Source organism: Scleropages formosus, chromosome 5 (genome assembly GCF_900964775.1).
Source record: "Scleropages formosus chromosome 5, fSclFor1.1, whole genome shotgun sequence".
NCBI classification, from domain to species: domain Eukaryota; kingdom Metazoa; phylum Chordata; class Actinopteri; order Osteoglossiformes; family Osteoglossidae; genus Scleropages; species Scleropages formosus.
Window position 1 is genome coordinate 10,423,505 of NC_041810.1, and position 71,838 is coordinate 10,495,342.

The 71,838-nt window shown below is 43.0% G+C and overlaps 4 protein-coding genes across 7 annotated transcripts; 1 reads left to right on the forward strand and 3 right to left on the reverse strand.

Moving 5' to 3' along the window:
• Positions 1-1,360: 1,360 nt before the first annotated feature.
• LOC108931105 (calcium-binding protein 2-like) lies at positions 1,361-4,982 on the reverse strand. Its single transcript, XM_018746702.2, has 6 exons — positions 4,824-4,982; positions 3,518-3,548; positions 2,547-2,690; positions 2,322-2,431; positions 2,073-2,220; positions 1,361-1,386 (listed from the first exon to the last, which is right to left on the reverse strand). Exons 1-6 carry the CDS (start codon positions 4,980-4,982, stop codon positions 1,361-1,363), a joined length of 618 nt encoding a protein of 205 aa, XP_018602218.1.
• Positions 4,983-7,866: 2,884 nt separating this feature from the next.
• On the reverse strand, positions 7,867-10,222 carry LOC108931114 (cyclin-dependent kinase 2-associated protein 2-like). 2 transcript variants are annotated; one of them, XM_018746714.2, is made up of 5 exons: positions 9,986-10,222; positions 9,369-9,612; positions 8,660-8,757; positions 8,438-8,558; positions 7,867-8,041 (listed from the first exon to the last, which is right to left on the reverse strand). In XM_018746714.2, exons 2-5 carry the CDS (start codon positions 9,421-9,423, stop codon positions 7,974-7,976), a joined length of 342 nt encoding a protein of 113 aa, XP_018602230.1. In that variant the 5' UTR covers positions 9,424-9,612; positions 9,986-10,222; the 3' UTR covers positions 7,867-7,973. The 2 variants fall into 2 exon arrangements, with proteins under 2 accessions (XP_018602230.1, XP_018602231.1); XM_018746715.2 differs by lacking the exon at positions 9,986-10,222 and adding an exon at positions 9,938-9,951.
• Positions 10,223-12,125: 1,903 nt separating this feature from the next.
• LOC108931104 (butyrophilin subfamily 1 member A1-like) lies at positions 12,126-15,822 on the forward strand. 2 transcript variants are annotated; one of them, XM_029252350.1, is made up of 9 exons: positions 12,126-12,176; positions 12,698-12,774; positions 12,863-13,228; positions 13,511-13,807; positions 13,917-14,027; positions 14,131-14,157; positions 14,270-14,290; positions 14,524-14,544; positions 14,653-15,822. In XM_029252350.1, the coding sequence occupies exons 2-9, from the start codon at positions 12,720-12,722 to the stop codon at positions 15,234-15,236; spliced, it is 1,482 nt and encodes a 493-aa protein (XP_029108183.1). In that variant the 5' UTR covers positions 12,126-12,176; positions 12,698-12,719; the 3' UTR covers positions 15,237-15,822. The 2 variants fall into 2 exon arrangements, with proteins under 2 accessions (XP_029108183.1, XP_029108182.1); XM_029252349.1 differs by having other exon boundaries at positions 12,143-12,187.
• A 4,567-nt stretch (positions 15,823-20,389) lies between these two features.
• On the reverse strand, positions 20,390-29,751 carry LOC108931094 (E3 ubiquitin-protein ligase ZFP91-like). 2 transcript variants are annotated; one of them, XM_029252563.1, is made up of 12 exons: positions 29,408-29,751; positions 28,808-29,229; positions 28,493-28,524; positions 28,294-28,386; positions 27,967-28,003; positions 27,761-27,880; positions 26,687-26,848; positions 23,077-23,127; positions 22,416-22,494; positions 22,208-22,322; positions 21,955-22,054; positions 20,390-21,860 (listed from the first exon to the last, which is right to left on the reverse strand). In XM_029252563.1, the coding sequence occupies exons 2-12, from the start codon at positions 29,170-29,172 to the stop codon at positions 21,233-21,235; spliced, it is 1,782 nt and encodes a 593-aa protein (XP_029108396.1). In that variant the 5' UTR covers positions 29,173-29,229; positions 29,408-29,751; the 3' UTR covers positions 20,390-21,232. The 2 variants fall into 2 exon arrangements, with proteins under 2 accessions (XP_029108396.1, XP_029108397.1); XM_029252564.1 differs by lacking the exon at positions 29,408-29,751 and adding an exon at positions 29,316-29,401.
• Positions 29,752-71,838: the final 42,087 nt, after the last annotated feature.

Genomic DNA, 71,838 nt, shown 5'->3' on the forward strand with positions numbered 1-71,838 from the left:
TGTGTGTGTGCGTGTATCCATCGGGAGGGACCGTAAGACAACCACAAGATGGTCTCAGTCACACTGACACTGATCTCTTGACCACTTGACCAAAAACCTGTGCTTTTTACAGCTTTATTAAGGTGAGGGGTCCAAAACATTTGTGAAATCAAACAAACACTGTAAATATGGTAAATATGTACTTATGATCATAAGTGAACAAAACAGGAACAAAACAAGAGCTGCACTGCCAAGGAGAGGTGATGTCATTCCTGCATGGTGGTTGCTAGGCGATGGGGGGGGGGGTGCCATTGTGTAGGGGGTTTTGCTGCCTCTCCAGCTCACAGTGAAGTGAATCCCAGTTATGACCTGAATTGAGAACGCAAAACGCTGCTGTCCTGCAGACGCTCAACATTACCCCCCACGCCCACCCCAGCTCACATGAACAGCTCCTGCTGTGACGCGCCGGACTGTCGCGCTGGACCGGACTCAAAAACATCACAGATGTTCTCCAGAGTGCAGACAAGAATTCCCACGACCTGTCCTGTGTGTCCACTGTGTCTTCAGAGAGACACGTCGGTGTGTGACGTGTCCCATCTGCTCTTTAATTTCACCTCATTTCCTCTGATTTTAAATTATTTCGCTGTTCGGAGACACAGACCTGTTAATAGTTTATTGGGAAATAAATATTTTTTGTTTTCACCGCAAAAAGGGTTTAAAATGGCTCGACCGGTAACTCGGATCTGCGCATCCGCGGGTACGAGGAGTAACAAAATCACTGAGCAGCAACTCGTGGAAATGAAGCACGACACTTTCCGTACAATTACTGCACTGTACCATACTGTACTGCAAAGTTCAAACAGCTTCACCGGACTCAGTTATCAGAAATCTGCACGTCGCTATTAAACTCATTTTTGAGTACCTGGAATAGATTTAAACTATAACTGCCCCCTGGTCATCATGAAGGAAGTCTTTGCTAAATATTGTAAATGATGCAGTAATACGGGGCGTCGTTCGGGTAAAGTACTGAGCACGAATTTTGAGAATGAGAAACCTCATCTACCCGTGAATGAGTTTTTCTACTTTTCTCAAACACGTTGGTGAAACAATACATTTTTTATGTCGGTTTCTAAAGGCCATTAAATGAGCTGAACATACATCTCGATATATTCATGTATACAGTACGTGTGATGCGTAACGTTACTTACACATCATTGCCGTTTACAGAGAGGATGACACACATACGGAGAGGCTTCATCATGAGCGTCTGTAGGCTCGGCCTCGGAGGGCACACATGCACACGCTTTCTCACGCTCCCACAACGTGTGCTCGCCCGTTCTCGTTCAGCTGTGATGTCGGCTCGTCACTCTTGACTACGGCGTTACCGTGACAGCATCATGACAAACTCTGGGGAGAGGAAGAACAATATAAAGAAAGTGTGTCACACACGCAAGCACAGCAAAGACATTATCATGTCTGCGTGAGGTGTGTTTCCGAGGAGCATTGAACGTGTTCGCGGGATGAATCAGCCAACGATCGGCACTTTGCGAAAACAACGTATGTTAACGCAGACCTAAATTTCACATAACTCATAAGTCAATAAAAATATTTAAAATTCTTAAATCGGCGCACGGCTACGTCTGAGGTTTTTGCTGAACCCCGAGCATCGGTGTGATTCACCCTTTGTTTGTCAGTCGTGACTTGATGGTTAAAGCGGCTTTAACGTTATGAAAAACGGATTTACAAACAGGTCCCAGGCGTGTTTGTCACGTGTTTTCTGTATGGACGGTGTCGATGACAATGTGTTGACAATAAATGCATATTTCTCACTCCAGCATGGGATGCTGTGAAATAAAATCCAATAGCACAAATCGTGTGTATAGAATTTTTGCATGAGATATATTCAGAGTACGATGCATATGGAAAAAAATTTCGCAGAATTCCATACGCCATGGGAAAAAGGTATTTCGCAAACGCGAGAGAAACATTTTTAGAGTAAAAACCCTTAATATGTTCAAATTTAGTAACTGTAAAAGCAAAGTCTGTAGCATCTTAAGTTGAAGAGTCGGTACGTTCGAGTGCGTCCGGCTCACCGTCAAAATCCACGTGTCCGTCTCCATTCAGGTCAATTTCTTTAAGGATCTCATCCAGCTCGCCCTTCTTCAGCTTCTCTCCCAGGAGGGACTTCATGGCATCCTTCAGTTCGTCGTAGGTGACGAGTCCGTCGCCGTCGTGGTCAAACTGTACGAGGGAAGGGAACGAGATGAAGGGCGGAGGGCCGGAAAGGCCGCGTGCGTCCTGCACAACAGTGTGTGTGCGCGCTTTCGGACTCGTGATCTTGCCTGCTTGAAGGCACACTGGAGCTCTTTGACCGTAATCATGTGGGCTGTCTCCTCCATCATCCTGGGCCCCATGAGCTCACAGAAGTCATCAAAGTCGATTAGACCGCCCACTGCGACAGGAACACCGATCAGTGATCAATATTGAGATGAGGTGCTGAGCATTGAGTCCGCAGTGGGAAGAATGTAGACAACAGCAAGGTATCAACATGTGGTGCAAACACTGACGTCTCATCTTGATCTGCTGAATGATCTCGATGAGCTCCATCTCCGTAGGCATGTATCCCATGGTCCTCATACAGTCAGCCACATCCTTGTAGTTGAGGTACCCATCCTGGTCGTAGTCAAACTCCTTGAAGGCCTCGCTCAGCTCTGCGGGGCGACAAAAAGGACAGATGGAGCACAGCTGGGGTGTCAGTCGGGCTCTGCTACAAGGAGAGCATGTGCAACATTCAGTTGAATAATGTCATTCTGACAGTGTGGCACCAAACGACAGTCCAAATGGCTTACACTGTGGACACTCAGACAGACGCAAGTGTTGCACTTGTGTAATGTAACGTGCACATTGTATTTCCTATGAGATGTACGTCGCTTTGGAGAAAAGCATCTGCTAAATGAATAAATGTAAATATGACGTAAACGTGAATGTAAGTGTTGAGGTTCTCCATGAAAACTTCCCTGTTTAAGCGGCATGAAAACATCGGATCTGCCGGAGCAGCTGGCCAGAATATCAAACATATAAACTGTTACTGTGCTCTTCTAATGTCGTACATTTCTCCAAACGCAGTGCAACTGAAAGCAAACCACAGTGCAGCACTAAGAGATGAAGGGCTTTTGGCAGAGACACAGGATTATTGACATGCAGTTTGTGTGTCTGACGCCACCGTGTTGCTAGTTTACATCCCTCAAGTAGCTCCTACAAAAGTGACATTCAAATAGCAACTACAAAGCAGATGATGTTGGACTCATTTATAGAGCTGTGAGGAGATCAGGAAAGAAGTGGCTCTGAAAGAGACTGCTTTGAGACCTTTCTTGAATGCCAGGAGGGATTCAGCGCCTCTGAGGAACAGAGGGAATTCAATTCATCACACTGGGACCCCTGCAAGAGGGACCACAGGTAGCCAGAGGTGGACCCTTGTTGGGCTGTAGGCACTGATCATAATACTGAAATCTGTGTCCCTGCTGAGAAGATAACTCACCGTCCAGCTCTTCTGGAACCAGCTGCCGCTCCTGAAGAGAAAGGATTTGAGAGAGATTGAAGCGAAAATCCGCATTTACAGTGTACAGTACAGCTGACCATTATTATTTCTTTGCTTTGTACAGTTAGGACAAGTCAGGGTAAATAACCTCAACGGGACAACAGTAGTAGCAGGGGATGGAAGCTGAATATTGGCAACCTTGGTGTAGATGTCCTTAACCGCTGCACTACTACAACAGTGTTCCAGTAGCTGTGGTTCTTGCTGGTTGGGGCAAGGTATTGGGAGCTGAAGGTATTGGGAAGATCCTCCCTGAATAAGTGGTACACTGTCTTTGTGGGCTGAAGTTGGACATGAGGGATTGAGGACAAACAGAGGAAGAATTTCCTGTCTGCACAGGATTAAATCCTCATGCTTTCCTCCAAGGATCACACGCACGCACGGTGTTAGTGGCCACTGTGACCCAAACCATATTGGCTCCCACTTGCATCCCGCTTGCTCTAGGACAGGACGCCCACTGAGAAGGACAGTCTTAATGCCGGTGCCACCTAAGACACACAGGTGAACCCTGAGGTGAGAGGCGGCTGAGCTGTTGGGAGCTTAGCCAAGCACCACAGGTGGCCCTGTGTTCATGCCAGTGATCAAGGCCAAGGAAGTTCACACAACGTGTATCCCACACACACCTCACACAGTCCCACTATAACACAGTGATCGCAAACTGGAACCCAAGGAAACTCAGAGAAATACTGAAAATTGACCACAAATGGATCTATTTTGAAAACATTTTCTAAAACAGATCTGGCTTCTTCCAAAACAAACACACACACACACAGAGCTAACTTTCCCTTTCTTTATGTCCCTTGACCTTCTGACAGATACACTAATTAGCAGTGACAGTGAGTCACGCTAATGAGCTATTAATACTGCATGGATTAGGAGTGGGCGGGGCTACGGCTGAGACTGGGCGTGGCCTGTGGCACTGCAGGGGGCTGCAAATTCTTTCTCCTCAGGGGATTAAAATGTGTTATATAAAGACATTACTGTGACCCCGTGCCATTTAACTCACCTGGATGTGGTTTTGGGAGTCTGAACCTGTCAACACTGCACACTGTTGACGGCACCACATCAGCATGGCGGATAGATGTGTGTGTGTGTAGATAGGTGAGTGTGCGATCAGGGTTCAGTGTGTGGGCTGCGACTGCGTGTAGACTCACGTTTGGATCCAAAAAATCTGGAAGTTGGAAAATGCTGCAAAAGTGAGTGCTGCGTTTTAATGTGTGCAGTGTTCAGGTGTGTGGGAAAGGCTCACCTGCCCGAAGAGTGTATTCAGTAAGGGTGAGTACATCTTGGCAATGGCACTTTCACTCGTTTTCTTGGTCTTTTTGGACTTCTTGGGCTGCGCCGTTCCAGCCTCTGTGGAACCCGACGCCGCGGTGGAGCTCTCGCCCTTCTTCTGGCTTCCAGACATGCTGGTCAGGAGGACCCAAATGCGTTACTGAAGGTGTGGGTGTATAAGAGGTGACAGTGCACAGCCTTACCTGCCCAACCAGTACTGTAATATAACACAAATCATCAAGTGTGTCACCGTGTGTCGGAGCACGATACAGTGTATCGGAGAGTGTTACAGTGAGTCGGCATGTATCGCAGTGGGTCGCTTTGAGTGTGTCCTACAAAGACAGAGTTCAGAATTATTCTAAACGGCTCTAAATGATTCTAAATATGAGGTAAAACACAATAATTAATAAGCAAGTCATTTATTCTCTGACTGTCCAACATTCAGTGAAGGAGCTCAGTGATCAACAGCAGTGAGACCCTGAAGGCACCTGAGACACCCAATGACACACCCTGGGACACACACAAAGACTAAGACTGGGACACACACAGGGAATGACACTCTCTCTGGATGCTGTCAAGGTTCAGAAGCTCTGGTCCATCTTCTTACCTTCACCCACAGTGATGCTCCAGCTCCTTCACGCAGCCTGTGCTCCTTCACTCTGGGTGCTTCTCAGTTACAGCTGTGCATCCCCCCTACCTGGTCCCAGTCCCATCCCATACATACTCAGCCCCTCCTACATGACCCCACCCATTCCTTCTCAGTAAGACGGTAAGAAGCGATTACCTGGCTAAATGTGTCCGGATTAGCAAAGAAAACGTGTGGGGAGGGTAGGGCTGGGGGGGGAGTCAGTGACTTTGTTTGTTTGTTTCCTCTGTTGGTCACAACTTATAAACAGCAAACAGGATGAGAGGACCGTGACATGGAAGGACATGTTCTCAGACAAAGTGTGAACAACGGATGTCCCCAGAATGAACACGTCCACTGAGGAGGACATTAAAAACGAGGATTCAAGTCACTTCTTCACTTATGCTTAAGGAATACTATGAATTTACATAGAGGTCTAAAATCGAGCCCAAAGGTCACCCAGAGTTCATCTTAACCCCACCAGGATCCTCCGTCATGACTGACGTCCACCACGGTCAGGGTCACCCGGGGATTAAATGCCAGCGTCACTCTGAGCTCTTCTCTTCCACCTCGACCCATCTCGGATCCTGCTTTTCCGGCCCGTCTTTGCACAGTCCCTCCGAGTGACAAAAGGGCATGGGGTCAGGTCCTTGAGCACACATTTAGCTGCACCCGATTGTTCGAAAGTCATTTTTGGCCACAGGTTCTGAAACAGATGTCAAGGAGGGGACTTGCATTAATGAGGTGGCTTACAGTTAATTTGGAATCTGGTAACGGAAAAATCAGGGAGCATGACGTTGGTGAACTACGTGCATTTACTCCCTCACCTAGAGCACTGGGGAGGCAGTCCCTGAATCAGGTTCGAACCGCCGGCTCTCATTAATGCACAAACCCAGCACTATGCGCTACCCTGTAGGCGGGTGCGAGACACGGAGCGGGCTGACAGACAGTCTGCTTTTCAGGCTTATGTGGAGAAACTATTTGCAACCCCGATTAAAGAGGTTTATAAGAAAAATGCTTTTTGTTTTTGCTGCTTCGGGGAGATATTCTGTAGATTTTTTCTGTTTTTGTGCTTCCCCTTAACTATACTAGCTGTGAAGACCCTCAACCCCTGGGCCATCTTTGAAAGTCCGGTGAGAACGACTGCTTGTGGTTCAGCAGTCAGTGAGACATTTGTACAGTAAGGGACAGTGAGGTATATGCTGAAGCACCACCCAGGTAATCCTTTAACTAACAGTGTTTAAGTCACAGTAAAGCAGCTTTCCCCTCATCAGTCTGTGGAAACATCGAGGCCCATTAATCCCCCAGCAAAAGAATTCAGTGTTTGTGAACACAGCTGGGAGCGGGAGGTGGTAGCAGCCACCTAGAAGCTCACCTGTACACCTGCAGATCTGTGTGGAGCGCTTGTTCCTCAGCAGCGCTGCCAGCGAGGACCAGAAAAAGCCCTTCCAGATGCTTTCGCAAACATACATCTCCAAACAGTGCTGTCAGTGCAGTGTGTGTCACACAGTTCTTCCACTTTCTCATTGTGGCAGCACAGCCTGCTCCTCCAGCAGGAAACAGGAGCTCAGCTGAGCAGAGCACCACTACCTGACAGCTCTCTCACAACCTGGCTGCACTCCAAGTCTTCAGCTGCAAGCTCCATCCCTGCACTCACAGCTCCACAAACATCAGACCATTTTGTTTCACATCACAGCAGTTCAGTCATCAACTCATTTTCCAGTGCTGCCATTTCAAACGGAATTAGAAGAGTTAAAGACTCAGCAGTTTCTCTCCCTGTAGCATTAACTGGCACCAGCCTTGAAAAACTGTCTTTTAAGTCACAGCTACCTGGAGCCTTTGCTTCATTTGGGGGTGGCTAGTGGCACATTAGTTAGAGCCAAATCCTCACAAACTGTGGGTCTCATATTTAAGTTGCTGTAGTTCTCTAGGTCAACATACTTTTCCTAAATTAATAGCGTAAAAACTACCCTGTTGGAAAACGGGTGTATCAGTGTGAGTAGCTTAGTGTAGAAAATTCACCCTTTAAGACACCTTGGAGAAAAGGTTACTTCTAATATGGAGAAAAGGTTACTTCTAATATCCTCTGATGAAGACATTTTAATAACCTGCAACCATACAAACAGTACCATCATTGATCATTTTCCAGTTTAAAAACAAAAATTCAATAAAGCTAAAAATTAAGGTAGAGCACACAAAACACAAAGATTAACGATTACAGCCAGGTCTTATCACTGTATTAAGGCAAAAAAAATTGAAGTGAGACCAGTTATACGACCAAGCAAGACAGGTAGCACATTTTCCCATCTCGCGGTCCAAAGCTGATGGTTACAGCAAGGATGCAGGACATGTATCATCCAGACACACACAGAAGGCACACTGTCATTCTCTGAAAAAACATTTTATTCGAATTGTAAAAACCTCATTTATAAAATAATTACACTAAACAGCACTGATTTCTGTTGATGGGAGGGGATGAGGAGGGAGAGTGAAGAGTCCTCAACTTCGAGCATTCCTCTCAGTCTCTGCGAGACACTCTCGCACCAGCGCCCGAGCATGGATGATACCTGAAAAAATTGAAGAATGATTGCACCACATGAATCAACCTCCTACAGCCTGATAACTTCGATCTGTAATTTCCCACAAACCTGCTTATGCTCCTGCTCATAAACAGCAGACTGGGCTAAACAGAGCTAAGTGTGAAAAGGGTGAACACACACATCCTTGTGTTTTTACCTCTCAGGTTCACTGTTAGTGGTGGTGCTGTGCAGGAGGCCTGAGCTCTCCAGAGACATATGGGTAAAAAGTGAGATCCAAGTACAGGAGGACTGGAAACATTTCAATTGCAAATGTAAAACTCAGGAACAGAGTGCGACAAGTAATCTGAGCAGCTACATCTTTTACACACATAGCCCTGCAGCGGGTGTCATCTCCACTGTGAATTGTGGACTGAGGTGAAATACCTCTCTTCAGCCTCTCCATGGCACTCTTGCTACCCGCGTAGGTGGGCCTGATTTCACGGCTCATCTCCTCGATGACAGACAGCAGCTCGCTGTAGGTGGAGCCCTGTGACACCTTCACAGGCTGCGAGACAGACCAGGGCTGAGACAGAGGGTCCACACTCCAACTAGAAGGCCAGAGAGTGAATCAAATGAACACATCAACACAGCAGAAAGTTAAATTACCTGGACAAAGCCCATGGAGGGTGGTCCGAAGTCACTGAAGACCGGTCTGTAGGTGGAGGAGGAGGGAAGGGATGGAGAGAGGGAGGACACCCCCGAGCCTGAAGCAGAACAACACTGGATCAAAAAATAGCTTTCTTACTTCAAAAAATGGCAAAAGCTTTTTGAATAGAGTCCCAGCAGGTAATTTCTCATATAGAGCACAACGAATGCAGCACGTCTGCAGGACAAAGTTCTTGTGAAGCACAACAAATTAACCTTTCTAACCAACCAGGATTTTTGCGTGCTTAGGAACCTTAGAAACACACAGGTCACACGCTTACTGCCATTTTCAAATTTCTTGCTTAACGAGTCAAACACAAAATTAAATTACTATATTCGATCCATTTAATACTCCAGAGTAAAATCCTTTCCTGTTCAATGTTTTGGTAAAACCAACATATAAAAAAAACAATAATTTCCATTTTCAGGTTGATGCGGTTCTCTTCAAATATGAGGAGACATACAGACATACTCCCAGGACTGGGATCATAGCCCAGCAGGCAGCACAGTACACCCGCTACTACACTGAGTGAGAAACCAGCCACCAAACTAGCTGCTCTGTCTTCCTTTCACATTAATCTGGTTTCTCCCATAGTATATTTCACAATATGGCTGGGACTGCAGTATTACTGGCCACCACAGGGTTGCAATCGTTCCAGAACGTACTGACCAGGAGGGGTATGACTGGAACCAGTGGGTGCAGGGGCGATAGGCTTGTAGCTCATCCTGGGCTCCCTCAGCTGCTCCCTCTGTGTCCTCTCAGGGCCAACAGCTCTATCCAGGTTTCCTGTACCTCCCAGGAGGTGGAGGCAGCTGTGTGCGAATTGCCTCAGTCCTCAATGACACACAGCTCACCACACTTAACTGTTTTTACTCCTGTCTCCTGGTCCAGGAGCTCCAAGCACAGGGTGAACCTGTAAGAGTCAGTGTGACACCATACAATGAATGAGATGAGAGCCAAACAGGGCAAAACATGTAACACTGCAGTCAGTTTCAGTGCAAAAAAGTAACAGATGCATTCCAGTCAGGTAAGAGAACAAAACTCCACCAGTCAGATCATCAGTGAGATCCGTGTATCGGATATACTCTATAGATAGTATCAGTATCAAATACTCTGTAGTAATACCAATCAATATATCAGTTCATAGTATGAAGTATCAGTTCAGTTTACGTCAGTTTAACAGTGAAAGTTATAAGAAATATAAAACCAGTCACGCAAAATGCCAGAGTATAACTAACTGGGGTCGATAAACACTAGCAATGACGTGACAGGTCAGGTAAACTTACCACCTACGAACTGGTTATTCCGGGTCGGAGAAGAAGGCAGTAGAAACCCAGAGGGTTGGTCACGACAAAACGCTGACTAAACTCGAGTTTAGACCAATACTGACGGCGCCGGACCTGTTCGTAGAGTCACACACAAAAAACACAAGCAGATTAAACACCTTCCTCCTTGCGAGTCGACGGCAGCTCCACAGCCACTTCCGCTTTCCCGTCGTGCACCGCGCTTCCGGCTTGCCAGCCGATGGGCGGGGTTGAGCCGCCTCCACGTGAGGTCATACGTCGTCGTCCAGTTTCGTAGGTCCAAATACACTATATGTACAGATATTTTAAAAATACCTCATTACCAGTGTGTGTTTTATTTGTGTTAGTTTTAGCTTAAATACAGCAGTCTTTCTTGTAAAGGACTCTATAACTGGACTCTTCAATGAAGACAAAAAAATCTGAAGTTGTTTGCAATTTTACGCAAATAATTTGTCTTCATCATTCATAAAAACGACAGTTCACTTGGCTGAAACCACTCCGATGGAAGAAGAGATTCTTCATCCTCCTCGATCTGTCTGCAGTATTCAACACTGTCAGCCACCGGATTCTACTCTCCTCTCTTAGCTTGAGATCAAAGGAATGGCACTAAGATGGTTTGAATCCTACCTTTCTGACAGATCTTATCAAGTGGTCTGGTGGTGCTCCCGTTCTGCTCCTCTGCCCCTCTCAACCAGTGTCCCGCTGGGCTCAGTACTGGGTCCTCTTCTGTTCTCCGCCTACACCTCCACCCTCAACTTAGTCATAGCCTCCCATGGATTCAAATACCACTGCTATGCTGATGATACCCAGCTCTTCCTCTCCTTTCCACCTGGAGCATCAGACATTTCTTCACGCATTGCTGCCTGCCTGTCAGACATCTCTGCATGGATGTCTGATCACCACCTCCAACTCAACCTCTCCAAAACAGAGATTCTTCTCCTCCCAACTGGCTGTCCTCCTGTCACAATCTATCGATCAAACTGGACAACTCACCCATTTTGCCTACCTCCTCGGCTAAGAGTCTGGGAGCGATAATTGACTCAAGTCTCTTTCTCTCAGAACATCGAAGCCGCAACCCAGACCTTCAGATACATCCTGCATAATATCTGCAGGATCCGTCCTTATTTCACAACTGACTCTGCTCAACTACTTGTTCAGGCCATGGTGACATCCTGTCTGGACTACTGCAACTCTCTCTTGTGTGGCCTTCCCACTACTGCCATCAAACCTCTGCAGCTGATACAGAATGTTGCTGCACAAGTTGTGTTTGACTTGCCGAACTGTTCCCATGTATCTCCTCTACTCGTTTCTCTGCACTGGCTTCCTATAGCTGCCCGGATCAAATTTAAGACCCTGGTTATTGCCTACAAATATATCAATAGAACTGCTCCTAGCTATTTAAAAGACTTGATCAACCGCTACACCCCAACCAGACCGCTTCGCTCATCTACTTCTGCTCGTTTGGTGGTCCCGCGCACAAAAGGTGAAACACAGAGGTTCTCAGTTCTGGCTCCATTGTGGTGGACTGACCTCCCCCTCTCACTCAGAACTGCTGAAACTCTGTCCACATTTAAAAAGGGTCTGACAACTCACCTCTTCCAGACTCACTTCGCCCATGATCTCTCAAGCTCATGTAAGGTGTAAATGTTCATGCACCGTAACTTTATAATCATTACCAGACAAGCCTTCACACAGCCGCTACTCTTGTACTGTACGTAAATGTTTGTGTACCTTTAAAAAAAAATTGTTGGAGGGTGATCAGGATTCGTCGTCTATCCCGAGTTTTATGCACCTTCTCGTGCGATGAGCATCGGTGCATCAAGTGGAAAGAAACAAACGAAGTTTACTTAAGAATCGCATGTCTGCAGCTATGTCTCTTTTTTCTAATGTAATGTCCAAACTGTATTTTCTTTGAGATGTACGTCGCTTTGGAGAAAAGCGTCTGCTAAATGAATAAATGTAAATGTAAGAAGAGAAGGTGCGCTTTCCAACAGTTAAATTTCCGAAACTCTGACGTGTGTGTCGTGTTCACACAGCTTCGTGATCCGGACATCGCAGTGGTTACAATGTGGTCACAATGTGGTTACTTTCGGTTTGCTCGGTTCGGTTCCGCCCCCTAGTTTTCCACGCACCCGAAAGTGAAGTGGCTCCTTCGCTTCTGCGGCCGGAAGAGGTAACGAACAGGTTCGGCTTTGATTTCTTTGCGTTTATTTATTTCATCACATTATTTCAAACATGGTCGTATACGTATGCTGCTGAACGTTTGTACAGCCAAATAGGGCAAAACTGTAACACCGCAGTCGGTTTCGATCGAACGGTGTCCTTACTGCTGTTATCTTATTGTTCCACGGCGGGGGATGTCGCATGTGTGCTTTCCATTGTGATTGTCTTCTTCACACGCCTCTTCCCACGTTTTTAAACTCAAGACTTGAAATGTCTGTTTTCTCAGCTATTCCTTTCCGTCACAAGAAAAGCTCTCCTAATATGAGCATTCATTATGCTAGTAAAAAAGTCTGCAGGGATATGAACCACCTTGATCGTTGGAGTGCGGGGCTGCGCCTTAACCCTTGCAGTACCAGCTACCCTTTTTACAGTGCGAGGCTTCGACATGCTTTTTCTCGTGGAAAAATAATGGAAGAGTTTAAATATTTCAGTATTTTAAGAGGAAATATTTTCATATTTTCATATGCGCAGCTGGTGTTTCTGGTCCCAAGAGATGTGGTCCTCTGTGCTGATAGTTCTGCTCGGTCTTCAGGTTCATGGTGCTACGGGTGAGTGTAACAAGGGCTTCGTTGCCATCACGTCCTGTCGGCTCCGTCATGAGGCACTGACGTCCTCCGGACTCTGTCCCTCTCTCAGATGGCTTCGCGGTGGTCACGCCCCAGACTCCGGTCTCGGGCCCTTTGGGAGGCTCTGCAACGTTGCCATGCTGGCTGTCCCCAGCGATCAGTGCAGAAGCCCTGGAGGTCCGCTGGTACCGACCCAACAAGTTCACCAGCCCGGTTCTGCTCTACAGGGAGCAGAAGGTCCAGCAGAGCTCCCAGGACCCCCAGTATGAGGGTCGAGTGTCTCTGGGCTCCAGGGGCTCCACCAATAGGGCCCTTAATGAGGGCAATGTGTCCCTGCACCTGGAGAACGTGACTCTCAGCGACAGCGGGCAGTACGAGTGCTACGTGAGCAGTGACAAGACATACGAAAGCAAAACGGTCACTCTCGAGGTGAACGGTGAGCCCAGTGGGGTGATGACCCTCATGTGAATGAGTAGTATTTTGGAACCCTAAATGTTTCACTTTTAAACAGTCAGCAGTATGATTTGATCATGCAGTTTCGATGCTGAAAATGAATTATGAAGAGTTAAGAAAACCTCAGCTGACACTCTTTTACTACCCTCATTAGAGCTTCATTCTTTCTCTTTCCTTGTGAAGACTTACCTTTGAAACAACTGATGACCACCTGCACCTTATCCACATTTTTTTCTGTTTCTCTGCTCCTTCTGCTGCCACTCAGTGTTGGGCATGCCTCCGATGATGTCATCACTTCCAGCCGATGACGGTGTGCTTAACGTGAGCTGTGCATCCAGTGGGTGGCACCCGAAGCCTGCTGTGGTGTGGTCAGACAGGGAAAGGCCTGTTCTTCCTCCTGGTGGTGTGCAGCATGAAGAGGACGGCGACGGACTGCTGTCTGTCCACAGCTGGATTCTGGCCTCACCCTCTCGCTTTGATTGGCTGTCCTGCAAAGTGTCTCTTTCTGACAAGTGGGAGCGAGAGGGACGATTGTCAGTGAGGGACTCTTCATACAACTGCCGTGAGTTGAGTGGGGCGGGGGGCACGTGCACACGGCACATTTCTCACGCACCTCACTGTCTGCTTCAGTGTGTCTACTTTGTGGGCTCAAATCCATGTCTCCCTTCTAGCGGATACCTCCCTGCCATGGAGAGCAGCATTTTTATGCACTCTCCTGTTGGCCATTGTCATCAGCCTTGTGTACCTCTTCAGGAAGAAGATTTTCAGCTCAAAATTGTTTGGTAAATTACCTTTTTTCAGTGTGTATCTCACCGTGCAACTTGTGAACTTACCGGTATTGACATACCGTATGATCGTACAGTATGAACTCTGTCTATCTTCCAGGAACCACACCATCAGCTGCACAGCCAGGTATCAACCCTGTCCATCTGTGTTCACTGTATTCATTCAACTGTTGCTCGCTGGTAATTTTCTCTGTGGAAATAATATACCCACAATAACTGGTCTTTTTTTACACTTTTAGAGGAAGAGAAACTTCTTCGAGGTAAGACTGATTTCCCATTTCTGCGTTCACCATATTCACTATTATATACAATCGACAGAACAAGGATACAAAAATCTGTGTGGCGATCGTATAGCAAAGAGCATCCAGTGAGCTCATGGCCAGGCCATACAATTAAAAAAAATGTATATATACATGTAGAAAATAAAATTCTTGAACATAACTCAGTGTAAACGTCATTTTACTGTGGTTCTAATTTTCTGGATTTTTTGCAGACAAGTACGAAAATGCAAAAGGTAATTTTAAATATGAAATTCTTAGCAATTCTGACTTTCATGAAATTATTATTTACAGATCTGTGTCAGTGAAAGATGTCATTAATGAGATTCGTTTATTCTCTGCAGTGGACATCACTCTGAACTCAAATGCATGTCATAGCTTCCTGAAGTTAAGCTCAGATGGGAAAATAGTGCGGGATAGTGGTGAAAACCTTCCTCCCTGCGGATACTTGGATGAAATGTATGTCCTAGGAGAGCCGAGCTTCAGTTCAGGTTGTGCCTACTGGGAGGTGCTGCTGAAGCTGCCCAACACAAAGGTGAAAGAGTTTTGGGGTGTGGGCGTGGCCTTAAAGAATGCAGAAAGACCCTCTGATGGACAACTTAGCTGCAGCAAAGGATTTTGGGTCCTGTCCTTGCAAGATGGTAAGCTTTGTGTGAACACCGAACCCCGAGTGGTTATTCCTGTGGATCAAGGTCCTCAGACCCTTGGGGTCTTTTTAGACTATGACAGTGGTGAGCTCTCCTTCCGTGATGCTGAGAAAAACAAAGATTTGGTAACTTTGTCAGCCAAGTTTTCTGAACCGGTTTACCCTCTTTTTAACCCTGGAATCGGGGATGAATCAGCTCTAAAAATTTCCACTGAAGTCACAGAGAAACCTGCTACTGCCAACTTACAGACCAAGGAGAAAATTCAGAACAGTGCGGTGTAATAAAGGTTGGTTTAGCATTTTGACAGTGGTGTGCTGTTTACACAATAACATCCTTTTCTGCCATAGAATTGAACAGGTAAATAGTGGTTTAACTATGCACAGATGGATATAACTCAGTTCTGCATGTCACACTGTACGTCCTGTAGCACCATACTTACTGTACATACAGCTTAGCATCCAACCAACAGGACGTACAGGAATTTGTACAAAACATACATGTGAAATGTTCAGCTGTCTCAGAGAACATGTACTTGCGAACCCCAATAAAATGGTACAATATTCCATAGTAAGAAGACAAGCTAACACATCAGGGGGATTAGCAAAACCTTCAACCCGACAAGTTTTGTTTTACTGTGAAGTGTTCAGTAGTGCAACATACTCGTGTGTCCTGATACTATTCACAGACTATATATTTGCTTTATTTTAACTGTATCTGTTATTACAATATTCAGGTCAAGGACATTAACTGAGATTACTATGATAATCTCCAAGAAAGGTTAAAAGAAAGTATAAATAAATTATGTGCTGCTATGCACACCAGTAATGACCACAGTTTCCATGTAATACCAGTGTACTCTGTGTGTGTGTGTGTGTGTGTGTGTGTGCGCGCGCGCGCGCGCGCATGTAGCTACGCAGCTGCATGAGGAGCTGTACATTCATACCTCTGTTTCTTGAACTTATGCTGTTGTATTTGAATCATTTGTCATAATAAACCGTAAAAACAGGAATTGTGGTGTCCAAGTCTGTCCTGCACTGCTATCTGGGACCCACCCAAGCCTCTCAGAAGCAAGATCTCCACACACGGCTTCAACGGGACCACAGACACACCACCAAGGTCGAGTGATCAACCAGTGCTGAACCAGAGAAAGTTGAAGATAAGACAGAAGAACCCATACCCTCAGCTGAGGCACTCGATAAAAGATTGTGTTTCTAAGGAAGTAAAGACATTAACATCAGCTGTATAGACGAGGGCGCAGCTACTATACATCACTCAGCTCTTCTGCCCTACCAGATGAACAAAAGAGCAGGTTCACATCATACACATTGAAGGTCCCATTTATTCATTTGCATGTTTATATTTAACATCTTTTCACTGCGTCATTTGCCTATTTTTGATTTCCATCAGCTGAAAGCAAATGCTGAACATCGACATTAAATCTGCTTCTATTCTCTCAGCTGTTCCTTCACTCTGTTCACATCAGGTGGTGTCACAGTTTTCACAGTTTCTGAGCTCAATGTGCACTAGCAGCAGAAATAACAAACAAGGTTGTAAAGTACATGCAAATGTGCATCACTTGCCATTTTCAGTGCTGTTCAAAATAACAAAGCAAAAAAAAATCCTACGTAATAAGAAACAGGCCACAAAACACAAAGACCATGTAGCACAGATTACCAGAGCAGTTAATCAATCAAATGTGAGCTTTCACTGCTATCATGGATCCCTTCATTTCATTCTGACAGTACAGCTCTGCCCCTTTGCATCAGAACACACTTGTGATTCCCTCAATCGGCCTGTGACAACAGTCAACAGGTCAAAGTGCTTTAATTACTCATTCAGAGCTTTTAGTAACTACAACAGTGTCAAAGATGACCAACAGGTAACTTAGGGCACCGGCACAGTTTTTTGTTACACAACATACCTAAATATGCAGGATCACAGGCTACTGATCGGCATTAATTCTGCTGCCTATCAGTGATCAATGACCCTAACAGAGGTCTATAGAGGTGATCAATTACACAGCAACAGATGATACAAAACAGCTGAAAAAGGGCTCCTTAGAAACCACTCTGCTGTATTTGTATACTATATAAACACAGTATAATGTACATGTTCACAGCTAAATGTGTGTGTCTGCGCGCGGATGCACGCACACCGCAGGGTTGTTTCAGCTACATGTTCGCAGTCAGTCAATCTGTCACAGAAGCTCAGATGCAGGAGAAGCATTGCTGCATTTAGCTACAATCAGTGAGTTACTGCTTAGAGTTTTACTATGGTATAACTTGAGTTAGCAGCATATACGTACACTATAGTATTTTCACAGTGAGGTCTACCACTATCATCTCTTATCCTGTGGAATATGGATTATTATCCCCCGCTCACATAGTCTGCTGGCCCTCAGCCTCCCACTCTGCGTGAAGGATGTGGAGTGTCTGGGACGTGTAGCGTGTCCAGTGGACAAGCTCCTGCAGAACGCGGTACGTCCACACCTTTGCCTGGAACGCTCCGTCAACTTCATCAGGCTCCACAGACACAGCTCCATCTGGAACCTGAGCAGCAGCACGCACACACGCGCATACACATAAAAGAGGTACTGTGTAAATCAAGGGTTTGTAAGTGAACATCTCACAATGAACCTTAATGAGGTTTCCACCTAAAACTGTCCATTATACTTACTGCATCATACTGACATGTATTCATTTGTTAAACAGTTTTGCCAAAAGTCAACAGCGTAAACAAAAGTGCATCATCAACAGAAGAGTTTTTGACAGAGACACAGGATTAAGATGCGCCACTTGCGTGACTGATACCACCACGATGCTGGTTCGCATCCCTCAAGTAGCTCCTAAAGAAGCGCAACTCAAATATCAAAAACATACGTGATCACATCAAACGGTGTTGGACTCATTTACGGAGCTGTCAGGAGACGTGCAGCCGTACCTGGGGGCTGTTGGACGTGCGTGTCTCCTCCAGGAGCAGCTCAGTGCTGTGCAGCAGGTGCTCCAGCCGGTCTCGCACGGTGTTCCTCATGCTCTCGTACTCCCCCTGCCCCCCATCGCTGTAGCCCAGCTCCTCCTCGCGGCTCATCACGCTCCGCAGCAGCGCGAGACACTCCCTCAGGGCAGACCGGAGGAGCCGCAACTTGTCGTAAGTCGAGAGGTCATCCAAGGACAGCGATACGGCCACGATGTTGGGCCCCTCCGGACCGTGTTCCGCCAGGAAACTCTCCTTCTCCTTCTGCAGGTTCGAACGGCAGAAAGGAAGTGAGGAGGAGAGCGATGCAGCAGATCGGCGCAGCAGCAGTCGACTGTCCATCAATATGGGCTTCGCTCGAGGCGTGGCAGTACATATCCAGTGTAAAGGACTGTAAATGTGGTAAACCCAGTGTGTGGTGTCTCTGTAACACCGTGATTCCTCAAAGCGTGTGTGTTCAGGTGCAGGACACACCTGAGGGGTCCTCACATCATCTACTGCAAAGACAAGCAAATCGGTTGGACTGATTACTCGGAACTTGTGTGCGCGTGTGAGGGAGGGACAGAGAGGGAGAGAGAGACTGATGTTCTCCTCAGGGCCAACATGCTCTTACCGCCAGAAGAGAAAGAATTCCGACTGTATGTGGCTTCGTTGACATGGATGACGATGATGCTAAAATATCCACTTTTTGCTGAGCTTACCTTACGCCAATTTTAGTTCAGTTATATCCCCGTCGCAGACAACAAAGAGCCGCAAATCGTTTCTTTCTTTGTCATGGAAAATAATTAAACTTTTTTAAGTCATGCTCAGCTGAACAGTACAGGTATTGGTGTTTTTTTTTTTTTTTTTTTTTTTTTTAAAACACACAGGCCGGCACGGCGCTCGCACTAACTCTGTCTCTTTTTCTCTCTCACACACACACACACTAGTACTAGAAAGACTCACGTAGAGCTCCAGCAGGCGCGCGCAGTCCGCGTGCAGCACGCGGGCCAGAGAGGCGCTTCTCCCCGGGGATGAGCGGCTCGAGTCAGTCCGCGCGGCCATGACAGCCCGCTCTTCGCCGGCGCGCGCCCTGGGGGGACTGCGGGCAAACAGCGGGAGGAGGGCGGGGGTCCGGGGACGCAGGAGGCACGCGCCCCGACCGGAACCGGAAAGGAGCGGCAGACAGACCCGTAGAAAGTCTAGAAAGTGCGGCGTGTGCGTGCGGTCAGTGTGGACCGTTACAGTTTTTATTTTTCCGTCCATCTTCTAGTCTCAGGGGGCTTTCTCAAGTGACTAACACTGCTGAGCTATTGACACTGATTTGCACATGAGCAGCAGGGTAATTCTGAAATTGAAGGTACTGCGACGGGAGGGGGTTCGAACCCAGCTCCTCTCTTTCAGGCAGAAGTTGGGAGGTCACCATCAAGGCCATTTCTCATGGTGTTTCTGAAGCAGCCGGGTTCATGTCCGCACCTGTCCCCGCAACTACTGTCGTCCCTTCTGGAATATTCTCTTTTGTAATCATTCCCATAGTATCTTTCTTCATAACACTTCATACGCACCCCTACGTAGCACAGTTCCCCCGATGAAATTCACTAATTAAGTTTTTGAAGCTGATACTCCTGCACTCCACACTTTCTCTTGGTGGCACAACGAATAGCGCTGCTGTGCCATAGCGCCTGGGTGATGCAGGAGGGTGTGGGTTTGAGCCCCGCTCAGTCTGTATAGAGTTTGCATGTTTTCCCCATGTTGGTGTGGGTTTCCTTTGGGTGCGCTGGTTTTGTACCACAGTCTAAACACATGTTGTTCAGGTTCCCCCATAGTGTGTGAGTAACACAGAGAGTGTGTTGCACTGATGTATGGATGAGTGACCCAGTGTAAATAGTGTATCTAGCAGTGTAAGTCACCGTGGTAAGGGGTGTGGGCTGGTAACACTACAGAGTATCCATTGTAAGCTGAGTTGGAGAAAAGTGTCTAAGTAAATAAATGTCTCTGGTTTAAGTCTCTCTGGGGCAGCTGGTAGTGTAGTGGTTAAAGATACTGCCTTTGGACTCAAAGGTTGCAGGTTTGATCCCTACTTCTGGCTGTAGTACCCTTAGTAACCTACTTACCCTCAATTGCTTTGGTAAAAAATTACCCTGCTCTATAAACAGGTAAATGATTATAAGCATGTAATAATTGTGACCTTAACATTGTAAGTTGCTTTGGAGAAATGCATCAGCTAAATTAATAAATGTAAATTATTAAAGTGCTGCATAGCTCTTACAGATGAGATACTCATAACTGATGTTAAAATTCCTGTTACCTTTGTAGGGCTGTACAGAAGCAGTTTACTGTGGCAAGAAACCCACACCACCCCATGTAAAACATGGTAACCAGAGTTGTGAAGCACCTGTGCAACATACTGTATTATAGCAGCCAAAATAAAAAAAAAAAAAAAAACAAACATTTCATTACATTGAGTTTTTATTGTCCAACACATTTTCTTCTGTAATGTGACAGCAGAGGGTAAACATCAGTGAGGGAGACCGAACACACACTTCAGCACTCTGGCTGCTCAGTCAGTCCTTCTGCAACTTTCTGAACTGACCTCACACTCTAAGCATCCAGCTCCGCTCACACTCATGGCCATGTAACCCCCGTAAACTGTGAACAACTGCGACCAACAGGATCTTCAAAACAGCACATTTCTGCACCGAGGTCAGTGATGAAAACACCAGTGCCTTTTCTCCTAACAGTGGGAATCTGCTTTCCCTCCTATGGCTTAACTGAAGGGCCGTCCATCAGACGGTGCAACACAAACTGAATATTGAAAACTGTCCATAGGGCAGCAGGAACAGGGGTCAGTAAAAGAGCAAAATAAAATTAAAAATGAACTTAACACAATAAGTACAGGTTTCTTATACAATTCTACCAGAACATTATTTTTTAAATGTAATCTGGGAAAAACAGGGGAAAAAAATTATTTTAAGCGCAGGTGGACAAAATAAATATAACTGAAAGGAAACCTCGTACATTAATACTGTACTAATGCTTTAGGTACATTTGCCTTTAGAGAAAGTTAAAGGGGAAAAGACGACCAACGTTCTCGGCCCATCTCATGCGGAGATGGAGAGGGAAAACGTAGGGTTCGCAGGATTTGCTCTAAAACCTTCTTCATTTAGAAAGGGACAAAGACATGAACTGAAACTCCCTGAAGAGAACATGTGGCTGTGAGGGCCAGCTCTGTGCGCTGTGGAAACTGTGGAAAAACAGTGAATTAACAAGAAAGCGCCAATGCCTCTGCAGAGGACCGCAGCCCCGCCCTCCTGCCCCATATCCGCTACACGAGCCCCTGGTGGTTCTCCTGCTGCCCTGCTGTCTCTGCACTCTCCAACAGGACTTCTCCATGGCCTTCTCTCCCCCATCCCAACTCACCCTCACCACTGTCCTGCTCCCCCTGCCTCTCCCACATGACCCCTCCTTCCTCCCTCAGGCCCCCGCCTTCAACTGCTCCTTCCCAAGTCACGCCGTCTGGCCCCCCAGGCATGGCATCTACAGCAGCCGTAGGGGCAGAGGCTAGCGTGGAGATGGTGCTCAATGCCAAGCCCTGGGGCAGGAGTGCAACAGGCTGTGTGGGCAGCGTCAGAATCTGGGCTTGGGGCGCGACAGGGGGGATGACCTGCTGAGGGGGCAGGGCCTCTGCCTCGTGCTCCATCTGGCCAGCCCCAGGCAGTGCCTCCAGCAGAGGTGCAGGCGTGGTAATGAGGGCACCCGCATTCGCCGCCAGTGCCTCAGCTATCAGCACCTCAGGGTGACTCTTGGCCTTGTGGGCCACCACGCTGTCCTTCTTCTCAAACTTCTTGCCACAGATGCTGCAGGAGAACTGGTAGAAGGCGTCAGCATCGTGCTTCTTCATGTGCCAGTTGAGGGAGGCCTTCTGTCTGCAGGTGAAGCCGCAGATCTCGCACCTGCGGCAAGGAAGGGGGAGGTGAGGCTTGGGGCCAGCGGGACGCCCACTGGGATAGCACTGATCGACTAGGGGTTCACACCAACAGGACTCACTGCAGTGGCTTCTCGCCCGTGTGGATCATGCGGTGCACAGCCAAGTTGTGGGAGCTCTTGAAGGCACGGGCACAGTACTCACAGATGTAGTCCCTCTGGTCTGAGGAGACAGTCACAGACATACACATACAAAAAAAAAAAAAAAAACTGGTCACAGAAAACACCAAACCTTTGCTGAATCCAGAATTGGTATATCCCCAGTATGCACCCGTTCAGGTATATACATGCATGGACTGCATGTGGGAGCATGTACCTGTGTGGTGCTTGGCATGTCTCAGGAGTTGCTTCTGGAGGCGAAAGAGTCTCCCACAGGACGGGTGTGGACAAACATACTTCTTCTTCAGCAAGTGCTGGTACTTTATGTGGTGCTGAAAGGGACAGGAAGACCAAGAGCTCAGTGTCAAGTTTGTACACAGGTAGGACACTTGTTGTTGCCATGGATATTATTGTTGCTAACCAACCTGGAGGTAGCGTGGATGAGCAAGAACAGTGCCACACCCTTCCATCTCACAGCGCACATACTGGACGGGAGGCTTCTTCCTGTATGCCAAAAATGGTGAAATTACCAGATTCAAAAAGATACACTGGCTCTTTGGGTTACAAATATTTGAATTACAGATGATCAAAAAGACAAACATTTTTTAAAATTCTTTTTCCTTCACTGACCCCTTTTGCAAAAATTTGTCGAAGAGCAGGCGCAACCTGTGTTTATCCTTCAAGCCAACAGGTGGCAGTAAAGCGTTTGTCTGATGTTTCTGATTGTTGTGTTCAAAAACACGATGAGGAATGTTGCACGTTTAGAACATGTCAGAATTACGCATTTTCCAGTCATTTTAAATTAGTTTCAACTGTCATGTAGCTCAAAGGAAAAAAATGCATATATTACAGTAGCTATAACCAGAATCTCCCCAGTGAATAAAGTGAGGAATATCTGTATTATTAACCCTTCACTGATTTTTATTATAACTTAGAGAGTAAAAGTGATGTTGGAATTATCAACACATTTCTGGTGCCAGCTCTGTCAGGAAGCTGAGGAGATGTGCATGAGATGAATAACTAAGAAAATGTTTAGAGTACTCTTACAGGAAAATGCCAATAATCACTTCAAGAGGGAATGCTTACCTTCTCTTTGGAAGACGAGGACTTTTGTCATCTTTCCGCCGTCTGCCCCTCCTACAATTAAAGGAAAGAAACTGCCTCAGAAAGGTCCCAGCAACACAGCTCTCAAATTTCTTCTATTCCAGTGGATTTAGCTTGCTTAAACAAGACATACCATCATTAAGTCATTTACCTGATATATACGGGGATATAATACACTTTTATCGGCAGACACAATTTTTGTCAAAAAATTCTTAAATTCGCAGCCCAAAAACAGTTCCAATTTTATGGCAACAATTTCAGCTGCACAGCTCACTGTGACCTGTGATTCTGAGTTATAAAGTCATTTCTGTTCCCCAAGTTTAACTTTTAGTTCAGATAACTTCACTTAATGAAAACAGATTTGAAATGTCTCAAGTGTAGACGCATCTATCATGATATAACATCTTGTAACCGTTTTATTGTTAACTGAAGCTGCTTCATTAGATATCAATCGAATTAATTTTAATAAAAAACTAAGATTACCCATCCCACTACGTTCGTCACAAACTTTTTTTCCTTTATTAGGAAACCATGTTCAGCATTCAGATTAAAGCAAATACAAATATTATAAACCAAGGATAAATAACTTAGTCTATATTAAATTACAGCAGAGAAACTAGCCTTATGTACTATATTTTAATCCGCACGCACAATTTATTTTTAACTAGTATACCATACAGATAAACCCCATTATAACACGCTCATTAGGGCCCATAAAATGTCACTGCAAAAAAAGCAGGGTCGCGTTGAATTGAAGTTCAAGAAAATCAGCGTTCAAACTGACCAAATGTTGACCCTTTATCCTAAATCACCCATATTTTCACCCTATTTGACCTGTTTTTTGCACATTTACTTTCTGGCAAGTATATTATCTTTGAATTAAAGAATTCCACAAATTAATGGTTGTTACAGTAGAAATTAAAACAAATTAAATCTTTTTACTTAACAAAACAAAGTATTTTAAAAGTTTAAAACCACATTCACGCAAGTTATAAAATTTCATTTTGCTCTCATTCTATTCAAAATTAGTTTGATAACAAAAAACATTCAAGAATACATGCACTGTATGCGTAAACACTACTAACTATGATGGCATATCAGTAATCATTATTTACAGTTTATTTTTAATAAAAAAAAAAAAAGATCAAGTGTTCATTGCTTGAATGTAGCATGTCGCTGACAGCAAAATCTAGAATACTTCTGAGTTGGAGATAGAGCCGGTACTCTAGTTACGTTATGGATGATCTCAATGTCTGTCCTGTGCTAATCCATTGGACATTCGTCATCGGCAGAGTGCCACTGGTGTACGTCTTCTTTGCTGGATGTCGGTTTCAACAGCTTCTCTGCCTCACGCACATCGTCTTCTGTGATGCCGTACAGGTCTGGCTCGTAATCACGATCTTCCGTGGTGGACTGGCATGATGAAAAGGCTGGCCCCGGACCATTCTCCCAACATTTGCCCAGGCCTTACCACCTAGCTGGCAAACTTCCATCATGTTCACGCTTTTCAGACAGGCTTCAAGCATTGTTCAGTCGTCTACAATTCTACGAATTAATTCCCCACCTGTAATTCTGCTTGAATGCAGAGATGATGCCCTGGGCTAGGAGATGGATCTTGGATGTAGTGTTCTTGAATAGGTAAGAGATTTGGATCTTTCCATCACAGCTTACTAGGAAGGCAACTGGTGGATGAGCGGGACAGCTGTCAAGCAAGAGAAGAGCTTTTGGGTTCTAGCTCCTGCTTATGCAAATGAGTGTGGATGGCAAGAACAAAAAGTTTTGTGAAACCAATCCTCAAATATGACACTTGTCATACAACCATTGCTGCTGTGCGTGTACTCAAACGGTAACAACTTCATGTTGACATGGTGGAAGCAGCTCGGGAGAGCGAGATTTGCCAATCATGAACGGTTTTAAACTTATGTGTTCCAGTCTTGTTTATACAAAACAACGTCACGCAATCTTTGCGTTTTTGAACCCCTCAAGTCAGTGAGCGTCATCTTTGCTGGCCAGCATATGGTCTGGGATCATCTTGTAGCAGAAGCCTGTTTCCTCATAGTTGTACACTTGTTCTTCTATGTAGCCACCTTCTTTTATGAGAGTTTTTAGCTCAGCTGGGTATTCACCTGCGGCAGCACTGTCGGCAGAGAAAATTTCTCCAGACGCTAACACTTTAGAAATGCCATGACGGTGTTTAAACCAGTCTAGCCATCCATTGCTAGCTTTGAACAGTGAGGTTTCTTCATTGATGTGCTTGTCAAATTTCTCAGCTTGAGCTTTGAGAATAGGACCAGAAATTGGAAGGCCTTCTGAGTAAGTTTAAACGAACCACACATACAGGGAGTGATCAAGACTGACATCTTTGGCTGTCTTCAAGCATTTGGCTTTTAGTCCTGCTTATTCTTCAACTTTGCAAAGTGATGTGTACAACTTTTCTTGAGATTTCCAGCCACAAAGTGTTGATTCCGGTATCCCCAGGTCACGTGCAACTTTAGTTTGACTTTTAGTCTTCATCGCGTCAAGTGCATAAAGTTTATCTTTCTTTTTCTAGCAGTTTATTCCATTTTGATTTAAAAAATAAAAAATAAAAAAAATAAAAAAAAAACAAAATTAACACGCAAAAAAAATTCACACACATCCAAAAGTCAGACAGCAGTCCCAACATGTGTGTTTACGAGCACGCTAAACTGCAAATGGCTGCTGATAATAAAGACAACATACTGCCCAAGACAGAAAAAACAAAAGAAACTGTTAGCTTTTGATAACTGTAGACAGTCACAGGCCACAGTGGCCACCAACAGAAATCCCGCATGATACTGAGCGCTTTGACAACAAACTCACTAATTCACAATACTACGAAAAAAGGCCTTTGTTTTGATTTTACCGGAAACTTGTTTGCGTTCTCTGGGTATTTTTAAAAAGTTTTTGTTGTTTGATATTAGTTTAGAATAGTCTTTTGAAACTAACATCACCGTTCGGTAAGTGTGATTTGCCAACAATAAATTGATGGCGGGTGCCGAGACAGGTGTAAGACTAAGAGGCATTTCAGCATTTCTGACCCACTAGCAGTGTAAGACAGTTTGCAAAGTTTGTAAACTTTGCCAACTTTGGAACTTTTCAATGCGGTTTCTCACATTCCTGAAAGAGCAAAAAAGGGTCCAATAACCCATTGCATCATATCCAAATTCGCAGTAAATCAGGGTTTTTCTGTATACACTAGTAGTTCTGACTGGGGACAGCAGCTCTGCTTCCGCTGATCTGTCACTCGATATCACCGGCCACTTAGTGTTTGTTTCACTATAACTGTACTTCTGCACGATTCAAAATAACTTAGCGTTTATGGGAGATATGGTACATATTAGTAATTTACAAATTGTGGGTTGCTGCATGTCAGGTGGTAGACTGGAGGTTGGACATCTTGGTTTTATGCAAAGGAATCAGTAATTAGTCTCGTTATGGTGCTCATAAAATGGCTTGGTAACTATCCACTTGTTCTCCACTGAGCAGTCTAAGTGGTCCGTTGTCATTAGAAGTCCGCCAACATCACAAGAACCATCATTAAGCACTCAGACCCCTCACCCTGCCCACTCACTTCCTCGGAGGCTCCGCCTCCTCTCCAAACTCATTTTCCAACTTCACTTCGACCTCTGCTCCTCCTTCTGTTTTAATCTCTTTGTCCCTCTCCTTCTCCTGGTCCTTCTCCTTCTTGTCCTCCTTCTGGCGGTGGACCCGCCGCCGTGGTTTCTGGGGATCCCTGCAGAAACAAAACACATAGAGAAGAAAAAGTTAAGGCTACAAACCTTTTAACCCAGCACAACTTACTGTAACACTGCAACACTGGCTCATCTTTGTCTGATGAGTCACTTGCATTGAAAACATAAAAAATTGTTTTTTAAAAATTCACTTTTCTGACAGTCGAAATACCCTGAGAGCACCTCAAAGTAGAACACAGTTGAAAGCAGTGGGAAGCAGTGAAAAGACCTGTAAAGTGACACAAGGCATTGTGAGCGCCAACAGCAGCACCTCAGTTCTCTCTGCAAATGCAGCCGTCTTTGACTTCTTCATGTCATTTGCTCACGTTTTAAGTTTTAATTTGTGCAGTAAAACAGCCAGTGGCAATGGACACTCCATCCAAAGGCAAGAGTAATGACAATACACTACGAGTAGCTGCACACTGTACTTCAAAAGGGATGCCATCCACCCTACTGCGAGGAAGAGAACTCACTTTATAATGCCCCACATTTTAAAGTCAAGGACCCAATGAGTCCAAAATGATCTCTCTCACACACACACACACACACACACACACACACACACACACACACACACTTTCTGAACCGCTTGTCCCATACGGGGTCGCGGGGAGCCGGAGCCTAACCCGGCAACTCAGGGCGTAAGGCTGGAGGGGGAGGGGGACACACCCAGGACGGGACGCCAGTCCGTTGCAAGGCACCCCAAGCGGGACTTGAACCCCAGACCCACTGGAGAGCAGGACCCGGTCCAACCCACCGTGCCACCGCGCTCCCTTGCATGATCAGACATATCCCTGCCATTTTGGAGTCCGTGAAATCCAACAGTAAAATCACAATGTACACTAAATGCATTTGTGTCTGAGATACTTGAATACAAACACATTGTTTTAATGTGTGTCCAGGTCACAGAACACCTTTCATCTTCAGGCTTGTAGTTCAGGTCACTTGGGTCATCTGTGAAAGGAGGGTCATCTTCCACAAGCACGTCGTCGTCATCATCATCATCATCATCATCATCATCTTCTTCTTCTTCACTAAAACATACAAAAACATGTCAGTGATCAGCATACACACAGGGAACTGAGAAAATGGTGCAGAGGGATTCTTGATCTTCGCTCACCTCCCGCCAGTCCTGTCTACACCATCGCCCGATGCTCCTGCAAACAAGGACATGGCATTTCACAATGACCAAGGAAACCAAATGTGACCAAACACCTACACATACATACATACATACATACATACATATATATATATACACACACACACACACACACACTTCTCATGATTGCCCACACTTATGTCTGAACACCATCTATAATGAGGCCACTGGCACCATGGCTCCCACAAAGCCATAGGTGTGGATCTGGAAAAACGATCCATGTCATGAGCTGTTCTTTAACAAACCAGCACACAGGCGCACACACGCGCACACACAGTCCCTTACGGTAGTCTGGCTCGCTCTTGCAAACAAGGGGCACTAAAGGACGGGGCGCCTGCAGGGGGCCTGCTCTCTGTCGGGGTCTCGAAGACCGGGTGGCTGTTGGAGTAACAAGAGCCAGTTTCCATGGAAACAGCAAAACTAGTATGACGTTACACCATAAGGACAGTTTTGATAAAGCAAGGATAACATTATTTCAGCTTACCTTTGTCCAAGAACTGTTTATTTTCTTCAGATCTGAAAAGAAAGAACTCTCTTATTAGTACAAGGAATAACAGAATAATAATATAAGGCAAAAGAACTGAGCCGGGACAGAATTCCTCGTTAAACTGGGAATCGATCGGGGCTCCAGTCGTGGTGGTCACATTTTTATTTTACCACATTCATTCAACACAACACAAGCTTGCAGACTGGCAGTACTTTCGGTCAAATGAGCACAGCTACTGTATGGCTATGGACTCGGGAGCCACAGGTCCAGCAAAATCGCCCAGACCGGACCGGGCCGGGCCCATGCACTCACTCTTCCGCGAGGGCCTTCTCATCCTCGGCTTCTCGTGGCGTCCCGACACGGGCCGCGGCGCTCCTCCTGCGGCGCGTGAACTCGGCTCTTCTCCGGTGGCTCCCCTGGCTCCCCGAGCTGCGATCTTCGTCGAGGTTCCGCCCAGTCACTGGCCGCCGAGCGGAGCGGTCCCGCAACACCCGCCCGGAGCCCGGCGCATCGCTCGGGGCCGCGGAAGGAGCCCCGCTGTGTGCACGCCTGAGTACGCGGGTTCTGAGCACCCGCCCCGGGCTCGACGGCTCACTGGGGGTCGAGGCCGCCGCCGTGGCCTTCTGAGCGGGCTGCTCGGAGCTGCTCCCGTCGGCCCGGGCGGTGTCAGGGTCCATGCCCGAGCGTGTCCCCTGCGACGCGGCCTTCTGCTGGAGATCACAGCTCGATTCCCTCTGGAACGGCAGAAAAAACATACTTATAAAGGCAGTTATAAAGAGGCCCGTATTTCAACTGAAACAGCTAGGCGAAACATATTCACCTATTTCTTTCACAAAACCACTTTTAATTTCGCCCGCCAATTAATAATTATATTTTTGATAGCAATATTTTTATTTTTAAAGACCCACTCACTGTTTTTCCTCTCTTAAAGCTATAGTAAACCTGCTTTCCGGGCGGGCCTAGACGTGCGGCGATCAAACGCGCTTTGTGTCGCGTCTCCTTTAAGGAGGAAACGAGCCCGAATTTTTCGCTCCTTTTGGCCTGCTCGTTCACAAGTCTGTGGTGCACTATGGGAGATGTAGTTTTTCTTGTAACATAAAGGAGCCATCTGGTACCCTAAATCGGAGTAGGAGTTTTTCGAGCAAAAACACAGAATAACGTTCATCCACAGGACGAAACCTCACTGCCAGTCGAGCTTCGTCCTGGTTCACAAAGACGCCGGTCTTTTATAGGTAATGTAGTCTTTTAGTGATTTACATCTGTTTTGCAGAGAAGACATCATTGTTTATAGTTATTATGTTTAAGAGAAAAGATGCTTGTATTGTAATACAACATAAAAGCACATAAAAATAGTAAAAAAAAAAAAAAAATTAGGTGTTTTTTCTTTTAAATATGTGTTTATCATTAACCAAAATTATGTAAATCAAAAGCCAATTTGGCTCTGTGATAATTTACTAAGTAAACTGCACTAGGGGGGCAAAGTAAACAAGTTCCTTATTTCTTTTGTACAAGGTAATCACCAACATACTTAGACATGCATATCGAACTTCTGCAGGCATAGAGTGGAGTCCATCCTCTGGGGTGCATCACCTACTGGTGCGGCTTTCAATACAAGATACATACACATACGCGTTGTCCAAGGCCAATAGTGTCACCAGAGACATCAGCCATTGTGCATAGTGACCTCAGCCAAGAGGGCCAGAACAATCAGTACTTTCTTCAAAAGATTCATGGACAACTTTTACCCACAAGCCATAAGATTCCTCAACACACACCCACACTTTGTTTGACAATTGCACGTTGTCTTGAATGTTGTATGTTGAATGTAATGTATCAATGTTAAACACTTACTGCCTCTTTTATTGTCTGTATTATGTCTGCTTTATTGTCTGAATTTATTGTTGACTGTATCTATTGTGTGAGTCTGTATTTATTGTATTAATTGTATTCACTGTATGTATTTATACTGTCTGTGTGTCCACTCCCCCTCCAGCCTTGCGTCCTGTGTTGCTGGGTTAGGCTCCAGTTCGTCATGACTCCCCTCGGGACAAGCGGCTCCAGCCAGCGTGTGTGTGTGTGTGTATTTCCATGGAGCCGCTGCACTGCATGCCCCACATGTGTCATGGCTGCAGATACAAAAGTACTTCTGCACTGATTTACCTTCACATTGTTGCACTCGCCAGAGGTTTTTCTCCACAGTGATGCACAACTAAGATTGAACAAAAGTGCAAGCACAACAATCAGACGGTATACGCACAGATAGACGCACAGCTGCAAAAGCACAATTTGTTGCCTGATTTCGAGACCAAGGCTGTAACAATAGGAACTACTGTTATACATGCTGTTGCAGCAGGTGTCAGTTTTAGAGAGTGTACTGGGGAAAAGCTAGCCCAGACAATGTGAGTGTATAAGTGTAGTGTTCTAAGTTTATTAAACAGTCATTTTAGAACTAGGACTGTCTGTCTTTGCTGAGAAGAACTGACAAAATAAAATAAAGGACAAAGGCCGAGTTCCATGTTGGTGAGGGTGCCACAGCCGTGTGCATCGTGTGTCCGTATCATGTCAGCCTCAACGGTGTACACTGTGGAAGATCGGGATACCACATGGTAACCATGTGACTGTAAACGAAAAAGCTCATAAAAATTCGGCTTGAAATCTGAATTTTAATACACTTCTCCTGGTGCAGAAGGTGATGTAGAAAAGGACTCCTGAAGGCAACCCAGCGGGGGAATTTGCTTGCACCTTGGCAACAGTGTGAGGTGTCTGTGGTTTCTTCACTAGCTCCTACAGTGAGCTGAGGCATTGCTTCTTGCAGAACATGACCGAACACGATTGCCAGCCAAATTCCTGACACGGAAAGAATTTCAATGAAGACAAAAAGCCGACAAGAAGCGTTAAGCATTGCTGTCATGCTTTTTAATAGCTAAAGGGTAAGAATGTCAACTCTGTGGAAACATACGTCTGGCATGCTAAGGGTGTGGATGCACAGCTCACATGCTTTTGGATGTGTGACGTGTCTGTGTTCATTGCGTGATATTTCACTTGGTTTTGTGTGTTTTAATGTGCAGTGTTTGATATGCCATTTGAGCACAGATAAAGTGAAAATGAGGTGAATAAGGAGACAGTTCATACAGTCAACTTTTGTGTCCTTACAATCCCCTACACTGATTGAATGAACCATCAGTCTTTTTTAAAACTTCCCAGCACCTGATGGACTCAACACAATGACCCACCACTCTTTGTTAAGCACTGCATTTTTGTGCCACTGACTTCTGGTGCAACGATATGAGTTATGTGAATTGAACTTTCTGTCTTTCCAACTCCATGGTAGTAAGTCACTATTTTACATCTTCAGACCTTCCTTGTTCTGAAAAAACTGCTTTGCAAACCCTCTGACACATAACTTTAACTCCTTCAGAATGCATGAAGAGAAGCCAGCCCCTATCTTATATTTCTAATTATGACTTCCCTTTGAAATCAAAGGGGTTACACAGTATATCTTGATCTTCAGATTTCAGACTGTGTTCAGGTTTCTGTATTATATGTCATTGTAATTATTTTGCAGCTGTGATTTACCCACAAGGAACCTGAGCTGAAGGTGTGAAGCGATCGAGATTTCTCTCTGATACATTGCTTCAGCTTGTACATAAAAACACATTGTACTGCATGTCTAAACACCCATTGGAGGCTTCTCCAAGGATTCATTTGACGATTAAAACTTTTGTAACTTATCTGACATTACCTGCCAGTGTGGTTAGTTTTAAAAATGGTTATTTTTTGGGGAATGCCTTTTTTCTTTCCTTAATTATGAAGGAGGAGGAGCAGAGTCATCTGCTCTGCACACTGCTGCAAAGGAAAAAGATCAGTTGTAATACAATGCAACAAAAATTTTATGTAGATTTCTTTTGCATTTTCCATTTAGCTTTTTAAATTTAAGCATAATTTTGGTGTTAGTTCATACAGGGGAGTCTGACATTGTGGGAGCTGAAGTAGCCTTTACAGTTTTAGCTGTAGTTGTAGTTGGGTTTGTAGTCATAGCTGTATTTGAAGCTGTGACTGGATCACCTGTGGGAACCAGAGAAAGGAACTGAATCTCCTGTTTCAAAATTATTCCTGTTTTACTGAAACCACTGGGGGAGTCATGGTGGTGCAGTGGGTAGGCCTGTGCCTGCTCTCTTATGGGTCTGGGGTTCGAGTCTTGCTTGGGGTGCCTTGCTACAGACTGGCATCCTGTCCTGGGTGTGTCCCCTCCCTCTCCAGCCTTTCACCTTGTGTTGCCGGAGCCTTCTGGAGTCCATCCAGTCTTATCAGTTGCTCTTCTCTCCAGTCTAATGGCATCTGACAGTTTCAGTCAAACGGAAGCAACTGTGAATCAAGAGATTCAGTTCCTTTCTCTGGTTCCCACAGGTGATCCAGTCACAGCTTCAAATACAGCTACAACTACAAACCCAACTACAGCTACAACTGTAAGGGCTACTTTCGCTCCCACAGTGTCAGACTTAACCATGTTGGAATTAACCACATCATCTTTCATGTGCTTTTAGTTTTCATCCCACTTGCTACAGAACATTGGTATGTAAACTAAACCACACTGGAAACAGGACAGACCTGTAACCAAAATCAAAGCATAGTTAGGGGCAAGGAGCTGGAAATATCCTCAAAACAGGACAGTGAAGATACAACAGGATAGACAAGAACAATAGTTAAGAGGAACTGAAAACAAACAGGATGATCCTACATGACCTGCAGTTCCTCCTCAGTACCAGGGTATAATGAACATCTGCTAGTGGTCCACCTGCTAGTGGACTTGTGGTCCTTATTCTACACCTTCAGAAGCACTTTAATGATGTCATATATTTGTTTTGTTTATATATACTGTCATTTTTGATAATTATCATGCACTCAAAAAAAAAATAAAAAATGAAGCTTTTTACAGAACAGTGTAATTGCATTAGTCTAAAAATTTCAAAGATATTGTCATGGTTCTCATCAGGAAGTGAGTCGCAAGACCCAAGCGCAGAGCCAAGGCATCCTAGATCAGGGATAATCCAAAAGCTGTGGTCAGGAATACAGGCATGGTCACCAAGAAGCAAACGTCGTTAACAGGAGAATCCAAAAACCGTAAGTCAAAAGTACGAGCCGAAAGGTTGGGGACACAAGGAGGGAATTGGGATTTAGGAGGACGGGCGAGGAGCAGGAACAAGGACGGGAAGGTCAGGAGAAGACCCCAAGTTGTAGAGAGCCGCGAGCGAGTACATTTACATTTATTCATTTAGCAGACGCTTTTGTCTAAAGCAACGTACATCTCAGCGAAAGTACAATTTATGCATTACATTGAGAGAAGGCGACATAGCTGCAGACATGAAAGTCTCAAGCAAACCTAGTTTGTTCCCTACCACTTGTTACACTGAGGTTCATCGCTCAAGTAGGTGCATAAGACACAGACAAATCCCGATATCCAAACCAATTTTTTTTTCTAAATTTTTTTTATTAAATATTATAAGATACACAAATGAGCAGTACAATACCAGAGTAATGGCTGAATAAAGGTTGCATCTGGGGATGCTTATGGAGTTACGATGCGTGAACAGTTACACCATAAATGAGTTGGAGAGGTCTTGGGTGAAGTGGATCTGGAAAAGTTTTCAGACCCTTCTTGAAAACAGAGTTTCTGCAGTTCTGAGTGACAGGGGAAGGTCATTCCACCACAATGGAGCCAGAACCGAGAACCTCTGAGCTTTGCCTTTCGTGCGCGGGACCACCAAGCGAGCAGAAGTAGATGAGCGAAGGGGCCTGTCTGGGGTGTAGCGGTTGATCAAGTCCTGTAAATAACCGGGAGCAGTTCTATTGATGCATTTGTACACAGTAACCAGGGTTTTGAATTTGATATGGGCAGCTGTAGGAAGCCAGTGCAGAGAAATAGCACGACTCTTCCTGAAATGAAGAGACCATAAATAAATACAATAAAATGCAATCATAATACAAATAAATCCTAACACTTTAGAAATCAAACCTAGACTTGGGCAAAATGTCCACTGTGACTAAAAAATACTAGTCGCACACCAGTCCCAAGACCTCCACAGGCTCCCAGAGCAGCTTTCTCAAACACCACAGCTTCATCGTCCTTTTAATAACGGGCACCTCTTTACCAGTAGGCAGCCAACATTTGATTATGTTTGAGGGTCAAAGTAAGTTTCAGGCTGATAAAGAAGCATAAGGCTCACAAAGTTCACACCAAAAACCAGGAGCTGCAGCAACTGCATGAAGAAGGCTGTCTGAGATCAACAAATGAAGTCACCTGACAGTGAAGAAATATTTATAATGGTTCACCAAAAATCTGTGACTGACAGCTGCCTAGAGCTGTCGAAATCCACATGAAATTTTGTTTTGACAAAACTCTGATAAAAAAACACACAACAGAAAACAGAATACACCGAGAAATCACCACCCACCAAGAGATGATGGTAAGGCTCCTCTCACCCTGCCTCTACGATAATAGTTGAACAATAATCCACCATTTATCGATAACTTATTCACAGTGCATGGGTATATAGGACTTCAGTTACAGCGGAAGCACTGGTCATGAGGCATGGTACAACCTGGACAGCCCACCAGTTTATCAGAGGAAAATCACACACACTCATTCACAGACACACATTACAGGCAATTTAGAGTCACAAATCTATGTGAAACATGTGTCTTCGGACTGTTGGAGCAAACAGACGAAAACACAGGCAGAACAACTAAACTCCACACAGACTGAGCTGGTTTGGAACACACAGCACTGGGAGGTGCTCCAGTTTCCTACCATGGATGTGTTTTTTGTGCACAATAGTAAATATAGGGTCCATTGTGTGTGCATGTCTCTAATTTCATGATGTCATCAGTTACTAACCCATTCTTTCGTGTTGAGCATTGTTTCTCCATGATGAGATCTAACGAGGTTGGCCCCCGAAATCATGTTGATGGATGCTGATGACTGGATGCTATGGTGGATGAGACGTGGCTATGGGAACCGAGACATCAAAGTATTAGCATATTAGCACTAAGCTACAATGTTATTATTAGTTGTAAATTGACTTAAATGTCTTTTTAAATCTAGAATGCCCAGGAGGGGTGGGAAGCCACTAGCACTTGACCCCCAGAGGTTTTTTCTTCCCTTGCCTTTTGGTTGGGAGTTTTTTTTTGTTCCTTTCCTCAATGGCCAGCAGGCTTACTTGCAGCTTTAATAATTACATAGTTATTGAAGTAAATTAATGCATAGTCAGCCATTTATTTGTCTTATGCCTCTAATCCCTTGTTCAGTGCTCTGTGTGAGAAGAGTGCTCTATACAAATAGGTTAGAATGAATTGAATTGAATTGAATTGAGTTGGGGGGCACAGTGGCGCAGTGGGTTGGACCGGGTCCTGCTCTCCAGTGGGTCTGGGGTTCAAGTCCCGCTTGGGGTGCCCTGCGATGGACTGGTGTCCCATCTTGGGTGTGTCCCCTTCCCCTCCAGCCTTATGCCCTGTGTTGCCGGGTTAGGCTCCGGCTCCCTGTGACCCCATATGGGACAAGTGGCTCAGACAATGTTTGTGTGTGAATTGAGGGGGTGTGGTGGTGCAGTGGGCTTGACCGGGCTCTGCTCTTTGGGGGGGTCTGGGGTTCAAGTCCCACTTAGGGTGCCTTGCAATGGACTGGTGTCCTCTTCAGGGTGTGTCACCTCCAGCCTTACACCCTGTGTTGCTGGGTTAGGCTCTGGCTCCCTGTGACCCAGTATGGGACAAGCAGTTTCAGATGAGGTGTGTGTGAATTGAATTGTTGCACTGATCTGCTGTAGAAATATGTGAGTGACTGTAGTGTACCGTATGTATCACTGTAAGTCACCTTGAATAAACCTGTCAGCTTAATAGTAGATAATTATTATTCCATTCCATTCCAATTGATTTGGAGACAAGTGTGTGCTAAATGAGTAATTGTACTTGTTTGTTTCTTCTCTCAGAGCTTCTCATTTCAGCTGGGCAGCCATACTGTTGGTTTGTGATTGTAAAGGTGACTTTTACTGCTTATTCAAAAACAGATACTTTGTGCAAGCATTTTTTTGTTCAAGTGTCTCTTTCATTAGTTCAGCTCAGATATGTTCTTCAGGAAGGAATTGCTGTTGCTTATGTAAGTGTGTATTTCATCAGTGGTTATTTTTAACAGTTCTCCCATCAAAGAAATTAATCTCCTCATTGTCAAAGGTATCTGTAACCCTGGGTGCGGTGAAAGGGGACAAGGAAGGAAAACAGGTTCTACCTCAGAGCTTAGTGCTTATAAATTTCCAGGTGATGCTGTCTCTCCCACCCACTCTTCATTGTGAGGAATCACCTTGGAGCACAAAAAGAGTTGGCTGAGAAATCACGGAGGCAAAGAAACTATTACGGCCATGTGGAGATGTGAAGGTAAGCTTGTAAAGAGCACTGATTTCTGAAGTTCTTGACAAAACAACAGAACAGAAGTAGAAAAAGCTGCTGCGCTGAGCACAGACTAAGTCGAAAAGTAGGAACTTCATGCCTCATGTCTATTAAATTCAAATTCAAATATATGTGTGACCATTGTGTAAAGTCTGGAAGCTGTAAGAGACATAGTCTAATGAAGGCATCCATTCCAAAAATATTAATTCTTATTCAGGAGTTTTTGGTATTTGTACTGGAGAGACATTAAAGGGCCATTGTGACAAGTGACTATTTCCTTTTCAGGTTTTACTCAGAAAACCAGAACAAAAATGTTGTTGATGGCACTCATCTGTGTAATTGGTATGTGGAATTAATTCAAGGTATTTCTGTCACTAAAATGTAAAAACATGCACATTATACATATATTAGAACTTTGAAAAGTTATAGTTTTAAAATACACAATTGGTTTAGAGAATTAAAAGTTTGTCTGTTGAGATATATATATATATATATATATACATTTTCATTTCCGAACCGCTTGTCCCATACGGGGTCGCGGGGAACCGGAGCCTACCCAGGGCGTAAGGCCATATATATATGTATATATGTATATATATATATATATATATATGTATCATCTTATATATATATCTCAACAGGCAAACCATTCTGAAGTTCGGAAAAAAATCAACAGCATAAACAAAAATCAATGCAAAGTTTATCACTGAAATATTAAAACTTCATTCACTTTTTATGACTGATTTATCCAAAGGAAGGTTTTCTGTGGTCTAGAGCCTATTCTGGAGTCATATGGTGTGAGACACACACACACACACACACACACACACACACACACACACACATACACACACACACACACACACACATATATACCCATCGTCTGAAACTGCTCGTCCCAAGTGGGATCATGGTGAACCGGAGCCTAACCCGGCAACACGGGGCACAAGGCTGGAGGGGGAGGGGACACACCCAGGACAGGTTTGAAAATATTAGCAAATTATAATAACAAAATGTTTTATAATATGAAATGTGATCTGATATTCATAATTTATTGCAGACATAAATAACAAAGTATTATTCATTTATCTATCTTTCAGTTTGTACCTTTTCCAAAGTGCCTTATAGGCACAGGTTAGCACTAGGCAAAAAGTGCTTTGCAAGGTCAAAAGATAAGAGCCACTGTTTTGCACTTAACACAACATCAACCCAGCACAGAAATTCACAATCGTTTAACAAATTCTTTCACAAAGAACTATTGCCTGTTGCTATTGGATACTGAATCTTTTAAATACATTCTCTCACTTATCTTGTAATAAAAACTTCTTACTCTTATCTTTTAAATATATTTTAAAATAGGTGGATATATATATATATATATATATATATATATATATATATATAGGGGGGCACGGTGGCGCAGTGGGTTGGACTGGGTCCTGCTCTCCAGTGAGTCTGGGGTTTGAGTCCCACTTGGGGTACCTTGTGACGGAATGGCGTCCTGTCCTGGATGTGTCCCCTCCCCCTCAAGCCTTATGCCCTGAGTTGCCGGGTTAGGCTCCGGCTCTGGTTCCCTGTGACCCTGTATGGGACAAGCGGTTCAGAAAGTGTGTGTGTGTGTGTGGACATATATATATGTGTTCATTACAAAATGGCCAGATAGGTTTCTGTCAGTTCCTGATGTTTCTACTTTGAAAATCTGTTACTGTTATTTGGGTGGGGGGTGCGGTGGTGCAGTGAGTTGGACCGGGTCCTGCTCTCTAGTGGGTGTGGGGTTCAAGTCCTGCTTGGGGTGCCTTGCGACAGACTGACGTCCCGTCCTGGGTGTGTCCCCTCCCCCTCCGGCCTTACGCCCTGTGTTGCCGGGTAGGCTCCGGTTCCCCACGACCCCGTATGGGACAAGCGGTTCAGAAAATGTGTGTGTGTGTGTCTGTATTCTGTCTGTTACTGCTAGTTAAATAGTACAAGCAATATTATTGTGATCCGCTTTACGTTTGTTGGCAGTCGGCTTAATCCTTCTGGATTTTCTGCTACATTAATGAATTTGTAACTACTGTAGGACTGAAGCTATTTGTTTTTACTAAACTAGTATCTGTTTACACCCAAATAATGGTATTCCTATTGTTATTAATATTGAAATACTGCACTGTGCTCATGGTTTGTAGGATTTCTGGCAGATATGAATGACATCTCATTGGCAAAAATCCACCAGAAAAACACAGAACCTGCACACGATAAAGGGCACCACATGACTCAGGGAAATTGCCACCGTCTTTGTGGCGTTAACCTATTGTTCCGAAAACAATGACTTTCATTTCAAGTTTATGCACTGTTGTACGCTACAGGAGCCGTGTTACTAAACTGCAACTTTTTTTGCGTAACCGGCTGTTTATGAAAAAATAGAGAAGGAGGCGTGGAAAAGACAGTGATTTAACACGCAAACCTGGAGGTTTACTGTAGACTCTTTGTTGGTCTTGGGACATTTCAGCTTGGCAATGTCAAGGTGTTTCCTGTGCTGACTTCCCTGTTTAGCTTTACGTAGCTTCAGCTTCATAGTCGCTTTCACTAGGAGGTGGTCGCTGCAGACATCTGCTCCACGACAAACTCCAACATTTTGTAATGCCATTGATCACTATGTGGTCAATCTGACTAGTTGTGCGGCCATCAGGTAAAAACCAAGTGAGCTTGTGGATGTCTTTGTGCGGAAAGATGGTACCACCAGTTACACGGTTGTTGTCCAGGCAGAAATGTACTAAGCATCTGCCATTTTCGTTCATTTCCCCACAGCCATGTTTGCCCATTGAATTCTGACAGTGGCCATTGTTTCCCCCAACCTTAGGATTCATAACATGTCATGCTGTGGTACTTTTGAGACAGCTAGTTGTAGGGCTTCATATTAGTCATCTTGGTCGCAGTCCTCCACTTCGCTTGTTGGTGCATAGCACTGCAGGATAGTAAGTTTATAGTGCTTAGTGCTCAGAGATGAAACGTGCTGTGATCAACCTGTCATTGATTGGTTCTTATTCAAACAAGGTATTAACTTTTGCTTTCGAGATTAGGATGGCTACACTGTGTTTGTGACTGTCTTTCCGTCCAAAATGCAGTATAACTGACCCATTGCTAGTCACCTGTCTTCCAGCAGCAGTCAAGTGGGACTTGTTCAGACCAATACTGTCCAGCTTGTATTTCTCCAACTCACTGAGGACTTGAGCAATTTTTGATGCCTTGAATGTGGTTTAGACACTCCAAGTTCCTACATAAATCTTGTTCTTAGGTCCTACTAGATTTGATTTTGTACTCCTGACATCCTGTAGCAGCCTTTTGTCAAGGATGGTCATATCACCAAGAGATTGGCTCAAATTAACATTGGCTTCCCATTCAGAACTGGCAACTGGATCAGTTTCTGTAAAAAAAATGCATTTTATAGTGTGGTTGATAGCCTCATGCCCAACCTGGAGGACCAATAGACTGTTTTTGTGTGGCCCCTCGCCCCAAGACCTATCTGATATGGCTGAACCTGCCAGGAGCTACGCTCCAACTGGTACACCTCTTGCGGTCATTGGGGCACACAAGCTAGTACACCACAACGACATTTACATTTATTTAGCAGATGCTTTTCTCCAAAGCGACTTCCAATGAACTCTATGTAGTGTTATCAGCCCACACACCTTATTCACCAAGGTGACTTACACTGCTAGAAACACTACTTACACTGGGTCACTCATCTATACACTATGGGTGGAAAACACGCTCTCCCTGTCACTCACACACTATGGGGGAACCTGAACAACATGTCTTCGGAGTGTGGGAGGAAACCCATGCAGACACAGGGAGAACATCCAAATTCCACACAGACTGAGCAGGGATCAATCCCATGTCTTTCTGCAGCCCCCAAGCACTGTGAGACAGCAGTGCTACTTGCTGTGCCACTCTGCCACCCAGGCATAGCAGTAGACAGGGTTCTGGAAAAACACTCTTTATTACACATATGTGTGTCTTTCAATAGCAGCCTTGAAAAAGGCACAACAACCAGTACAAAACAGACTCCTGAATGCTTGAGAGATCCCCCAGGTCACTGTGAGTCCCCTTATTCCCCACAATGGTTGGGGGGGGGGGGGGGGTGTCACCTCTTGAACCCCCATAATCCCCCAGTGACAAACACAGCTTCAGTAACGTGACAATCAATCAGAACGGAACACAGGACTATGTACTAGAATGGACACTAACACCAGCTATTTACATTAGTTTACAGCCCCCCCTCAGCACCATTTTACAACCTAATCAAACTCTTTTGCACTCAGTTTCCAGCATCTGCCACTAGGGGGAGTCCAGAGTAGCAGACAGTTGCAGCCAGTGCAACAAAACGACAAAGTTAAATGAGGTCTGCATTCCTACCGTCATCATTCTCACTGCAGTCGTTCATCTTGCCAGGAAGATGGCAATGTCTTTGGAAGGACTTTTTTTTATCAAGTTATCAGTAAGAAAGGCTTGAGCAGTTGAAATTCTGCGGGAACAAGCCATGCGATACCTTGCACCTTAGGCTCAGCAGGCTACACACACACACACACACACGCGCACACGCGCACACACGCACACACACGCACACACGCACACACACGCACATTGACTCAATCCACTTGTCTCGAGCAGAGTCACGGCAAACCAGAGCCTAACCCAGCCACGCAGGGCACAAGGCTGGAGGAGAAGGGGACACACCTAGAACAGGACACCAGTCCCTCGCAAGGCACCCCAAGCAGGACTCGAACCCCCGATCCCCAGACCCACCAGAGAGCAGGCATTGGCCAAGCCTGCTGCACCACCACACCCCTGCACCCCCCAAGCAGGCTAGCAAAAAAAATTAAAACCTACTAGGAGGCAGAGCTTCCCCCTGAAAGCAGTTTTCAAGCCAATCACAGTCACATATTAGGTACTAATCTGCCCCTGTCTAAAATCTCTGGCACTGCACTAAAATTTAAGCCAAAAGGAGGAGAAACAATGATAAAGGAATGTGCAAGATTGTATCAGAAGTTTGCAAGTTTTACCATTTTCATAGATTCTGCTTATTGTTTCAGTTTTGTTCTGCCACTACAGTACTAATCTTCAATAGAAACCACAGTTAAAAAAAAAACAAAAAAAGCTCACCAAGTTAAACTGTGGTAATAAGCCCTGAATTTATTTCTAATATTTGAAATTTGAATATTACCATAGCATAAACAATTTTTGAAGTACTCATTAAAGCAGACTATGTGTTCTTTAAGAATGAAAAGGGGATTTAAAAGGTATTTTGTTTTACCTTGTTATACAAAAAAGTTTTATTAAGCATTTGCTCATGTTTTAAAATGCACACAAACACACTGAAACCGCTTGTCTCGAACAGGGTCGCGGCGAGCCGGAGCCTAACCCGGCAACACAGGGTGTAGGACTGGAGGGGGGAGGGGACACACCCAGAACGGGACGCCAGTCCGTCAAAGGCACCCCAAGCGGGACTCGAGTCCCAGCCCCGCCAGAGAGCAGGATCCGGCCAAATCCGCTGCACCACTGCGCCCCTGCGGCCCCCTAACTAATGAATTTCTGAAATTAAATACTTTTAAACTACTTTATATTTAAGACATTATACTGTTCAGTGGAATTACATTTGCTGACCTAATGTTATACACAGGCATCTCTTCAAGCAGAAGTTTCATTACGGATCCAACATCAAGCACGGAAACCTTCCCAAACCACAGCCTGAAGTCACCTGTGAACGTCTCCTCGGGACTTCATTACGTGCGTTACATGAACAAAAGTAAATCCTCAAGATCAGCTGATGTAACTGCTTCTCTTGCAGCTCAACAGCTGAAATCTATGCAATCAGCTGATACCAAAGAGTCAGTTGCAGAATTAACATCAACTTTAACATCTTCAGATGAAATAAATTCACAAAATTCAATAACAACTGCTACAGACTTTGAATCAACAACAGAAATGTATGTATCAGAACTTTCTTTACATACAGATAAGAATGAAATATCAACAAGACCACTGGAAATGTCCACCATAGATTTATTTACATTTTCAGAACCTCCAAGCACGACAACTGAAGAAATAACATCTGAACCTCCATTAAGTCCAGAAATATTAACAGAACCACCAAGCCCAGCTGAAATGTCCACCATAACTGAAATGTTCACAGTTTCAGAACATCCAAGTAGACCTGAGGAAGAGACATCTAATGAAAAGATTTCAACATTTGAACCTCCAGTAAGTACAGAGATAATTTCAGAAGAAACCAGCCCCTCTGAAATACCTACTATAACAGAAAAATTCACATTTTCAAAGCCTCCAACAACACCTGATGGAGAGATTTACACATCTGAATTTCCATTAAGTACAGAGATAATTTCAGAACCATCGAGCCCAACTGAATTATTCACATTTTCAGAACCTTCAAGTACATCTGATGAAGAGATTTCAACATCTGAACCACGATTAATAACAGAGATCATTTCAGAACCAACAAACCCAACTGAATTATTCACATTTTCAGAACCTTCAAGTACATCTGATGAAGAGATTTCAACATCAGAACCACCATTAATAACAGAGATCATTTCAGAACCAACAAACCCAACTGAATTATTCACATTTTCAGAACCTTCAAGTACACCTGATGAAGAGATTTCAACATCTGAACCACCATTAATAACAGAGATCATTTCAGAACCAACAAACCCAACTGAATTATTCACATTTTCAGAACCTTCAAGTACACCTGATGAAGAGATTTCAACATCTGAACCACCATTAATAACAGAGATCATTTCAGAACCAACAAACCCAACTGAATTATTCACATTTTCAGAACCTTCAAGTACATCTGATGAAGAGATTTTAACGTCAGAACCATCATTAATAACAGAGATCATTTCAGAACCAACAAACCCAACTGAATTATTCACATTTTCAGAACCTTCAAGTACATCTGATGAAGAGATTTCAACATCTGAACCACCATTAATAACAGAGATCATTTCAGAACCAACAAACCCAACTGATTTATTCACATTTTTAGAACCTTCAAGTACATCTGATGAAGAGATTTTAACATCAGAACCACCATTAATAACAGAGATCATTTCAGAACCAACAAACCCAACTGAATTATTCACATTTTCAGAACCTTCAAGTACATCTTATGAAGAAATGTCAACACCTGAACTTCCATTAAGTACACATATAATTTCAGAACCAACAAGCCAAACTGAATTATTTACATTTTCAGAACCTTCAAGTACAACTGATGAAAAGATTTTAACATCTGAAACACCATTCATAACAGAGATAATTTCAGAACCAACAAACCCAACTGAATTATTCACATTTTCAGAACCTTCAAGTACATCTGATGAAGAGATTTCAACATCTGAACCACCATTAATAACAGAGATCATTTCAGAACCAACAATCCCAACTGAATTATTCACATTTTCAGAACCTTCAAGTACACCTGATGAAGAGTTTTCAACATCAGAACCACCATTAATAACAGAGATCATTTCAGAACCAACAAACCCAACTGAATTATTCACATTTTCAGAACCTTCAAGTACACCTGATGAAGAGATTTCAACATCTGAACCATCATTAATAACAGAGATAATTTCAGAACCAACAAGCCCAACTGAATTATTCACATTTTCAGAACCTTCAAGTACATCTGATGAAGAGATTTCAACATCTGAACCACCATTAATAACAGAGATCATTTCAGAACCAACAAACCCAACTGAATTATTCACATTTTCAGAACCTTCAAGTACATCTGATGAAGAGTTTTCAACATCAGAACCACCATTAATAACAGAGATCATTTCAGAACCAACAAGCCCAACTGAATTATTCACATTTTCAGAACCTTCAAGTACATCTGATGAAGAGATTTTAACATCAGAACCACCATTAATAACAGAGATCATTTCAGAACCAACAAACCCAACTGAATTATTCACATTTTCAGAACCTTCAAGTACACCTGATGAAGAGATTTCAACATCTGAACCACCATTAATAACAGAGATCATTTCAGAACCAACAAACCCAACTGAATTATTCACATTTTCAGAACCTTCAAGTACACCTGATGAAGAGATTTCAACATCTGAACCACCATTAATAACAGAGATCATTTCAGAACCAACAAACCCAACTGAATTATTCACATTTTCAGAACCTTCAAGTACATCTGATGAAGAGATTTTAACGTCAGAACCATCATTAATAACAGAGATCATTTCAGAACCAACAAACCCAACTGAATTATTCACATTTTCAGAACCTTCAAGTACATCTGATGAAGAGATTTCAACATCTGAACCACCATTAATAACAGAGATCATTTCAGAACCAACAAACCCAACTGATTTATTCACATTTTTAGAACCTTCAAGTACATCTGATGAAGAGATTTTAACATCAGAACCACCATTAATAACAGAGATCATTTCAGAACCAACAAACCCAACTGAATTATTCACATTTTCAGAACCTTCAAGTACATCTTATGAAGAAATGTCAACACCTGAACTTCCATTAAGTACACATATAATTTCAGAACCAACAAGCCAAACTGAATTATTTACATTTTCAGAACCTTCAAGTACAACTGATGAAAAGATTTTAACATCTGAAACACCATTCATAACAGAGATAATTTCAGAACCAACAAACCCAACTGAATTATTCACATTTTCAGAACCTTCAAGTACATCTGATGAAGAGATTTCAACATCTGAACCACCATTAATAACAGAGATCATTTCAGAACCAACAATCCCAACTGAATTATTCACATTTTCAGAACCTTCAAGTACACCTGATGAAGAGTTTTCAACATCAGAACCACCATTAATAACAGAGATCATTTCAGAACCAACAAACCCAACTGAATTATTCACATTTTCAGAACCTTCAAGTACACCTGATGAAGAGATTTCAACATCTGAACCATCATTAATAACAGAGATAATTTCAGAACCAACAAGCCCAACTGAATTATTCACATTTTCAGAACCTTCAAGTACATCTGATGAAGAGATTTCAACATCTGAACCACCATTAATAACAGAGATCATTTCAGAACCAACAAACCCAACTGAATTATTCACATTTTCAGAACCTTCAAGTACATCTGATGAAGAGTTTTCAACATCAGAACCACCATTAATAACAGAGATCATTTCAGAACCAACAAGCCCAACTGAATTATTCACATTTTCAGAACCTTCAAGTACATCTGATGAAGAGATTTTAACATCAGAACCACCATTAATAACAGAGATCATTTCAGAACCAACAAACCCAACTGAATTATTCACATTTTCAGAACCTTCAAGTACATCTGATGAAGAGTTTTCAACATCAGAACCACCATTAATAACAGAGATCATTTCAGAACCAACAAACCCAACTGAATTATTCACATTTTCAGAACCTTCAAGTACATCTGATGAAGAGATTTCAACATCTGAACCACCATTAATAACAGAGATCATTTCAGAACCAACAAACCCAACTGAATTATTCACATTTTCAGAACCTTCAAGTACATCTTATGAAGAAATGTCAACACCTGAACTTCCATTAAGTACACATATAATTTCAGAACCAACAAGCCAAACTGAATTATTTACATTTTCAGAACCTTCAAGTACAACTGATGAAAAGATTTTAACATCTGAAACACCATTCATAACAGAGATCATTTCAGAACCAACAAACCCAACTGAATTATTCACATTTTCAGAACCTTCAAGTACACCTGATGAAGAGATTTCAACATCTGAACCATCATTAATAACAGAGATAATTTCAGAACCAACAAGCCCAACTGAATTATTCACATTTTCAGAACCTTCAAGTACATCTGATGAAGAGATTTCAACATCTGAACCACCATTAATAACAGAGATCATTTCAGAACCAACAATCCCAACTGAATTATTCACATTTTCAGAACCTTCAAGTACATCTGATGAAGAGATTTCAACATCAGAACCACCATTCATAACAGAGATCATTTCAGAACTAACAATCCCAACTGAATTATTCACATTTTCAGAACCTTCAAGTACACCTGATGAAGAGATTTCAACATCTGAACCACCATTAATAACAGAGATCATTTCAGAACCAACAAACCCAACTGAATTATTCACATTTTCAGAACCTTCAAGTACACCTGATGAAGAGATTTCAACATCTGAACCACCATTAATAGCAGAGATAATTTCAGAACCAACAAGCCCAACTGAATTATTCACATTTTCAGAACCTTCAAGTACATCTGATGAAGAGATTTTAACATCAGAACCACCATTAATAACAGAGATCATTTCAGAACCAACAAACCCAACTGAATTATTCACATTTTCAGAACCTTCAAGTACATCTGATGAAGAGTTTTCAACATCAGAACCACCATTAATAACAGAGATCATTTCAGAACCAACAATCCCAACTGAATTATTCACATTTTCAGAACCTTCAAGTACATCTGATGAAGAGATTTCAACATCTGAACCACCATTCATAACAGAGATCATTTCAGAACCAACAAACCCAACTGATTTATTCACATTTTTAGAACCTTCAAGTACATCTGATGAAGAGATTTTAACATCAGAACCACCATTAATAACAGAGATCATTTCAGAACCAACAATCCCAACTGAATTATTCACATTTTCAGAACCTTCAAGTACATCTGATGAAGAGATTTCAACATCTGAACCACCATTCATAACAGAGATCATTTCAGAACCAACAAACCCAACTGATTTATTCACATTTTTAGAACCTTCAAGTACATCTGATGAAGAGATTTTAACATCAGAACCACCATTAATAACAGAGATCGTTTCAGAACCAACAAACCCAACTGAATTATTCACATTTTCAGAACCTTCAAGTACATCTTATGAAGAAATGTCAACACCTGAACTTCCATTAAGTACACATATAATTTCAGAACCAACAAGCCAAACTGAATTATTCACATTTTCAGAACCTTCAAGTACATCTGATGAAAAGATTTTAACATCTGAACCACCATTCATAACAGAGATAATTTCAGAACCAACAAACCCAACTGAATTATTCACATTTTCAGAACCTTCAAGTACATCTGATGAAGAGATTTCAACACCTGAACCACCATTAATAACAGAGATCATTTCAGAACCAACAAGCCCAACTGAATTATTCACATTTTCAGAACCTTCAAGTACATCTGATGAAGAGATTTCAACATCTGAACCACCATTAATAACAGAGATCATTTCAGAACCAACAATCCCAACTGAATTATTCACATTTTCAGAACCTTCAAGTACATCTGATGAAGAGATTTCAACACCTGAACCACCATTAATAACAGAGATCATTTCAGAACCAACAAGCCCAACTGAATTATTCACATTTTCAGAACCTTCAAGTACATCTGATGAAGAGATTTCAACATCTGAACCACCATTAATAACAGAGATCATTTCAGAACCAACAAACCCAACTGATTTATTCACATTTTCAGAACCTTCAAGTACACCTGATGAAGAGATTTCAACATCTGAACCACCATTCATAACAGAGATCATTTCAGAACCAACAAACCCAACTGAATTATTCACATTTTCAGAACCTTCAAGTACATCTGATGAAGAGATTTCAACATCTGAACCACCATTCATAACAGAGATAATTTCAGAACCAACAAACCCAACTGATTTATTCACATTTTCAGAACCTTCAAGTACACCTGATGAAGAGATTTCAACATCTGAACCACCATTAATAACAGAGATAATTTCAGAACCAACAAGCCCAACTGAATTATTCACATTTTCAGAACCTTCAAGTACAACTGATGAAAAGATTTTAACATCTGAAACACCATTCATAACAGAGATAATTTCAGAACCAACAAGCCCAAGTGAAAATTCTACTATCACCGAAGTATCGACATTTTCACAACCTCTCTCAACACCTGCTGAAGAGAGTTCAACATCTGAACCTCCATTGACTACACAAATAATTTTAGAATCATCAAGCCCAGCTGATAAATCAAACATAACTGAAATATTCACATTTTCAGAACTTCCAAGTACACCTGATAAAGGGACAGCTAATGAAAAGATTTCAACATTTGAACCTCCATTAAGTGCAGAGATAACTTCACAGTCACCAGGTAGAACTGAAATCTCTTCCATAACTGAAATATTCACATTTTCAGAACCTTCAAGAACAACTGGTGTACAGACGTCAACATCTGAACCTCCATCAATTTCAGAATCAAGTGTGAATCCCAAAGAAATTTTAACGTCAAGCATCAGTAATTCTGAACTTTCATTAAGTTTCACTACAAACCCTGACTCAAGCATACATTTAACATCTGGTTTTACATCAGATGGAACACAAATCTCCACAGAGTACTTAACATCAAAAATTTCTTTAACTAGAGGTGGTTTTTCAGTCTCCACCTTTTCATCAGAAATCTCTGAAACGACACCATATGCAGTTTCACATCTTTCAGGTTCAACTAATTTGCAGACTTCCATGAGTGAACTGCTGAGCTCTGCAAGTCTAAAAGAAAGTTTAACCTCCACAAAAAATTCAACAAGTTCATTCACAACTGCCACAAGTGAAACCGGAGGACTTAAAACCAGTACCACCTCAACATACAGAACAACAAAAAACACCCAGTCATATAGGTCATCCTCCTCAGCTCCAACCACATCACCAGTTTTGATGTCAACATTGTCAGCTGCAGCAAACTCAGGACCTGGTACTATGGCCAATGTGACAACCCAAAGTATTTCTGCAAACCCAACAATGGAAAGAACTACATCTAAACCAAGGGATTTGAGTTTGACATCATTAGCACCATTGTCAACTACAACAGCCAAATCAGACGTGACAAATGTACCAAATACGTCAGGTATACCACCAACTGAAGAGAATACAACACACTCAACAAGTTCACGTGTAACCACTACATTGTTTATAGACAGTACTTCAGGCTCTACAAACCCTAGTTCAGCTTCTACAGAAACCTCCCCTGTAGCTGATAAAGCAACTACGGCACATATGTCTACAGCCGTCACAGCAACCACTGTGATTCAATTCTCCACTAGCTCCACACCTCAGAAGGTTCTCCCAGAAACCCAAAGCTCAGCAATTACAACTACAGCAAACTCAGAAACTGCTCTCACATCTCCAACAGTCACTTTTATCACAGAGACCCAAATCTATTCTACAAGTCCAACAACGGCAGGAACAACATCTGTATCAAACGATGTGAGCTCAACATCATCGACACTTGGAGAACTTCCAGCAACTACAACAACAGCGACAACATTACACATTTCTGCCTCTGTTTCAAAAGATTCAGCTATAACCACTACGCCACCTTCAAACACTCCTAGAGCTACTATAAATTCACAAGAATCCAAATCTTTAACCACAAGTAAAATATTAAGCCCTGCTAATACACAAGGAGAAGTGTCGTCTACAACTACAACCAAATATTTGAGTTCCACACCATCAGCCACTGCAGGACCAGCAGCAAACTTGGGGCCTCTTACAACAACCACCCTTTCAAGTCAAGTTGACTCCACAGCCCCACCAGCAGCAGGAGAGGGATATCAGTACCTTCAGTTCAGTATCAATCGTAACTTTACTTCTGAGCTCTCCAACCACACATCAGAACAATTCCAGATCCTGGCACACAACGTTACCACTGAGGTGACTGTTGCTGTTTTTTGTTTCTGGTTCCTCTTAATCTTTTCCGCGTTTTTGTGACACTCACGAATATTGTACATGTGTAACATAAATATGCTTCTTACATTTTATTCTGCTGTAATCAAAACTGGCAACTCACTTTAGATTATTTGCATATTTATAATCTTTTTCATATTATTCAGTACGAAACAATTCTTTTTGTGCTTGATTTTTCAGATAAACCATGGTTTCAGAATCATCTTCCCGAAAAAATACAGACGTTGTAGGGTGGAAAACTTTTCGTGAGTACTGGTTGTTTTTGAAATGTGTACTTCTACATTTATATTAATGTTTATGCCCAGTGCGGTGGCGCAGTGGGTTGGCCCACAGTCCTGCTCTCCGGTGGGTCTGGGGTTCGAGTCCCACTTGGGGTGCCTTGCGAGGGACTGGCATCCCGTTCTGGGTGTGTCCCCTCCCCCTCCGGCCTTATGCACTGTGTTACCGGGTTGGCTCCGGTTCTCCGCGACCCTGTATGGGACAAGCGGTTCTGAAAATGTGTGTGTGTTTATGCCCAGTTTGCAATGTGGGTTCATGTTAACAGCCTTTAGTGAAATATCGATCTGCATTACACACACACATTTTCAGAACCGCTTGTCCCATACGGGGTCGCGGGGAACCGGAGCCTACCCGGTAACACAGGGCGTAAGGCCGGAGGGGGAGGGGACACACCCAGGACGGGACGCCAGTCCATCACAAGGCACCCCAAGCGGGACTCAAACCCCAGACCCACCAGAGAACAGGACTGTGGTTCAACCCACTGCACCACTGCACCCCCTCTCCGATCTGCATTAATGCACTCCATTTCTTATTTTTCTTTATATCCATTTAAGTTCATTTTAAAGGCTTCCCTTGCATAATGCATCCACATACAAAGAGAAAGTCTGAAGTCCAGAATATCAGAAAAGTACCACAAATTCAGTTCTCATAATGCAGTAACTGTAATCACTTGTAATGCCTCTCTGCTGAGCTATTCACAAAATCTCCTTTGCAATAAATGAAAAGTACATCAAATCACACAGTTATCTATAGGTTGATATTTTTGACTGAAATTCCTGTTCTTCTGAAGCTTTTCTTGAAAGTTCATTATGGAGATTTACAGTATACCAGTTATGTATGTATGTCAGCATGAGATCAAAATAAAAAATTTAATAATGTGGCTATGTTTCTGTATAGCACTCTTCACAGAAAGTTGTGTCTCAGGGCTTGACAGAAGATAACATACATCAATGCGAGGCACGCAACAGCTGCAACGATGATAAACATTCTGTCCGTTTTTGTTGCAGGAGCGGTTCGGTGGTGGCTGACATGACCCTTATATTCGTCAACAAGTCTGAGGTTCCCAATGTAAACAGCTCTGTGCACGCTTTAGAAGAAGCTATGAATAATTACTACAGTTTTCTGAACATCATTTCCGGCAGTATATCTGCACGTAAGTTCATCCCATTCCCATATTTCCATACGGAGACATATTAATTACTGGGACTGACTGCTGCACAGTAAGACCAGGAAATATAAACATGTTGCAAACTGATGTTTTGTCTGGGAGTTCATTCAGTCTAAGAGCTTCTGATGGTTTCACACACACACCCACACACACCATGTCTACAACTGCTTGTCCCAAATGGGGTCGCAGTGAACTGGGGCCTAGCCCGGTGAAGATTGTGTGAAGATGTCCCAGACAGGCATAAGCCTGGAGGGAGGGGGGACACACGCAGGACGGGATGCCAGTCCATCGCAAGGCACCCCAAGCAGGACTCGAACCCCAGACCCATAAGAGAGCAGGCACAGGCCAAACCCACTGCACCACCACACCCCCCCGATGGTTTCAGTAAAACAGAAATAATTTTGAAATAGGAGATTCAGTTTCTTTCTCTGGTTCCCACAGGTGATCCAGTCACAGCTTCAAATAGAGCTACAACTACAAACCCAGCTACAGCTACAGCTAGAACTGTAAGGGTTACTTCAGCTCCCACAACGTCAGACTGTCCCGTGCTGGACTTACCCAGATCATCTTTCATGTGCTTTTTAGTTCTCATCCCGCTTTTCACAGGACACTGGTGCTAAACTTTAATGTACAATGAAAACTGTAGAGATATAGAAAAATTAAAGCACAGTAAAGGATAAGAAACTGGCAGTATCCTCCAAAGAGGACAGTGAGGATACAACAGCATAGAGAATAATTATAGTGAATAGGAACTGAAGACAAGAAGGATGATCCTACATGGAACTGCAGTTCCTCCTCAGTACCAGGGTGTGATGGACACCTGCTAGTGTTTGGAGAATTACCAAGGCTCTTTTGTTCTCAACATGATCTGTACAGTTAGATACAACCATCCTGTAACCTAAAAGCCACATATATAGTAAAGAACTTAAAGTTTTCATCCATCCTTCACAGTCTCACAGCATAATGTATTCTTTAACTTTTGAGCTACTTCTTGCACCCCCCCCCCCCCCCCCAAAAAAAAGCTAATAATGAACAATAAAGCAATACAAAATGATTCAACCAGATATTTACATATTTTATGGGACCTTTTATTGTATCTGTTATAGCAAATTGAACAGAGCTATGCAGGTGTATTGAATATGTTCATCCCTGTAAATGATATTGAGGTTACTTTAATTAAACTAATTTTATTTTATTTATTCAGCAAGCACCCTGTAGTTCTGAACTGCGTATATCAGAAATCTAATCTTTAGTTCAATAACACGAAGAGAAAAAAACATTTAATACTGTACACACAGAGTATGAGCTATTCAAGTAAGATGAAGGCTTGCAATGGATGCAGATTTTCCAGTTTGTAATCGGTCATTCTATGATCATGCAAAATAAAAAGATTAACCTTTTCCTAAACTGTTTCTGCTTTCCTCATTACACCTGTAGTGAAAAATTACATAAAAGTTGGAGTGAAGATCATACTTTCTGGTCAATGTGGGTTCCAGATTGTAAAACAAGTGAAGTCCGGGGCACTTTGCTGTAAAATCTGCAGATAAATATGACATCAATGATACATTGCATACAACTGTGCACTACAAAAATATCTTCACATTCAAACTAAACGATTTTTCTGTTTATTTTAATAAAATCAGAAGAAAATAACAAATACGCCTTCAAAAACAAGGCCTATTTTTAAATTACAGAAATAATCTATTGTAAAATATGAAGGGCATATGAGTAACCAGTTAATTTTTAAATTTAAAATTAAACAATGAACTGTAAAATAGAAGAATGAAACACACACACACATTTTCAGAACCGCTTGTCCCATACGGGGTCGCGGGGAACCGGAGCCTACCCGGCAACACAGGGCGTAAGGCCGGAGGGGGAGGGGACACACCCAGGACGGGACGCCAGTCCACCGCAAGGCACCCCAAGCAGGACTCGAACCCCAGACCCACCAGAGAGGAGGACCCAGTCCAACTCACTGCGCCACCACGCCCCCGAGAAGAATGAAACTGAACAATTAATATAATATAATAATAATCAAGAAAAGAATGAGTCAATGGTAAAACAAATTAGAAATTGATAAAATAAAATAGGTAAATTAATACACAAGTTAATTTTAATGTTTCTTTTGTTATTTTTAATTTATTTAATATTTAATTTTTATTTCTTTTATTTAATATCAGTTATGGGACAGATGGTAGTATAGTGGTTAGCACTGCTGCCTTTGGACCTGAAGGTTGCCCTAAAATTCCTCCAGTAAAATTACCCAGCTGTATAAATGGGTAAATAACTGTAAATACCTTGACATTGTAAGTCACTTTGGAGAAAAGCATCAGCTAAATTAATAAATATAATTTTTGATTCTTGTATTATTATTGAGACATTTCTTGATATAAAAACACTAGATGTGACGGACAGATTCATTGGACAATAACTGAACTTCTGGAGTCTCATTGCTCATAAACCTGACTTTTGGATGCACCCCGCAGCACTTCTCTTCCATACCTTCCTCACACAAATGTTGACCCGCAGGATTCTGATCCCCATGTTGCTGGTTTACATCCATTATGGGGTAAGTCCAAATGTTCAGCTAATGACAACTGAACAATGAACAATGGTCATTTAGTTAACTACTAATGATGGTAATGATAGTACATCTGATTTTAGGAAGCAGAAATATGTGAATTAAAACTGTGAGAAGCAAAGTCTTTTGAGAAGCCAGGTAAAAATACAATTAAAAATGATAAATTGGTAATTGTTAAATTAACTTTTAATTTGTGCATTAATTTATTTAAAATTTGACTCATCAGTTGGCTTTATCATTCGATATTCTTTTCGCTGTTGTTTTATTGTTATAGTGATTGTGTACTTTTGTGGCACTCCCTGCCCTCCATAACTAGCAAGGATTTCTAATTCTGCATTAAACATTTTCCCCGTATTGTTGTGATCTGTGTTTTCTGTTAAATCTTTGATTACATCTACTAAGGTGTGCTGTGTATTGTGTTTTGTTGTCTTTCTCCTTCAACGTTCCCAGCAGTCTCCACCTTTCACTCTTGTTTTGCCGGTAAATTCCACTATGTCACAACGAGTGATGCGTTCTCAAATTGAACGGTTTCTCAGTAATGCTGTGCAGGAGATCATACCCGCTTTCCCACGGCAGTAAACGTAGAACCTTTGGGTAGCTTATGCCCGTGCTGGTGGCATCCACATGATCCCCTTTCTCATGAAGCTTCAATTCGTCTATCAGATTTTGCCACCTGTGATTTCATGTGACCTGTAAAATGTCATTTTTGATGCCAGCAAGATTGTTGTCTGGCAGGATTTCAGTCATTCCTTCTCTCTCTCCCATGGAATATGTCAGAACCCCTGAGAGCAATGCCTCCACTGACCACCAGAAGTGTTTACAAGTGAGAATCTGGCAGCAGTCAAACTATGGATTCACAAACAGTGCGCACCATATTTCCTGCCTGCAAGAGCAGCTTGGCCCTGCATTTACCCATCTTGTCACTGCCTTGTGTTCTCAGTGCTACTTCGTTGTATGTGCAAGGGTTTAACCTCCCACGTGCGTGCCGTCTTATCCCAGGTCGGTTTCTCTAGTTGCCTTCTTCTTTCGTGCTCAAGTCATCATGCCTTCATGGCACCAAATCTCCACGGTTCACCTTTGCACTTATCAATAAACTTTGCACTTGAGTTGAAAACACCCACATCTCTGTACGGTTGATGGTGATGCAGTTAAGGTCGCTTCCTTCGGTGTGGGAAACCATACTTGGTTTCCTGTTTCAGGCTTTCTCAGCCAAGTCGTTACATTGATGTCAGAAGTGTGAAATGCTCCTGTGATCAGCAACCGTACAGACTGCACCAATGTGCGGTCTTGGCCACCATGGCACGCAACACAGTCTCTTCAGTAAGATGAGATATGAGTTATTCATCCATTCTGTCTTTCACCCACTCTGTTTCATATGCTGTCAAAGAAAACTACAACTTGTTTTTTCCAAAGCAGAGATCCTTCAGCTTTCAGAAGGTCAGTCCACCTGTCAGGAACTCTGTCAAACTGGACAACTCACTCATTTCACCTGCTTCATCAGTTAAGATCCTGGGAGTAATGATTGTCTTGCGTCTCTGCTTCTCCCAACACACTGATGCCATAATCCAGTCCTGTGGATATGTTCTCCATAACATCCACAAGATCTGCCTTTATCTCACAACAAACTCTATGTAGCTTCTGATCCAGGCGATGGTGATATCCCACCTAGACTACTGCAACTCTCTCCTCTGTGGCCTTCTGGCCTCAACAATCAAACTTCTTCAGCTGACTCTGTGGTAACATATGTTTGACCTGCTAAATTGTTCACATCTATCCCCTTCTTGTCTCTTTCCATCGGCTTTGTGTACATTCTCATATCAAGTTTAACACTGTGATCAGGGCTTACAAGACCATAAACAGATTTGCTCCCCAGTAGCTCCTAGGCCTGATCACTCCTGGCACCCTAGAGAGTGCTGAACTCTCCCATCTCTGGCTGCCTGGAGATACCACAGACAGGGGGATTCAAAATTCAATGTCTGCTTGTTTTCCATTTCGGTCCTACATAGTGGAATGATCTGTCCCTCAGAGCTGCTGAGTCCCATCTTGCATTCAGGAGGGGCCTGAAAACCATCTCTTTTGGAGCCCCTTCTATCCTAACACTCTATAAATGAATCCAACACCATCTGTTATGATTATCTATGTATTTGCTACGTGAATGTCACTACCTGAGAGATGTAACATGGTGGTATCACAAACACAAGGCTTCTATCTCTGTGTCTAAAGAAGGTCTTTCTCTCTTGTTCTTGATGCACTTTTGTTTAATGTAAGCAGTAAGTCATTTTGTAGAAAAATATCAGAGAAACAAAAAAAATTACAGTATAAATTACATTTGCAGTAATGGACATAAGTCCGTACATGAACTACTGTATATGCATGCATTAATAAAAATTTCTCAGAAAGTCATATGACGTGGCTTCAAGCCCAGCCATCTCTGGTGGAGTCATGCTAAGCAGAGACATTAACTTGTAGAACAGGTTGAGGCAGAAAGTTCAGTAGGAGCGACCAGATGTCACTAACGATACAGACGACTAGTTATCAACTAAATGCTCAGTTTCCATCGCATTGTCTTTTCTGTCAAAGTCCTTAAATCATTCTAGCAAGAGAGGTCAGTACAAATTTTTATTTCCGCATCGTATCACTTTGCAATGTAACTCTGCATTTACCATGCTGGATTTTAAGCTGTACCACAAAGCCTGGTTGTACCACTAATTAATTTAGCATATTTCAGTGATTTACCACATTCCGGTGCTATGGAAGCTAGTCTCGTACTGTGTGCCTGTTTGCAAGCACATAAACTATGTAGTGCACATGGTTTGCATATTATTTTGTGAAAGTATGACTTTTTAGTTTTGATGATTTTTTGGTGTAATAGTATTATACTAGGGGCTGCAGTGGTACAGCGGGTTTGGCTGGGTCCTGCTCTCTGGTGGGTCTGGGGTTCGAGTCCTGCTTGGGGTGCCTTGCGATGGACTGGTGTCCCCTCCAGTGTGTCTCCCCTCCCCCTCTAGCCTTGCACCCTGTGTGGCTGGGTTAGGCTCCGGTTCACCATGACCCCTGCTTGGGACATTGCTTCTATCAAACTGCAAGGGAGCTCTGAAGGAGTTGTGTGCCACAGACATCTCTAATGTAGCATACATTTTTTACTATAAAAAATTACTTCAATAAAATGTTGCTAAACTTTTCATTAAGGTAAAAGATCAGTGACAAAAATTTGTTCTTAAAAAGCTAAAAAAAAAAAGTCTGCACAACTTTTTCAGTCCCTGGCAGCAGTTCACAGGTATTTAAATATATAAATTTCTCCATGTGGACGCTTATCTAAAATATAGAGAACAATTTAAAAGTGAACAAAAATAAATAAAGAACACAGTAAAATGAACTGATAAACAAATAAGTCCTAATAATTTTGCCTGGATTGAGCTATAACACATACTAGTATGTTGTGTCTGTACAGTTAGTGCTATAAGCTAGACACAAACTATTGTACATGGGCCAGATGGACCTGACTTTGCATCCCATCCATGACTCTCCAACATCTGTTCTCATATTTGTCCTGCCATTCCACTGACCGCACTTTATACTGAAGCTCACAGATACTTGCAGCCAATACCTCAACCGAGGGTTGATAGTAGTTGATGGACACAAACTGCGTGCATCTCTATATAATATAACGTTGTTGCTGGCACTGTTTCGATTTGTCAGAGCTGCTAACCCTTAGTTTCACCGTAATGAAAAATTGGACCACAGGAATGGCTGCTGTCCAACTTCTTGAGTTCAGGTCCTCGCTCCACCCTCTGGGGTCAAGTTAGAGACAAGTGTTTAAATGGGACCATCCACACAATCCACACAGCACAGAATTAGTGATGTTCATTGGTACTATACATGCTTCTGTTGTTTGTCTTCCTCTACAGCCATCACATGTTCAATCTACGCAGTTAATGAAACAACTCAAATCGCAGGTTCAACATATATAGGCCAGTCAACCACTTCTGAAAACCCCACAATAACCTCAAAGACAACTGGACCTTCTCCAAATGAACTCAAAGCTACTACAGTTTCTGTGACACCATTTGGGCTACACAATCTCAGCATGTTGCCATGGCAACTGCAGCCCTTCAGGCTGTTCTCCAACAGCCTCAGTCTACCAGTGAGGCTGCCTCCCCTGCCCCGACAGCCTTAGGCCCCACGTCAGAAACTCTCCCTCTGAGTAGCAAAACAACTCCAGTGGAGAGCAGCGAAAGCGCTACAAATGTACCTCTTATTAATATAAGACAAATTCCTGAAAACAGTGCGAATCACATCGTAAGAGCAATGAGTTCAAGCACCACTTTAGTAGACAAAACTCCAGCTGCAAAGAAAACCGTGACAGCGAAAACCACAGAAAGTTCAAGGACACAGCCAGGTGGCTCCGGAATAAATGAACAAATCAACATGACTGTAACGACTGGGAATATATTCCCAGACACTGCAGTTACATCCGCACAGTTAACCCCTCGACACAACTACATCTACTCACATAATCCCAGATACAACTGCTACGCCCGCACTGTTGACCACAGAAACCACTGCTACACCGACACATTTAAACCCAGAAAGTGCAGTTACAGCCACACAGTTTTACAGCAAAAAACCTACATCTCCAAATATAAACCAAGACACAGAATCTCCATCTGGACAGATAACTCAGAACACTAAATTTACACAGTTCACCCCACACATAACAACTGCAGATACACAATTAACCACAAACATAGCAACTTCATCAAAGACAATGATGCCAGATATCACTGCAACATCAGCACAGAAAAAGCAGAAAAACACAGCTACATTCACACAAATACTCACTGACATAGGAATATTTTCAGAACTGACTAAAAACTCCACGACTACAATGGCAAATATAATCCCAGATACCACAGATGCATCAACACAGATAATCCCAACTACCACTGCTGAATCCACACAGACAGTCCCCAAAACCACAAATGCGTTTACACGATTAACCGACGGTACAGCAATCACAACTACCGCTACAACATCAAACCAGTTAACAATAAACACAGCACCAGCATCGACACCATTGAACACAGACACAACGATTACATCTACACAAATAATCCCAGAAACAACATCCACACTTGTACGTACTGTTTACACTGCTGTAATTGCATCCCCACAGGTAACCACAGACACCACAGACGAATCTACACTCATAACCACAGACACTACAACTACACCAACACAATTCACCCCGGACCCCACCATTACATCAGCACAGACGAAACCAGACACTACGGCTATATTAACCCGGGATATCCCTGATGCCAGAGCTACGTCTACACATGCAACCTCAGATACAACATCTTCATCTGTACAGATAATCCAGAATTCAACAGCTACATCCACACAGGTAACCTCATACACAGCGACTGGAGCTACACAATTAACCACAGACACAGCAACTACGTCTACACACATAGTCCCTGATACCACTTTTACATCCGCACAGTTTAACACAGACACCACTGCTGTATCGACACAGAAAATACCTGATCCCAGAGATCAATCTCCACAGTTTTCTTCAGACGCAACTACATCTACACCGATAATCCCAAACACAGCTGCTACACCAACAAAGTTAACTCCAGACATAGCAACTACAGGTACACAGAAAACCCGGAATTTTGCTGTTGAATCCACGCAATTAACTGCAGGTACCACAACGGCATCTACGCAGACAATTTCAGATACCCTCGCTACATCTGTGCAGATATTCCCAGCTACCACTGGGACATCAGCCCCGTTAACGACAGACAGAGCAACTCCAGCTTCACACATTATCCCTGAGACCATGCCTACATCCACGCAAATAAACTCATATACTGTTACATCTGTACAAATAATCCCACAAACCGCTACTACATCTGCTCAATTAACCCCAGACACAGCAACTGCAACTACCCAGACAACCCAGATTACTACAGTTAAATCCACCCAATTATCTCCGGTCACCACATCTACATCCACACAGATACTCCCACATACCGACGTTACATCAACAGATTTAGCAACAGACACAGCAACTACATCCACACGCTTGACTTCGGACGCCACACTTGAATCTACACAGATAATCCCAGATACCACAGCTACATCTGTACAGACACACCCCAATAACGCTGCCACATCCACACAGTTCATTCATAGGCCCAGAAACTACAGCTACGCAATCAACCACACTTACCGCAGCTACATCTACAGAGATTCTTCCAGATACAACTGCTATATCCGCACAGTTAACCACAGACACCGCAGTTAAATCTACACAGATAATCCCAGATACCACTTCTACATCTGTACAGATACTCCCCAATAACGTTGCTACTTCCACAAAGTTAATAGACACAACAACTACAACTACGCAGTTAACCACAACCATCACAGGTACATCTATACGATTAACGATAAGCACTTTAGACACAACTGCACAGGTAATTCCAGATAACACAACCATTTCTGAACAGATGATCCCAGACACAGCAGCTCAATCTACACAGATTGTTTCAGGCACCACAGCTATGAATTCACAGTTAGTTGCAGGCACCACCACATACGGATCTACCAAGGTCATCCTCAACACCTCAAACACATCTCCAGAAATGGCCGGGGCTACAGTGATCTCCAGGGCTACATTCGCAACTGCAGCACCTGACGCTGGACCAATCTATTCAGATACTGTGACGAGATCTACCACTAATTTTCTTTATTTCACACTACCTTTACCTACACCCTATAGCATGTCATCAGTTACTTCAGCCCCATTGTCTGAACCACTGATGGCCACACGTGCCACCATGACATCTACCCCTTCCCACACATACGCTCCGACTGCAGTGGCGGATAGGACAACCGGGTCAATGATCACACCCGGTGAAAATACCGGTCCTGCAACTGAAGGTTCCCAGGCATCTACCCTGCAATTTTGCAGAGAAAATGTTGTGTTTTTCATATCTGCACCCAAAGTCCCAATCATGAAACGCATCACATTTTTTTATCCACTTGTGCAGCGTGCTACCTTTAGAGTTTATCTTCAGAATTCGTTGTCGTTGTTGCTGTCTGCTTTTCTAGATGCAGTGGTTCCACTTGGGCCCATGTGCTGCGTTTCTCTGTTTCCTGTCAGGTTAGCAAAGTGTTCAGGCTGAGGTATCCCAGCACGTTCACACAATGTATCGTGAATAAATTCTGCTGAGTTCGAAGTTGACTTCCCCATCATGTCTGAATCCATCCTCACTGTTTCCCTTGCCTCGGTACACCAAGGAATGTTTGGTACAAGGCCAAAAAATCAAAAAGAGTCCTATGATTTGAATCAAAATGGTGAGTTCCTCCATCACTGAACCATATGCTGCCTACATTCTGAAGCTGGTCCCAACACATTTCTCTGTGTTCAGGACTGGTTCTGTGGGCGCTGATATGACCCTCATATTCAAGAGCCTGGCTGCAGCTCCCAGCAGGGCAGCAGTGGAGTTAGCCATGGAGGATGCCCTGCGTCTTGACCAGTGTGCCCTGGAAGTAGTGCCAGGCAGCATCATCGCACGTGAGTCCACCCCGCGTCTAACATGTGACATTAGGCTGCACATTCACAAAGTTACCTTTTGCTCCATGGATGCTGCATATCAGCAACCAGCACAGGTATGGGAACTGTTTCATGGTGGTACTAGATGTTTCTCTACATGTCCCTTTATCATTCTAGGGCAAATCAGCGGAAGCACTGCATCAAAAACTGAATGGAGCGCCCCAGTGACACAGCACAATACTGGAGCTTCCAGCAGCATAAGTAACTCCTTTCACTAAACAAATGTATATATATATATATTATACATATATATATTTCAGCTTTTCACTACTGATGGAGCGCAAATGGAGGAGTTGGGGACAGAAAAGTAATTGGGGGTGCACTTGGATAACAGGATGGAGTGGACCTTCAACACAGATTTTCTATCCAGGAAAAGTCACCTTTACTTTCTGAGGAGAAACAGCTCTTTTGGAGAATGTAGGTCACTGCTGCATGTTCTCCCGATCTGCTGGTGTGGTCTCCTCTGCAGCTCTATGCTGTGCCAGTAGCATTTCTGCAGGTGATGGCAGCACAATGAACAAATTAATGCGGAAGACTGGATCAGTTCTGGGAGTTGGGTTGGACTCTCTGGAGAAAGGGGTACAGAGAAGGATCCTAAACTGCTCCCAAACTGTTGTCCATCATGGACAATAACTCTCACTGTCTGCCCACCATCTTGGAAAAACAGCTGTTCCGAGAGGTCACCCAAGGTCATTCCTGCCAACAGACTCTATAAAGAGTCTTCTCACTGTCAGTGTGGTACTGACCTCTTATTACCTGAGACATACTAAGTATGCTCTGTTCTCTTTAGTGCCCTTTCATTTCTGTATATATAGTCATCAGTGTAGTCATACATTGTCATACACACACACACATTTTCAGAACCGCATCTCCCATACGGGGGTCGCATACATTTATTTTGTTAATTGTAAATGCTGAATTATGTGTCAGAGAAAATAATTTACAGTTTTTTCTCATTGATTATTTGATTAAAAACCCATGACGGTACATCTGTCACGTCCCCGGCCGCACCCCGATTACACATACCTGGCAGGAATCAACGGGACAGGGTTTCAAAACAGCAGCCCAGCCACTGCTCCCAGGTTGCAGAATCTCCTAGAGACAACCGTCCACTCCACTCTTGCCTGTGTCCCATGACTCTGCCCTCTTTCCTTGCTCCGCAGCTTGACTAGTACGGTTCTGATCATCGCTCCCCACATTGACCACAACTTTGGATTCGCCTGTTGAAAGATGCTTGCACTTTGGTTCCAGAAACTTCACCTGTCCCTGACCACGAGTCTTGTCTTGCCCCGCAATCATTAAAAACACTCCACTGCAGTTGGGTCCAACCTCCTGCCTCCCGTCTCGTGGTTGTGTCCATATCTTTACCAAATCACTTTTTGTAAAGTCCACCTGAAAATTCTAATGACTTCTTTCTTTAAAGCAATTTAAAAAACATGGTTTTTCAACATATTTACCAATATCGAAATAACCAGAAGATGCACTCAACTTAGTATAAAGATCAAATTAGGACCTTTGTAAGAGACGAGGCAGGAGACAGGAGATGCAGTCGCCCGTTGTTGTTGTGGGCTTTTATTTGCCTTAGACAGCGGAGAAGGAAGGAGACGGGAAAGGGGGAGCAGGGAACAGATAGGGAGAGGTTTCGTGCTGGTCAGGGGGGCTGGGAGAGTCGGGTCGGTCGAGACGCGGGTGTCGTCTCAGGGTTTGGGTTTGCGGTCGCCTCTGTCTGGGTCTCCTCCTTACTGCTGGGCACCGGGGAAGAAATAGGGGATGAAATCAGCCCCAGCTGTGGCTGCTTTGCCCCCGTCTCCACCCCCTCCCCGGCAGCCTCGGCGTGCTACACCCTTGTATGCTGAAATTTCCCCAGCACAGAAAAATAGGAATAACTGAGAGAACACAAAGAGCGGAACTGAATTTATGAAAATATTTTATGAAATCTCAGAAGGCGCGCTCATTCACACAAGACCTGTTGATACCATCCATCCATTCAATTTCAGTAATCATGTGCCCTGAAGCGGATCACGAAGCTAATCCCGGAAGCACTGTGCACAAGGGTAAGGAGGGTACACCCTGGATGGGACACTAGTCCATCACAGGGTGGTTGCTCACACGTTATGGACTATTTTGCATCAAGGACCGAACAGATGCCATAGTAAATAGCAGTGATAGGCATATGAATTTGATTAAACCTAAAAACACTTCTACCTTTCTTGTTAATTTCAGTTCAAGTTTAAGTTTATTTGTCACATACACAACCGTACTTAGTACGACGTGCAGTGAAATGTTTTTCTGACAGTCCGTAAGACAGACTGGTAGAAGAGATAATATAAACAAGGCAATACAAATAAAGTAGAAATTACAAGCATACTGCAGAAGTATGAAGAATATATAATGGTGAAAATAGGATAGAATAAATAATAAAATAAATAAAGCAAGATAAAAAATATAGTGGTAAAAGAATTTGAAAATACATAAATAAAAAAATAAATAAATGAATAAATAAATAAATAAAAATATGTAGTGGTCCGAAAATGTGGAGCGACAAAATGTAATAAAGATTTATGCAGCAAAATGCAGATGTGGAGTCCAGTATTAAAAGTTAAATAAAAAGTGCAGCGTGTCAGTGTTGTGCGGAAAAAAAATTCGCTGCAGACTGGAAGAAAGGGATATTAGCTTACAGGTTTTGAAAGCGAAAGCAGTGTATTTCATTGAACTCTCGACCCATCCGAACGAGAGTTTTCAAAATTCTTGATGATAACGATAATGCGCAGATAAAGGGCCAGGTTAGGGGCCACAGCGATAGGCAGGGAATTCACCGGGGACCACTCCTTACCACCCCTCAGGCCGACATAGTTAGATAAAACGTGCGTTATGCAGTAACTTCATGAATGTGCATCACTGCATATTTTTTGCTCAAACCAAGCCAGTGCATCCAGTTTCATGTACTTTACCTAAAACACACAGAAATGACTGAAGCTTCCGGGTTGTCCAGTGGTTGCCGCCTTCATTCGTTTTCATGTTGAAGATACTGTGAATAACTACAATCACATACAAAGTGATCTATTCCCTTGATTCTGTCTGTTGATCGACTGCATTGAGGGATGTTACCAGTTTGTACACTAGTCCTCCAAGTGAACTTGCTTTAAAAACCAAACTGGAATGTTTCTTAAACAAACGTCCTGTACGCAACCAACTGGTCTCTTGTTGGATTTGACACATTTGACACTGACGACAAATTTTTTTTTTTTTGAGAATAAACATTGCCCTCGAATTCACGTAACTTCCACTGGCTCACTGTTCACTCCAAACAATACTAATTTATTTATGAGTAAATGTGAAGAAGACTTTCTTTACAAGAACCGTTTTATCAAGCAAATAAAAATGTGGTATAGATACATTGACAATAAACTTTTCATTTGCACTGGACAAGTAGAGTAACTGTATTTATTTAAGCAGTACAACAGCAGTAGACTGCCAAACAACCTCTTTCACATTCTTTCCGTTCCAAAAAAATCCCATTTTCTGACGTGAAAGTCAAGAAAAAGGGTACAAATGATGCGCTGAGGTTTACCGCAAAAGGATAGGTGGAGAAACTTTCTTACATTTTGGCAGTTTCCATTAAGAAACCTGACGGCCTGTTGGTTCATGCGTCTTAGATGCGTCTACGACACTCATTCTCGGTTCGAAGCCCAAGCTGCTGAGCTCTTTTAGAACTTTGAAATGCAGTGTTGTAAAATCCCCAGCTGAACCAGGGCTTGGTTAAAGCCCACAGCACTGACAGAGCCTCAGTACATATAGTAAAATGTCCAGATGTGTGAAAATCATGGCAAACTGGCACTGTTGCTGCCCTTCACACACCTTCCAGGTTCACACACAAGAAGAGCAGCCAGTTTGAGGGGCTACCTAGTGTGAGTGGGTGTTCATAGTTCTGCACACATCCCCTATGTTCTATAGCTGTATTTGTTGCAACATGACAATTGCAGGCAGTTCATGGAGCGTCTACATTCAGACAAAATAATGAAAGGGAAAAAGTACTTATTTACCCACTTGTGGAAGTTATCTTCTATGATGCCCGTATAAGATTTCCTATGTGCGTTAAATTAAAAGGGTTCTGAAACTGAGAATAACGGCATAAATTTTCAGTCAGTACTGAAGATATGAAATCTCCTGTGGACAGACATTTCAGCCATTACTCTGGTACTGTGCTCATTTGTGTATCTTATAATATTTAATTTCAGAACCGCTTGTCCCATATGGGGTCACGGAGCCAACCCGGTAACACAGGGCGTAAGGCCGGAAAGGGAGGGGACACACCCAGGACGGGACGCCAGTCTGTCACAAGGCACCCCAAGCGGGACTTGAACCCCAGACCCACCGGAAAGCAGGACAGTGGTCCAACCCACTGCGCCACCACACCCCCTCTTCTGATACTTAATTAAAAAAAAAGATTAAATAAAAAAAATTTTTTTTGAAAAATTGGTGTGGGTATTGGGATTTGTCTATCCTGCATCTTATGCACCTACTTGAATGATAAACCTTGATGCAGCAAGTGGTAGGGAACAAACTAGGTTTGCTTGAGACTTTCATGTCTGCAGCTATGTCTCCTTCTTTTAATGTAATGCATAAATTGTACTTTTGCTGAGATGTATGTCGCTTTGGACAAAAGCATCTGCTAAATTAATACATGTAAATGTAAATGTAATGGGGAAGGACATGATGTGGTTTCCCTCTCTTTTATGGGTCTAAAACATAGCGGAAAGTCTGAATAAGTCTCTGTTTTCTGTGAACTGTTTCTATATCGAGGGGAGCGCAGTGGTGCAGCAGTGGCGCAGCAGTGACGCAACAGTGGGTTGGACCAGGTCCTGCTCTCCGGTGGGTCTGGGGTTCGAGTCCCGCTTAGGGTGCCTTGCGACAGACTGGTGTCCCGTCCTGGGTGTGTCCCCTCTCCCTCCGGCCTTACGCCTTGTGTTTCCGGGTTAGGCTTCGGCTCCCCACGACCTTGTATGGGACAAGCAGTTCGGATGGTGTGTGTTTCTGTATCGGCCACTTTTAAAGCATTTTTTGCATTCCTTATTTTCGATCCTCATTTTTTACTTATTGCCCTTTTGCAGTTGTGTACCTATTGCTGTCCCCTATTTTACTGCTCTATTAATTTGACTGTTACCATCTTACCTATAAATTATAATCACCATGCTGCTAGTATTACCGTGGTCTTAGCTCACCATTTCAATACTGGAATATGAACGACTGCATGATAACTAGTCACTGTATTGTAAAAGTGCCACTTCACACATAATGTCCTTGCTCGCTGTTAAAGGCAATAGTCAAAACACATCCATGCTGTACATAACATTTTATATAACAGAAATATTGCACTAAATACCTATTGATGACATCTGACAAAAATATTGTCAATTAAAACACTTTTTTAAAAATCGCTTGTCTTTATGTTTGCAGGGAAAGGTGCACTCATTTACATTTACATATTATCTAACTAGTACTTTTGTTCAAGGTGACTGACAATACAGTAAACGCTTTACAGTCATTCAACATTTTATACAGCAGATCAGTGTAAAACATGTCTTGGGACTTTGACAGAAAACCACAAAAACACAGGGAGAAAACTCCAGGAGAACAAAGCAGTTTTATATAGACTGAGCCAAGTTGAGGAGCCGTGAAACCCCAGCGCTACCTTGCTGCACCACTGTGCTGTGTCTTAGCTCCTATGACGCACCAGGCTGTCTGGATTCCAGAGAAAACAATGCTGAAAGGTCCTGCATTTTTACCATTTTACCATGACATTTTCTTTTTTTAACCCTCACGGGGAAAAAAAAATAAAAAATCTGACGGAAAAATTTTTTGTTTTTTTTTTCTAGCGGTGTAAGAAAATTCGTTTGAACCTGTGACACATTCGCTGTTGCCTGTGAGTCACACTGTGCAGACAACGAGAGGATGATTTCTGAGGACTGGAATGCCAACGCTGTATACGCACAACAAATGAATATTTGGAATGAAACTAAATGGACGATAAGTTTAAAAAATAAGAAAATAACAAAACAATCAAGAAATATCCAAAAAAATTAAATCTCTTGTTGAGATTTTTTTTTTTTAAAAAAAAAGCAGAATATCAAACAGCATCAAATCATAACCACAACCTATCAGAAAAAGTTACATTTACATTGATTAATTTAGCAGATGCTTTTCTCCACAGCGACTTCCAATGAACTCTATGTAGTGTTATCAGCCCACACATCTTATTCACCAAGGTGACTTACACTGCTGGATACACTACTTACAATGAGTCACTCATCGAACATCCATACATTCATACAACTGTACATCCTTCAATACATCGTACAAGTTAGCTCTCAATATTGAAATCCTCATTTATCTCTAACACACTTTTTCCTGAGTTTTACAGTGAGAAACGATTGGTTTCAAAGTACCTTTAAGCAACATTTAGCCTGTGGATAAATGACCTTCACCAGACTGAGAAGCAGGCGAACTATCATAGCTATAAATTTAACGGAGATGAGAGAAGATCGTGAATCCTACTAAGGCACGTGTGATACCTGGTGGAACGCACAGATGGCCTTGACGTTTTGTGAGCTCGCAGGGAAAATGCTGGTCCGTTCTGTTTCGTTTTCGTTCAAACACTATAAGCAGGTTGAGTCACTGTGAATTAAGGGCACCATGTGAAGAAAGAAAGAAAGAAAGAAAGATGAATGTTTCACATTACGTGCAGCTGATTTTGATCACATTCCGGTGCAGTGTCCCATCCACCAGTTCTGCCCTTCAACGCACCTGGAAACGGTGGCCCTACGGTAAACAGTCACATTACTTTGCGTTACCTGGATAGAGCAAGTCTCCTGTATAACGCCAGACAATTTCATTACCTTTATTTATCCAGCATTATTTGGGATCATTCAGGGTGTTTTAAAAGTAATGTTAATCTCATTGTCTGTTTTGTCTGAGATGTTTTGAAGTGCACGTCCAGGGTTCCTCAAGAACAACCAGACATGTTTGTTTTTTTGGCTTTTGTTGAAAATACTAATAAAAGAGATTATCTTGACTTTGCTGTTGGTACTGAGTCGAAAGCTGAGATTTAAGTTCGGTACTGGATGCCCTCAAGTTTCCTTTCTTTCGTGGGAATCTTAAATTAATCCCATCCAACTTTTTCCATAGCAGGAGCACAGGGCATGCGATCCTTGATCAGTTCCCCGAGAAAACAAGGCACCTCCTGGGACTTGAACCAGAGACTGTGCACAAATCCGCTTCGGTGCAAAACTCTGCACACCTTTGGCTCGTAAGACACCACCTTTACAGACCTCCACTGAAGTGCTGTTGTCTCCACTGGCAATGGAGGCTACACCAGGGTGGGGACCCTCACAGCCAGGGGTGTAAAATCACTTGCTGATGGTGTCTTTTCCAGTCTTGCCAGTGTTTGGCTAAAAGAACATTTTTGTTATTTGGCAGTTTCTGTCCCTTTATTTGTTTTGCTTTTACACTTATTCACTCACTGTTAGTAACCAAGTGAGGAACGCAGTGGTGTAGACCCTATCCTGAAAGCACCGGGGGTCAGACTAGTCAGGGTACATTCTGGATGGAGTCACAATAACACAAAGTCTTTTTTTTTCTTTAGTTCTTCAGTCAAAAAATATCAGGTAGAAAAATGACACAGAAGTTTCCTCAGCATTTGCGTGGCCACATATCTGTGTTTATAGTAAGCAGCGAGACTTTAATACAGATTTACTCTTTTGTCATCGGTGTTTAGTACCATCATCTAGCGAATTGTATCAATGCACTTCATTAGGTAACAACAAAGTTGTTGAGTTTGTATCGTTTTGCTGAAAAACACAGTAGAAGATACTTCCTCAAAACTTTAAGATATGATCATTTAATTTATATTTTCTGGCCATTTTATTTCACTCTTGAGAAGGACCAATAGGAGAAGTAATTAAAGCCCAACCCATGAAGCAAATTTAAAAATTAAACTCTACTCAAATTATTATTATTATTATTATTATTATTATTATTATTATTATTATTTCTTCTCGGTTTGAGATTAATACTGACTGTCCCTCTTACATATGTCTTCTTTTAAGTGAGCAATAAGCCTTAGATCGGAATTTTCAGAAGAATGCTGTGTTTCACACATCAGTGAGAAGGAGGAGGGACACCAAAGAAACAGAGTAAAATATCAGTAAAAAAAAGGCGTCACCTCTGAATACTTTATAAAAGCGGTGTGAGGGCAAAGGTTTTGCTGTACTGCTGTAACATTCTACTGGGATGTTTGTCACAGACATACTCCTGCATTTTTAAGTACATTATGTTACACAGCTTGAAGAACATCTGTACAAAAATCATATTTAAGGCTGATGACCCACAGACAAGGTAAGTTACGGTAAAAAATTTTTAACTGGAGGCTTTTTCTATTGGTTTTATTGTAAAAATGCAAAACTGAGCAAATTCTGCTCTGTAAAAACTAACAGATAACAGAAAACACTGAACTGTGGGGAACATTTCCAATCCCAGGTATTTGCAGGCTCTGATCATGTACGGTTGCTCTTTTTGCAACACTTGCATACACATTAAAACATATCAACGTCGTGACTTTTGAAGAATGTGGTATTTTTAATCATTCTCGAGAGAAAAGTGAATGAAAAATGTAGAGCACTTGTTTTTCTTTTTTTTGTTGTTCTTTGCTTGTTGGTTTGTTTGCGTGTATTACGAACAAAATACCACTGGGTCACAGCAGCCTAGAGAAGGAAGCCGTACGCCCGGAAATTGTTTTGTAATGCATAAATTGTACTTTTGCTGAGATGGACAAAAGCATCTGCTAAATGAATAAATGTAAATGTAAATTGTAAATACATGCACATGCATAGAACTAGGGCGAAAGGTTGCCTTGTTTCACAGGTGTCATCGTGAAGCATTATATAAGGGTCCAGAAATCGCAAAATTCCTTTCTGTTTTCATACAGATCAGATGTTATTTTTTCTAGCAGAAGAAAGTGAGACACCTCGGTCTCCTACATGGGAACTCCATGTGTACACCATAAATTACATTAATTTCTGTCACCAGTGTCTAAGCGTTTTTGCTTTCTGATTTTTTTTTAATGAGCTCCTTTCAACAAACTTGCATTTTGTTGCATTCCTGGAACAAATAAATTAATTAATGAACACTAATACCGAACGAGCATTTAAATGAAGACAATACGAGGCACTGAAGTTAATAAGTGTATGAGAAATAATGGGTGGATGGATAGATACACGCATCTCTGAAGGTTGTGAAGATTGCCATCCTGGATGCTGGAACGGATTGTGTACCACGACACTGTGATAAGATAAGCACAAGGTTGTCTGCGCGTTGCTCTGACCTTGAACTTTACAAGCGGAGTTGACGTATGAGAAAACTATCTTCATCCCTTAGCCATC

Bases quoted from the DNA above. Each gene is read 5' to 3' on its own strand.
- LOC108931094 (XM_029252563.1), bottom strand. From the start codon at position 29,172: ATGGACCCTGACACCGCCCGGGCCGACGGGAGCAGCTCCGAGCAGCCC. The intron at 23,128-26,686 runs GTGAGTGGGCAG...CTTTAATTGTAG, and splicing joins GAGGCGGAGCCTCCGAGGAA to GAGGGGCAGACGGCGGAAAG. The intron at 22,055-22,207 runs GTACATGCTCCC...CTGTCTCCTCAG, and splicing joins ACATGCCAAGCACCACACAG to ACCAGAGGGACTACATCTGT.
- LOC108931114 (XM_018746714.2), bottom strand. From the start codon at position 9,423: ATGAGCTACAAGCCTATCGCCCCTGCACCCACTGGTTCCAGTCATACC. The intron at 8,758-9,368 runs GTCAGTACGTTC...GTTCTGCTTCAG, and splicing joins TTCCAGTCATACCCCTCCTG to GCTCGGGGGTGTCCTCCCTC. The intron at 8,559-8,659 runs GTAATTTAACTT...TCTGTCTCGCAG, and splicing joins CCTCCATGGGCTTTGTCCAG to CCTGTGAAGGTGTCACAGGG.
- LOC108931104 (XM_029252350.1), top strand. From the start codon at position 12,720: ATGTGGTCCTCTGTGCTGATAGTTCTGCTCGGTCTTCAGGTTCATGGT. The intron at 13,808-13,916 runs GTGAGTTGAGTG...TCTCCCTTCTAG, and splicing joins GGACTCTTCATACAACTGCC to CGGATACCTCCCTGCCATGG. The intron at 14,028-14,130 runs GTAAATTACCTT...TCTATCTTCCAG, and splicing joins TTTCAGCTCAAAATTGTTTG to GAACCACACCATCAGCTGCA.
- LOC108931105 (XM_018746702.2), bottom strand. From the start codon at position 4,982: ATGTCTGGAAGCCAGAAGAAGGGCGAGAGCTCCACCGCGGCGTCGGGT. The intron at 3,549-4,823 runs GTGAGCCTTTCC...CTTTCTCTTCAG, and splicing joins TGAATACACTCTTCGGGCAG to GAGCGGCAGCTGGTTCCAGA. The intron at 1,387-2,072 runs GTGAGCCGGACG...TCCTCTCCCCAG, and splicing joins CGGACACGTGGATTTTGACG to AGTTTGTCATGATGCTGTCA.